Below are 66510 nucleotides of genomic sequence, written 5' to 3'. Positions count from 1 at the left end.
ATCCTACTACTTATCAATGAGTGGGCATTTGTTTTCTATATATATATACATATACGGTTTCTAGAAACGTTTTTATATGCAGAAACGTTTTTATATGGAATTATGCTTTGCTTGCCATGTCGTAAATAAGTTACATTTTAAATCTTGCATTGTTACATTTATGAATTGTATTGTGTGATGTTGAGGAGACTCAGGTAAGCTTCTAGTGAGTATTATGTGATTGAATGGGTTGTATTGCATTGGTATGCATACAATTATTTAGAGCTCACCATGGCTGCACCCCGGTATTAGTGCTCCCGTTTGGGGCCAGGGCCAGCCTTCACGTGATTGTTCACCTCCCGCACCGCACGCCCACCTTGGATCCAAGTCTGGTGCTAGCTTGTCATACATACCACAATAGGTGGTTTTGACTCGTAGATGACCCACAATTTATCGCACAGTCTTCACGTGATCGTAGTACTTGAGTGTACATATTTATACCCAACCTGTCGTACAGGTCACACTAAGTGACTCCGACTCGTGTGCTAGTCTAGATTGATGAGCTATAAATCCAGTCATACAGGTCACGCAAGGTGACTCCGACTGGCATACTATTTTATATTAGTTGCACATTTGGTTTACATCTTTTAGTGTTGAAATATTATGACATGGCATATCTCAGTTTTCGCTGGTCTTGTGCATTGGTTTGCATACCTACGTAGTAGTATTTTCTGGAAACTATACGAGTTTTACGGAGAGGGGTTATTATGTTCATAAAGATAAATACGTTTTCCACGCTTTGTTTTTGCCCACTCACCCTTCTGTTTTGCGCCCCTCCAGGTTCTAGGTAGCTGTTTATCTTTGGTGGTTCACGAGGACTACTCGGCGATTCTGACGTTCCATTAAATATTGTAGGGATCCTCTCTCGGTTTGTATAATTAGTGTTTAGTTAATTCGACTGCACTTTCGTGTTACCTATGCTTTGATATGTGTGTATCATATACTTGATCACTTTCACACACTTATATAATATCTCTAGCAAATAAGTTTAGTTTTAGTTTTTATTTATTCACATTTTCTTATTATTATCACTTTTGTTGCGCACTTGGCTACGTCACTCTTACGTGATAGCCAGCATGCCTCGACTCCGGTCGGGGTGTGTCAGTTAATATAATAAGCCTTTTTTAATTATTTCTCTTTTTCTTCCTAATTTTTAATGTATTAATTTTATTTCATTATAATTTTCATTGTCATTTCATTTATCGTAATATATTTTGTTGTAAACATTTAGATAAATTAATTTTTATTATACAATATATTTCGATGTACTTTGTCTTCTTCATTTAGGTACATTAAATTCATTATAATACATCTTGGTACATACATTTAGGTACACACATTTTCGTACATACATTTGATACAAACATTTAGGTACATTAACTCAATATAATACATTTCGGTACTAACATTTTGGTGCATACATTTCGGTACACACATTTAAGTACATTAATTTAATATAATACATTTCCGTGCATATATTTCGGTACATACATTTTGATACTAACATTTAAATACATTAGTTCAATAAAATACATTTCGGTATTAACATTTAGGTACATTAATTGTTACATCCCACATCGTCCAGAGGTGAGGATCCTATAAGCCTTATATGTATATTCTCATCTCTACCTAGCACGAGGCCTTTTGGGAGCTCACTGGCTTCGGGTTCCATTAGAACTCCGAAGTTAAGCAAGTTCGGGCGAGAGCAATCCCAGGATGGGTGACCCACTGGGAAGTTCTCGTGTGAGTTCCCAAAAACAAAACCGTGAGGGTGTGGTAGGGGCCCAAAGCGGACAATATCGTGCTACAGTGGAGTCGAGCCCAAGATGTGGTGGGGGCTCAGGTCGGGATGTGACATTAATTGAGTCTTTCAAGTTTGAAGAATGTTAAATAAAATTAATTAATTAAAAAACTCTTTTTTGGTCAAAAAATAAATTAAAATTTGTATATTAATACATTTAAATATTTAATGGGAGACATTAAATAAAATGCACACTAATTATTTTGAATTAAGGACACATCAAGGGATTATAATCAATATGTAATCTAACACCAGGTTTATTTTAAATTTTAATCTTCTTAAAGGATTAAAGTTAAAAAAAACCCCTAATTAAAAACTACAGTATCAATTACAACAATTAAGGGACCAAAATTAGTCCTAATTGTTGAAAGTATCAATCTCATATCAAAGAAATGAGGAACATTGCATGTGTTTATAAATAATTGGTGGGCTACTCCCCAACTTTCTTCACTAATGAGTATAATATATCAACGGTACTGCTAAAAAACCATCTATTTAGACCAAATTTCATAAACTACATGACGTGGTTGTGGATGATTGAATTATTATTTACGTGTTAATTAATATGCTTATTTCCTATTAATGGTACATCATATAGTTTACAAATTTGATCTAAAAAAATTAATCTATCTATGGCATTACCCCTCAGCGCCTCATGCAGTAGCATCAATTACCATGCAATCTGTATATTTAAGATTAATGTGTATGAGAGGAGACTGGTTTTGTACGTGGGAGCAGAGCACCAAGGCTGAGCTACCTTTAACTAAAACTCCCTTCATTCTCTTTTTAGGGTTCGATCGGGCCAATCATGCCGGCCACTTCCTCTTCATTCCCTTTTATCGTATTTTAAATCGAATTATTTTTCTAATTCTCATGAGAAACCCCTACTTAATTACCTAGAAGTACAAATTAAGTACCTAGCTAGGAATTGGTCCACCAGGCCTTATCATTCTCATTACACACAAGTTGGCACAAGCAATTAAGATATCTTTAATTAGTCAAACCAAACCCTCCTATCTCTACGAAATGTTCACGCAGAATTTAATATTAATGCGAAAACATTTAAACTACTGGTGCAATTTGGAGCTCAATAACCATTATTAGAAAGGACCCTTAAGCATTAACCCATGTTCTGGGCCTAATCTGGTTCATTAATTAATTTTAGGTCAGTCTATGTCAAAATTCTTTTAAGTTTAAAGCTGATCGAAAGGCTGCAAAAGTAATGTGTAGTTGCATTCGAAGGGGAACAAGGGCAATATTTTGAAAGAAAAAGATCATACTTATAATTAGGAAACACATTATGCGACTTAAAGTTGTGTGTAATGTGTGTATATATTGTAAATGAGTGGTGTAGTCAGGATTTTTAAATTATGAGGTTGTAATATCAAAAAAAAAAAAGAAAAAAGCTTCAATTAATGGACTATTTCGTTGAGCACCTAGTATGCATCTGCCAATTTCTGTCAACATATGCCGAAAGTTTATGGCAACATATGTTTACAACTACTGTTATTTGTAGAGGATTGTTGAGGGTGAATGGAGGATAATGTGAATACTATTAAAGACTACTAACGCTTTTCAACTAAAGTATCTCATTGAGCACATGATGCGCAAAAGAGAGTCACACACAAGAAGTGAGAAAAGGAAAACCAATATGATAGAAGAAAATAAAAAAAATAGGAGAAGGAGGAGGTTGTAATTTAGTTGGTCTTAGCTATTTATAGGGGTCAATACACAAACAAATATACATGCGATTTTTTAAGTTGTGAAGATCAAAAACAACTGATGACCCCATGTTGTTTCCGCCAATAAATAAATATATAAATATATATATATATATATAGTTATCGAGATATATCAGCCATGCGTGTTCGTAATATATTGTTCTTTCTACTGGCGTAGAAGAATTCAGGTAAGAATAAAATTAGATGTGAGCAGTACAGAGTATGAGAAATTTCAGTAGAGTATAATATGTTCCGTGAGCATATTATACGTGCATGCATGGCATGACGATGATATTTGCATGGGAATAATTAAGAATTTAGACCGAGCGAAAATAATTTCAAGAAAAATAATCTTAAATTATATACACATAATCCCAGTTCATGTTTCAAAAAAAAAATAATCCCAGTTCATTCTGCGAGGAGTGAAGAATTACTGTGTCTGATGAAGCCATGTGATGCTATCATACAATAGAATTCAGCGTTTCCCTTTTCATCGGACTCAGAGAGGAAAGCTGAACTGCTCTGATAACTATTAAACATAAATAAATCTAAATTGAGGAATGTTTCCAGCGTATGGGCACTCATAATCTAACACTACGTACTGTCATATTTCAAGAGGGCCCTAGTGACTAGATTATATATATAATACTCCCATAATTTTTAGGGTTTACTTTGTAATATGTATCAACGATTCAAACTGTATATATTTTAATACATTATTTATAGACCATTCTTGCAAAAAATTAGACAAATCCAAAAATATTAAAACATTAATTTATAATGAAGAAAATAAACTAATAAGATCCCAATTTAATCTAAGGGTCATATGATTTTAGATTTGAGTGATTTTTAGTAGACATGATCTTAAGGGAATACCTAAAATATGAACGGTTCGAATCGTTAAAGTACATTACAGAGTAAACCTCACAAAAACGTATGTCAAAATGTAGTTCAAAAACGTGTGTTCCAGATACTTATCATATATATTAACCATATAATTATTATTATTTTTTAAATGGATTTCAATATACCTAGATATAATGATGGTGTCTCCATATTGGAAGAAATGATATGTGTGGTATGAGGCTATGAGGCATCTGGATAAAGGAAACGGAATGTTTTTGCTCATCAGAGAAGGGGCCACTATGTGTGCATTATATTATTTGACATCTCAGAATGGGAGCCAAAGTTCACCTTTTTGACATTTCTCACAGCTGCTGTATTCTTGCATTGACTCTAGAAGAGCTGCATGACATGTCTAAGGTCACTTCAAACTTACCATTTTTTCCCTTTTTTTCTTTTTTCCAATTTAGTGTGTATTTACATTAGTTACAATGTTGGTAATGTGGTATGTTGTTTGTTCAAACTCCCTAAATTAAAATTCATTACCAAAAGAAAAAATGTGGAATGATTTATATATCGTCTAAGTGAATATTGATTAACAGTATTTACTGTACATTTGAAATTTTGTGTTGTATTCTACATTCTTCCAATCTCGTAAGTGTTTAAAAAACAACAAAACTCTGAATAAAAGGGTAATGGAATTGACCAAAGACTCATTGGTCTTCAAATCCATCTAAAATATTTGGAATAAAAAGGGTTAAGAGACACCATGACTACTATGAACAACTTCTTGTTATGGATTAAGAACCCCACAAGAAACCAAAGGTGAGTTTTTTTGTCTCTCGATTCTCTTACAAACCCTTAACAAGTTGAGCGGCTTAGAAATCTGAAAGAGAATTGGGAGTTTCATAGCCACATTTTGCGGGAAGTAGTGGCCCTGCATGGGTGTGATTGTAATCAAACCCTCCCCAAGGAAACATGATGACCTAGCTAGTTGTAATTCCTTGACTTCAGTTTATATGGTCAATCTTCTGAATGGAAGGGGAGGGGGGCTTGAATTCAAAGTCTAAAAGCTCCTTCGATTACCTTTGCACATAATTATCCGATCCCACTTGAAAAAAGCATGTTCATCAAATTGTAGGGTTAGGTGGAATATATATATATAGCTAGACCACCTCAAAGAATAACTTTATGAAATAATGCTTTACTTGTTCATTAAGAATATGTGAAGCATTTTATTATAGTTCCATATCTTTCCAATTTTTGTTTTCCTCCATCTTTCATGGGAACCAACCAATTATGTACGGGCAAGCAGCTATATATATCTTGCATCACAAGAAAAAATTGTTCACTGTATATATTCTCTGATGCTTCAAACCAAACCTTACCACCCAAAATAAAGGATAGAGTCACGAAAAAGAATGGTGGGTAGTTCGTAGAATTAACGATGAAGAATTTAGAACCATCGGGCACCACTTATATCTTTCAAAAGTTTACATACGTACAACATTATTAAAGAAATGAATTGCTCACACTTTTTTTCTTCTTTGATATATTCAATTTAGGATAATGCTAGGAAGACTAAATGTACAAACTAAATTTTGTAAAATACATGATATAAAAGTTGATGATTGAATTATTACGTAAATGTTGATTCATATAATTGGTGACACATCATTTAGTTTGCAAATTTAGTCTACCTAACATTACTCTTCAATTTAAAAATTATAAGAGAAATGCTAAGGGGACTCTCTCAAAGTGGAACTCTCCATAAGCTCTTTGTCACCTCACAGTTTAACATCAATTCCCGTGCCACCATTATAAAATATTGTGCAAAAAACATGAGATATCAGAATGTCCATGAAAAGTCTCACTTTTGAGAGAATGTCCTTAAAAGTGGGACTTTCTATGAATTCTCTGCCATCTCAGGTTTTTGGCAAAATATTTTATATTGTTGGCACAAAAATTGACATTAAACTGTGAAATGACAAAGAGTTCATAAAGAATTTCACTTTGAGAAAATCCCTTTAGTATTGTTGTATATGAGGGTTCAATTCAGCAGAATATACAGTAAAATATTCATGCTCTTGCCTCTGTGGATGTGTATAGTATTTCAATTACAAAAAGGCACTTGAAAGTGGGAAAAAGACGATTTATAAAGCTTGACAAGCGTGGAACAGTTATGCTGAGCAATGATTTTGTCTAACAAGTATGGTCAGCTTTCCAAGATAAATATTGACGGTACAAGTTTAATTAATCCTTAAAATTAAAGCTAATTAGCAAGGGAACATATATAGCCATTGATGGACAAGAATGTTTCTCTACCAACTCCTTTTTTTTGTTGTATGGCACGCTTTGGCCATCATATGACGGGGCCATACATCTCTCTAGTACATCGTGATGATGTGCGTCATCATTGTGTAGCTCGAACAGAGCACATAATCGTAACGCGAGTCTCTTCGGATTGCTTGCTACGAAGAGAACACGACGATTATAAGGCTTGATTCGCCTGCACATGTAGTTTGATCATGATGTAGCTGCAAACATGGTTTCAAGCTATGAACAGAAGCATGTAGTACAGAGGAGCTCAATCCTTTACCCCTTGTCATCACTGTAGCAGTACAAACTCTGAATAATATGGACTTCTGCTTATAAGGTTGGAACTTTGTTAACCTTAGTTATGGGTCAGTGAGCCCAACCCAACTTGAAAAACACTATCCAAGCCCAAGCTAACCCGGCTTGGATCGGGCTTGTTTACTTGTCACTAATGTATATTTTTCATGTTCATATCTCATTCTTTAATTTTTTTTCTTACCTCTCTTCTCGTGTGACGTTACCAATTAGAAAGTTTCCAGGGTTTGCCAAAGATGACCATTTTTCGGAAGAATTTGAAGATCTTGTGAACAGCCTAAATAAGCACTTAAATAGAAAGCCAGCGAATCTGGAAGCTAAGAGTTCTTATGCCATTGCTCAATACAATGCTTCATGTCACCTTCCTGGGCGCTTAAATGAAGTGTGGATTGATCTCTCATGAATCACTGCTGATTGCTGAGAGATCTGCATATTTATTGACAATAATATGGCTAAAATTGTACAAATAGGCCCCGGGATTTACTAAGATTTTCACTTTCTTGTAGTTCTTTTGTCCAATCCGTTAAATTGGGTTCTTCAAAAGAGATGACTGATTGGATTAAAGTGAAAACAAATGAAACTACAAGAACTAAAGTGAAAATCGGAGTAAACTTCAAGGACCTGTAATTTCTCGCAGAAATCAGCAAGGGGTTTCTAATATGTAGAATAAAATGACATTTTTAATGTAAATACAAAATATGCCCCTCTATTTATATATATTGATGGAGTCAATGGAGTATTTTAATGTAAATACTAAATATGCCCCTCTATTTATATATATTGATGGAGTCAATGGAGTATTTTAATGTAAATACAAAATATGCCCCTCTATTTATATATATTGATGGAGTCAATGGAGTATTTTACAAAACTAATGAAAGCATATTGCTTCTTGTAAACAGGCATGCCTCAGAAGATACAAATTTTTCTCATTATTTGTTTCGTTTTTTATTCTCATTCTACAGTAAACAATGTCTATGACACAAATCGTAGAAAGAATACAAAAGATATGAATCACATTTGGGGTCTTGTCTGGACAACATAGAGTTTACCGTCCCTGATTACACCTTCAATGTCTTGTGGAGATCCATACAGTTCCTCGATTGCGCTTCCTGCACGAGCAATGCTAGAGAGGATTGTCTTGCGGAAGTTTCCGTCAACCATCAGCGGGTCAGATGAGTAGTCAACCACGACTTTCTCTTCCTCATCCATAGGCACACTGTCATTAGCATACAGCAAAATAAGATCAATGACAATAAAAATAGATGCATAAAAGATTTGTGTGGTTTTTTAAGTGCATATGTGATCTGTGCAAACATAAAACGCCTGACTACCAATGTGGCTGTAAGTAATGATCGCCTGGGAGAGATGTTAAGGAGTCTACCTGTCGTAAAGACCTGCACCAGCATAACCTTCGAGATCTTCACCATTGGAATCAGATCGAAAGATTATAGACCGTTTTATAAAGAGGCCAATGGGTTTGCTAGGGTATCCTATCACCTGAAAAATATCCACGTACTCATGAGTGAAAACAAGGGAAGGTCCAAAGAAAATATACGTATTCGCTAATTTCATGTTTGTGACAGGACTTTTAGGGTGGAAGCCTATAACCAAGTCGTTATTCTGCAGTATACAAGTTTTTTGACAAATACTACACAAATTACATAATCCATGGAAAATTATCAACAGAAATCATTGTCCTCGATGGACTCTTATGCCACGTTTGTGAGAGATGCACAAAAATGTATTACCTGAGGAGAGTCCAGATCATTCTTTTTGCTAATAAAACTTAGAGCACGTCCAGGATAAGCTCCAACTAGGGTTTCTCCAAGCCCCTTAACAACCTATCACAGAAAAACGAACTAAATCAATGTCTCTGATATTAGTTGAAAATATATCTTTTGTAAACACTACTGAATACCTCAGCATATATCTCTGATGAGTCTCCAGAAGATGGGTTAGTTGTGTGAATAACGAATGCATAGTCAGCGTTTATGATTTCCTGAACAAGGACAGCCATGCAAAGATAGTCGTGATCTAATTTCACTTTTCTCGTGCTGAAGTACGCTCTCTCGTTCCACTTTGAAGCCCAGACCTGGATTATAACAGATGAGAATGCCCCAATTTATCATAACTTAAAACTTAGCTCTGATATCAAGGTAGAAAAGATAACTAGAGAACCGAAGAGAGTCAATTCACAATGGTTGCCGGCCCATATATATTACTACTTATGATTGCCTCAACACTACCATCGGGGCTGGTTAAATTCTTAGCTCTATTGGATTTAAGAACATTGGATTGATTTAATCTATTTTTTTTTTTTTTTTTCTGGGCATATGCAGCAATGCGATTTTACCTTTTTTATAGCCGTCCATGCTTGTTCCCACCGTTGTTCACCTTCATCACCAGGCCAAGGCATCCCTGACCCCTTCATTGTCATCTTCAGCTCTTGCACCTGAAAATAATTCGCCACATAAGCTAGTATCATTCACTTAAACTATATTATTCTGCCTGTAGGCCCCATAGAGTTTTTCCCTCATAGGTAGCATTACTGGTTTTTATGTTATATCAAGAGAAGAAAAGAAGCCAATGACGCAGTAGCAAAAATTTAATCCACACTTGAATCTTAGTTTACGCAAGCGTGAAGGCAAGGTCTACAAAACGTCAGAAATGACATATTAGTGTACTCTTTTAACGGTTTACGTTGGAAAAAGGGTGATGGGATGCCGTAACAGAAAACTTCACAGATTGAAACACACCTAAGGAGTTCGGGTGATTGTAGACTATGAAATGGAAAATGCACTCTTTGAAACCTATTAGCTGTTATAATTTTGAAAATAAAATAAAATGAAACATTTGACGCCTGCTAGTAGAATACTTACCAACTGGGGCGGTGCTGCCAGCTGTAAAACTGTTTCCCGAATCTTCTTGAGCGAATCAAAGTCTCCGTCTTTCAACTTTTTCTTTAGAGTTTCCAACTTTTCAGCCACTGCCTATAAGCAGACAGAAAAGAGACAAAGTTAGTGAACTTGATTGGATAAATTTGACCATAATCAAGAGACAGCAACTGAGCTACTATGAAAGTCCCAACAAAGATAGACCACATTAAGTTAATAAAACTTCAGGTTGTTCTGGTTGAGGGATAGTAGATCATCACAGTGGCATATATCATATATGTGTATGACAAGGTACAGAAGTTTAAGGTGAGGATAACCTTGTTTGAATCTTCTGAAAGAACCTTTTCAAATGATCCAAATGGTAGGGCAACCGATGTAGGAATTCCAACCCAAGACGGAAGTTTTCCTTTTACATAAGCAATATTACGTGATTTAGCTCCAACCTGCAATCCCCACAGAAGCAATATTAAGGAAATGTCTTTTATTAATTTGTGAAAACATTTTGCCCAACCCCGTCAATTGTGAAATAAGAAAAAAAGGAAAAAGAAAGTAACTCCTTAGCTGCTGAAAAACTTTTCAAGCTTACCATATCGCTTGTGAACTCATCAGATGATATGGCATATCTACCAGTAAATTTTTTCTTGACCAATGTCAGAGATGGAGTGTCTTCTTTTGAATTAGTGGAACCTGCATCTAGCTCACCCTCATTGACCTCACTGAAATTATACATGACAAGAATTTAAACATTGTATTTCAGTATATTTTTTGTTCATCCAACTGATTTGAGAGACGAGTCTTTCATTAATGGAAGGCACAAAGCAGCGAAGTTTCTATTGAGTGAACAGAAAACAGTTTGTCAGCACATAACAGGAGATAGCTTATTAACATTTTTCAAGACCAAACTACAAAAGAAAAGGTACCTATAAACTATATCAGCAGGTGTTGGCTTTACACGTAATAACTTCCCTTCACTAGCTCGGAGGTCAGCCAGAATATTGGGGTCAAAGCATGTCGCAAAACAAACCTGCAAATAATAAGTTAGTCATTTCACCAAACATTTCAATCATACAGAAAAGAAAATTATGATTGATAAGCTATTACCTTGCTATTTCTTGCTCGGACAGAGACATGAGATAGGATGTCTGGCATATCTGGTGTCAGAACAGCAACAGTGCCATCTGGAATTTCTTCCTCACCTTTTACACTTTTTGCCACCAAAATTGTGGGCTTGCTGTAAACTTTATTCTGAACAGTGAGCAATTCATCCACATAGACCACATATCCAACAACTTCAACTGGGCTGATAACCTGCCAACTGTCGAGGAAAACCAAAGTATCATCAGAAAATTATCGCAGCATGTAAGTGATGGATGTTGAGAATGTAGACGTTAAACCTTTTTAGTGTATTCCTTTCTAAAAAGTAAAATCATTAAAAAATTTCTAAATATATGCGATTAAACATGATATGACTGACTAAACGATAGCAGCACAATCAACCTGCCCATATTAGCAGTCTTTCGAAGAACCGGATCAAGCCGATTCAGAAGTGAGGATAAAGATGCAGCTGATCCAGCACGGATTATTTCTTCAGTAAATATGTTCACCTGCAAGAAATAATTATGAGCAAAGAAAGGGAAGATATGTGATGCATAATATGTAACAAAGCACTTTGGTTTGAAGATAGATAATACATACAGCCCATTGGTCCACTCCAAGCTGTGCTCCGAGGTATTCTGCTGATGGCTGTAAAATTCTGTGATACGATTCTGCCTTGTTTGCAAGTGCAAGGCGGGTTCTGTCTAGGATTGATTTTGAATATAATGCCCAGTCATTGCTTTTACTTTTTAACATGTTTTGAGCCTGATCCCATCCCTTCATAAAAAAAAGGGAAGAAATAAAATATTAAGCTAGCATCTTGGAAATGTAAACCAAAAGGGACAAGTCCCAATTTTTATCCTATTATTCAAATTGCCTTGAATTCTTATGAAAGAAAATAAGAAGAATATATATATATATATATATATATATATATATATATATCAGATTTACCTTCAAACAGTAAATGAGATCTTCGTTATCGTCTGATGATAGGGCCAAGTTTTCTAGAACTAAAGAGATGAAGTACATAATTTTCTGCATAATGCATAAATCAGTTGATCAAGAAAATAAACTTGAGAGTATAAGATTAAAACCAGTCATATTAGACTCAAAATCATTGCAACATTGGTGAAGAAGAAAACAGAGAAAAGGTAAACTAGATTACTTCTCAGACATGTAGTTAACTGCTTAGAGAGTAAATATACCTCTGGGCCAGCATTATTCAGTTCTTCATATCCCCTCTCAATTGCGGTCCTAACAGTAGAATCAAGGGCAATGTCTAAAAATAAAAGATCCCTCAGACGATCATGAGGCTTAGAGAGCAATGGCCAAAGCGCCTGGCGCGCCTCAAGCAAACCCTGAATTAAAATTAAAAAGAACATTGAAAATTTATCAAGGTGAGAACGCAACAGAAAGCTGGAAAAATAATTGCCAGTGTCAAAGTTCCACAAACCTCAATAAGGACTTCCACATTCTTGTCCTCAACATGTTCTAGTACAAATCGCAGGAGGTCCTGATTCAAATAAATGTCGTTGTGCAACTTCTTATTAGTTATCTTATTTAATTCACCCATCATAAGAATTTGAAATCAAGTTGAGAGCATTACTGGAACTTCAGATGGCAAGCCGGATATAGGATTTATTTGTACTCCAACCATGAATCCTTGACCCTGAAGAGAATTAAAAGGTGTGTCATTGCTAGCAAGTAACGATACATTATGTTGAGATACTCTGACTAGTTATTGATATTACCTCATCTTTGTAGCCCATACAATTTTGAATGGCAGACTCAAGATCTGCACCTGAATGAACAGCCTGCATGTGAATATTTATTGGTCAAAATTGGCAGGCAAGCAAGCTACAACATATTACACGGCAAGCAATAGGAGTCAAATGATGTCCACAGAACCAGAAACTAAAATTTCTCAACATCTCTTCTCATCATCATAGAAGGGCGAAGTATGCATCATGAAATTCCTCCTATGATATGCATCTCTCACAACACAGCAACAGGCTAGAATATCATTAATGTTATAGAATAGTTCACGGACATGGTCACAATCCACCATCCTTTTTCGAGGAAGAAGCAACTGAAAGAATAGGTGTACTACCAGTCTACCATAAAATGTACAAAACGACAAAATCTTCCTGATGGATTCAATAAGCCATGATCAAAATTATGTGATGCAGATGTATAATGTATACTATTAAAACAAATTTGTCAAACATAAAACCTGAAAGGTTTAGGAAATCAAACCTTCAAAGTTCTCATGTAGTGCCCCAGATCACGCAGAAGACCATCTTTTTGATCTCTCCTGAAATTTGGTTCATTACGGATTGCCCGATCGTAGCTCAGGAGACGTTCTTTTGTGATTCCATTCTCATTCAAAGTTTTCCAGTAAACACCAATATCAAAGTCATTTTTTATGTAATCTATTAATGCCTGCAATGACAAGTGACAACTATCAAGATAAATTTTCAAATAAAAAACCACTGAATAGGCCCTAAAAAGCTCTGACATCCATACCTGACAAATAACAACATCATCTGGACTTGTGTTATTATGCAACTTTTGATGCCATTCCTCCATCATTCCACCTTTGCAATTATTTTTTCTCTGACATCATCCAAAAAATTATACAAATTCAAAAACTTGTCCAGAAATGAGGGACGTGAATATTAGACCACATACACAAAAGCAAACATAATATTTTCCACCTGGATAACAAGGATCTCATCTCGAATTCGCTGTCCCACATCCCCTTCTCCTCCACGGCCAACGGTAGACAAGATCATCCGTAGAAGTTCGCGATACTGTGGATAATTTGCATAAACATTCTGGAGCAAGTCCGTGAGCCTGTCCTGTGCTTTACTAATCTCACTGCACCACCAGAAAAATAAGAACACACAGGTTTAGCGTTTTGCGAGGAGTGAGGGGTGCAGAGTAACAGAAATTCTAGAAACTGGACCCGGCCTGTCCCTATAACTATCAATACATAAGAGCCATTTAAGACGATATCCCCACATCTCCATGTCCATGTGGCCCAAAAAATAAAGTATTAAAATCATACAGTAGAGATCAAAAGAATTGTACCGTGGTTTCACATTGTAATTTTTATTCCAAATGAGCTGCCTCGTAGCCATAAACCTCATCCACACCAATATACCTGCAAGACCTAATTCACCAGCATCTTTTGCTTGATTGACCAAGTCTGCTGCAATGTTAAATCTGAGAAAAGGAAAATACGAGGTTTAGTAAAGAAAATCAAATAAAATTCATTTTGAAGATGATTCAAAATATTCTAATTCACAAAATGCGAAGGGCATGACTGAAAAATCTAAAGTTGTAATTAATTATCAAAAAAATATACCGGGACAAATATAGCAGAATGGCATAAGATGGAATAAGAAATGGCCAAGTCAGTGAAACTATAATTTATCGAATTCCCAAGGGAATACTGACCGATGCATAAAGGATTTCTGTGCCTCACTCTCCTGGTCGGCTATTTTATCCAACAAAGCCTTTGCAGTACCTTTGCCATCACCAGTATCCTTGAATGCGAAAAGTTCAGAAACTAAACTTGTAAAGAAAATGGAACCTTGAGGAGAATCAAGAATAGGCAGTCACAGAAAAATAGATTATGACCAAAACAAGGAGCAACCTTCTGAGCTTTCTTGCGTTCGACGCCAAAGTCAACATAGAAATCGGAGCCTTGATTCTTCATCCAGTTCCCAGAAGCATTAAGGACAAACGGCATTCCTTTAAAACTCTCTCCTTCAATTTCTATTTCTATAGTTTGAACCTGTAAAGTTACTGTGAGGACCAAGACAATTGTCTAAAGATCTTGAATATATGAGCTAGTATAAAGTTCCCAGGCACACGGATCAATCCATGTTCTCTTGTGTTATACCTCATAAGCAGAGTCAGTGGAACTTGGTCTAAATTGTGTTTCAACAGCCCCATTTAGAGCAACTGAACCCTGGGGATGTGTATTTGCAGGTGGTTCCTGAAAATGCCAATGTAGCTTACTTTACTATTTCATGCTCTGCGACTAACAAGCAATGCATGGAAATTTGAAAATGTCCGAGAGAGAATTTAAAGAAAGCAAACATATGAATACCATTATTTCAGTTAAAAGAATTCAAAATATTACCGACCACTCTCCAGCCTTGCTTGCAGATAAAGCCCAGTGAAGGGTAAGTGGCTCTTTGAAATCTGTTGCCAGATGAACCTTTGTCTTCCCAGCAGGCTTGGTTACAAGTACCTTATAAATATTTCAGGGTTCTAAAATTAGTTTAGTCCCTAGAAAAGCAGACGAATCAAGAACCAAAGCATATAATTGTCTCACCAGAAGTTCCTTATCATTGATCTTGAAGATGTTTTTCCTCAGAATAGAACCTCCATCCTGTTCTTCCTTTTCCTTGGCGAAAAGCTCAACTGCTGTCAAGGGTTTTGGTTTGGCTGGATGTTCTTCATCTACAAATTTAGCTTCATCAACAGGTTTAGTAGCATGTTTGTTGATAATCCGCATTAAGTCCCTCCTCTTGCGTTGAATTCTCTCGGTTCTAAAAACCTTTTTGCTTTCAGATTTTTTTGCAGCCTTTGTATCAGAACCAGATGGCTCTTCAATCTTACCACCATCATTTTTCTTAGTCAACCTTGCTTGGAGCTCTTGTATGGAAGTACCCCTAGCTACTTCCTCCAATAACTCAGTTCGGGCTGCTTCGTACTCCACCTATAAACACTAAATATTTATTAAAAGCAAACCAAAATAGCATATAAAGTCTTTAAATCAAACCAACAAGTTTGTCTTGTCCAGCGTTCAACAAGAGAGCTTAAATGACTAGTGAAATTTCACTAGCCAGAATTTCTATAGTATCAAATCACAGTTTACATGCTTTCTCTTGGTCTGGTGTTTTTTTCTTCCCGTGGGAGTAAAAAGGACAAAGGAAATAACGAATGTAGTTTGAGATGCTGTAACAATGATAATACAAGATTTATAAAATTATAGAGCAAATTTCACATGCCTTTTCTTGCTCTGGTGTATACATCTGTTTACCCTTTCTTTCCCACCTCAAATATGCTTGAATTTGTACAAGCTCTTCAGGAACTGAAGCATTGGATATCAACTTCTCCTTTGCAGGTAACTTAACATGAAAGTTATCATCATTGTTCTTAAACCTACCAAAGAACATTAAGGAAGAACAAAACTCATCTGGCCTGTTTAGATAGATCTAAGTTACTAGGCCAAGAAAAAAAAACAACCAAAATCTTACCATCTGTTCTGGCTTTCATCAACTAAAAGAAATTCGATTGCTTGTATTGTAGGATCATCAATCTCAATTTGAAGCAAGGAATTGGAGCCGGACTAGAGAAAACAATTGATCAACAAATAAAACTTCATTTAGCACAATATCTTAACCAAATGGGAGATATTTGTTGAGGAATATATGATGTGCTTTAAAAACCTTACATTCACAAAAGGTGTTCTAAGAGCTTTGTTCTTATATACTTTGGTTCCATCTGGGTGACGAGATGGAAGCACCCATTTTCTGTAAACAGCAAATGACAATAAGAAAGAAGACATCTCAGATTTTATTATCTTAGGGTAGAAATCTTGAGCATCAGACTCAACAAAGGAAGCAATTACAGGGAAACTTACTCTTTTCTATCTTTTATCCCACCCCAGTGAAGAGTCAAAGAGTCACCGCTATACGCTACACGGATATCTACTTGAGTGGCAGATCCCGGTGTGGAAGGATTCACATAAACCTGCCCAATTACGTATGGTTTTGTTAGTTTAGTTCCCCATGCATATCTTAGTTGAGCTGAACTGAGCAAAACTTATCCAAATATATAACATTGGTCTAAACACCTAACAGTTACACTACATGTACCTGCATTTCAATATTCCCATCGAGATTGAATTTCCTGGCAAGCTGCTGCTACGAGGAAGAATTTAGTTAACAATAGTCCATGTCCAGGCAAAACACCCAGACAGATTTGAAGCAGTCAATCAATTCTAAACTTAATTCCAAATCTTAGCAAATCTCCATCACAACACCTCCCTCACCCTAGCATTATCAAGCCATTTTCTATTAAGTTTTCCGATAAATTTACTTACATTGGAAGGCGGATCAGTGGTTAATACGCCACGAGGAATAGCTGTAATGGGGCGGCATGACCCCATGGCTAACTTCGGTTTCTGAACGTTCAAAGTGTTCCCACAGAATTTCTTGGATATGGGTGATTTTCGCGCCTGAGCTGTCACTTGGTGGACGCTCTTAGCTTGAAACAATGTTTTGGCAGGAATATCAGAAGAATTTATCTTGCTTTGAAACAAGCTCTGATTGAGCAAGTTATGGCCTACGGAATTGCTCATATTCGTTGACACGCTCCTCAATTCTGAAGAAACCGACGAATCGAAACACAGTAAAAGCATCCATCAAAAGCAGAGATTAAAGTATTTCATACATATATCAACCAAATTAGGCATAATCTTCTTACACACATACAAAAAAGATGTAATTTTTACTAATTCTGTGTTTGCTTGCCGAGAAAGCTGAGGAAGATGAAAGAAAAAGGAAATTACTTTGCTCGCCTCTTGTTGGATTACACCTATCACTCTCATCAAAGCTAATACCTTTTCACTTTCACTGTTTCTCAAAGCAAAAGGATTTCAAAATTTCAAGCGCTGCATATCTTTTCTTCCTCTTACGAAAAATTTCTCGAGAAACAAACAGAAAATCGTAGAAAATTTGAGCTAAAAACAACATCGCCGATTCACTGCAACATTTCCACTCATTCATAGCTCCGAAACATCTAGAATCTAAGAACAGTAAATGCAAGCAAAATCCCACAAATTAATACGATCAAATGGTTTGCAAAAATTGAACTTGAAATTGTTGAACTGTAGAAGCTTACCCCGGGAAATTGATTCCAAGTTCCGAGCCTGTACAGAGAAAGAGAGAATGAATATACGATCAGATTCTAGAGAGAGACGGGGGGGAGAGTGAAGTACGAGGAGAGAGAAAGTGAAAGGTGGGGGAGGGCTCCAAGACGAAGGCTTTGGTTTAAAGCCAGTCCGCGAGATCCTGCGATTGGTGGGAGGGAGTGATTTCTGATTTGTAAGCAGTTTGTGTGGAATCGGAGAGCGAGTCTACGTAAGTGACATGGCGCTCTATCTCCGGCCGTGGACACGTGGCCACAGTTTCGAAAAAGCTCGGAGGAGATTGGGGAGATTGTCACGTGCGACTTCTTCTCCTTCCTGTCCTTGTTGAGTTGAATCGGAGAGGTGACCGCTCGATCATTTTGCCATTGATTTTACTTGGATTTTCAGTTTTAACTTCTTTCGCCTTTTGATTCTCGTATGGACGGAACAATGAATCCAAGATTTTTCTCGCCTGTCTAATTTGACCGTTAGATTTGATCTAACCGTTTAAGTTGAATAACTGGGGATCGCAATGATCAAAATGTGGTCGACACTGAATTTGCAAATCAATGAGGTAAGCGATAAAAACATTTGGGGTTTCATATCTCAAGAGACGGCAAACATGTAATGTGGTCATTGTTCAAGCTCTCCTAATCAAATTTCACTCCTTGCGCGTAAGAAATAGAAACTAAAAACCCGTTCGGAATTGTTGTCGTTGGAAGCGCTTCTACTAAAAATGTTTTTGTTGAAAATATATTGACATTTTTAATATAAAAAAAGTTAAGTATTCTTGAAAAAGTACTTGGAAGTCTTGAAGAACATGTAACTAGCCCTAAATTATTTTTAACTTTTTATGTCAATATGATCAATAACGCTTTTGGTAATCAAAATACTTTTTAGACTATATATAACGAACGTTTTTGGTAATCAAAATACTTTTTAGACTATATATAATGAGTGTATTCATTCATTTCTAATTACATCAAAGTCTTTTGTAATGGCATTCACATGACAAAGACTTGTAAGGCACATATTCACCGTCATAGTGGCATTTGATACCAATAAATCAAAGACATGTAAACAAAAACTAGCACATACTCTTATATTATTAAAACAAATCATCATAATAAATTCATTTCATGTAAGTATTTCTCATCCGCCACACCTGTCACGCATTATAATACCTCCTCGCATTGTCAATGTTGATTTGGTGCGACCCCACATTGTCAAGTTGCAAGTGTCCCGTTTCTGTTCAATCGAGCAAATTCTAGATGCAGTCCAGACGCCACACACACTACTCTCTGCACTTGTTGATAGATCCAAAGCACTTGGATTATAATACAGGGAAGGCAAGATTTTTTAATACAAAGAGGTCGGTCTTCTCAAACAAAAAAAATAAAAAGGTCGCTCTTAAATATCTGCCATTCCTTTTTCTTTTCTTTTTTTCTTTTTGTTTTTATTAGTGTGGAATTTAAAATATTCACATCCAGAAAAATATAAGGCGACAAAATAAATTATCATTTTTCAGTACGATAATATAACGAAAAATGAAGAATAGTGTAAAGATAACGCAAGGAACCGATGAAATTAAGCAAGCTTTAACATCTCGACTAAAACAATGTAAAGTTGGCAAGCACACATGGAAAAACGGGTGCTTTTGGACTTTGGAGACATGTGATAATTCGCTGAAATTGAGATCGACGTCACTTTTGCCTAACCACACAAGCAAGCAAATCACTTTTGGCCATAAGCTCCTTAGCTGAAGCTTGTGGTGTGCATTCAGATCTACAGGAGTTAGAAGATGTCATGAAAAGCATGCATGAATTAGGTTAGTTGGTTGGAGTAATGCATTTGCCTTTCGACGAAAGATGATCTACATATGTTTTCACTTTGTCAAAGGTGATGCCACATGTTCATTTGCAAAATAGAAATGACTTCACACGCCTCTTTTTTCTTTATACACACTCTGATTTATTTATGTTTGATTCATTTATGTATGTTGATTTTCTTTTGGTTCGTTCAAACGAATTATAAAAAAAAATAATTTAACAGTGTGTAATGAAGAAAAAAATGTATGAAAATTGCTTGCTCTTGCAAAACATCAATCGATAATCTTGCTTTTGTTGAAGAATGTAAAATCTTGCATTAGAGAATAAAATAAACTTCAATATACGAGTCATGTTTCTACTACTAGTAAGACTGGAAGTTGCGATAAAACCTCAAACCTACTACTTTTAGCACATAGTTAATTGCAAGTTTGAAATAATATCAATGTTCATAAGAATAGGTTGAGAGTCACTAATAAATCTCTAAATTTTGACAAATTTCACTCCCAAATTCAAAACTCCATGTTTGGCTTGGTCCAACCATATATGGTTAAGTTCTCCCACATGCAGGCTAATCCATCCCACATGGTAATAATTACTTGCAATGTTCCATGTTATATGTGTTTCCATATTTGCTAAGAACATGGGGACTAGAAAGTTGTGATTTGATCTGAAACTTTCCCGTTCTTGGCTACAAGTCGAGAATTTTACAATTTGGTGAGTGCCCATTTGGCAAAGAATTTGATATTTCTGAGTTGCTCAGTAGTACACTGTACACTGGTCTGATCTTTGACGCAGCTGGAAGCCTGGAATTATCATGCAATGTGGGCTTCTGTTGGGCATGTGAACCTTCTGGCATGCAATATAGGCCTAGGGTGTGCCCATTACTAAACTGGGGTTCATGTGTATGGCGTTTGGGTTGAGAGAGATTTGAGCCTTCCCTTTACTACTTCAGCCTAAGCCCAAGTTTCGTGAAAGATCTTCTAGATTCCCAACACTTTGGAGCACTTTGTTGCTTAACGTGTAGTTCTCGACTTTAATTTGCTATTTATTTATTTGATGATGGTATATGATAAAAGTGAGTTCAAATATTGTACATCATCGACGCATTACGTTGGAAATTTTTTTGCTCATGATCTGGGGTGTTACGTTGGACGATGATATGAAAACTAATTTTGTTTTTATGATAACGCGCACCTAACGCCAACAAAACATTAATCCTTGATTGTTTGGAATGAAGAATATCGGGTAAATCCCACTGCCCGACAAAGAAAGGAAACACAAATAGTTTTCAAGGTTTCTTTGAAAATTGGAGGGTCCTCGGGGGGAAGCCTAGTAGCAGAAGTTTTTGCTTGCTTTGCCTCACAAATCAGTCGGTTAACGATTGTTTCCATGACGGCACATGGGGCTTTCGCTGTTCCCACAACCGAGCGGCAGCGGGCTGCGTGGTCAGCTCCGGCGCATAGGTTGCCCCCAGCTCCTTGAGCTTGCCTTGAGTGGAAGCTGGCCGATGCAAGAAAGACCAGTGACAAAGAGGTGAACTTCTTGAAGCCCATGCCTGCCTGACCGTTATAACAGGTGATATGCTGATATAATATCAATTTATTAATTTCACCCATATTTATAGGACATACAACCCTAAACCTAAGACGCATTTTAGTAATCAATTTGTAACATCACATCTGACAGGGCACATAATCATGCTGGTTAACATACAATATTTTTTCAAGAATTAATTGAAGGGCCAATTTGTACGCATGATCTGCTTGGTTATTTTTGCATTAGTTCAACCACACACACACACACACACACACACACACACATATATATATATATATATATAATTTGACAAAATAAAAACAACAAAAACCCACGTAAATTATATATAGCTAGAGCATGCAACATGGTAATCAACCCCATTTTGATTTTGTTTTCCCATCCATTTGCAACCGATCACCATCTTACATGTTTTCCCGTAATTACCAAAAAACACTGTATTTTCATTTTCTTGGCGATATGGAAAAACATGTACTATGGTGAGAACATGTAAGTGATTTTTTTTTAATTATCAAATTGTCGCGTAATTCATATTACTAATTTACATGATATTTAAGTGAGGGAAGCGTTCTTTTAAGTTACTGGATCAATAAATGAACGTTGATGAATTGATAAATGAGTAATGTTAGATAAACTAATTTTTTAGATCAAATTTATAAACTGCTCCGACATCCAAATTTAGGAGTTTGGTTTTCTTGTTGATAGGTGGGAGTGGGTTTAGGGGTTTCTTAAATCTGGATTTGGTGAGGGAGAAAGAGAAAAAGAGGTTGATGATCGGGTGATTTTTAGGCGGGGCGAGTAAGGGTTGCTGCTTGAGATTGGGGCGGTTGACGGGTTTTGGGATGAGGAGTTTTGGTGGCTGTTTAATTTTTGCTATATCTCGTTAAGTTTATTTATTTTGGGAAAATTAGAATGTCGTACATCTTTTCTATAGTTGTTAGATTAAACATTCATTCCTTTTAAAGATTTGATTAAGATGCTTTGATCAATTGTCACCTCAATAATTTTCTATTTATTTATTTTCATGTCATTAATTTAAATGCATTTATATAGAGGCATAAGGTAACTTAGCAACTAATTGCCTATAATATAGGAATTTAATTTCATCAATTCCCTTCTACGCATTAAATGATATTTTTTTAATAAAATAAAATAAAAAATTAATTAACTAATTCCTCATTTCCTTATTATCAGTATTTAAAAAAAAAATCTCCTTCTATTAAAAATGTCTCAATAAAAAGTCTTCAATACATCTTTTTTTCACGTATAGATATATAAAAAATATACTTAAAACTTATGGTACATTTGAGAACAAAAGTATCGACTTTTGGTACGTTTAGATTTCAAATGTACCATAAAATCAAATGTGCCCATTGGCAGACAACCCTTTTGGTACGTTTAGATTCTAAATGTACCAAAAGACCAAATGAACAAAAAATCTCAAATGTACCGCAAAACCAAATGTCTCTATCAGATAACCATTTTTGGTACATTTACATTCCAAATGTACCGAGAAATACAAAAAATCAAATCCACTATAAAACTAAATGTGTTCATATTATAGGTAACTAGACGTAGCTATATAATCAAACAAATCTTTATTATGTGTTGGGTCTTCTAAATAATAAAATCTAACAATTTTTTTTATAAATATTCTACTATATTCACAAAAAAAAAAAAGTAAAAATTATAACAAACAACAAAAAAATGCATAGAGATGGATAATAAATGCACAAATATAGGGATAATAGGAAAAGAAAAAAAAAGAAAACGAAATGTGCAGGAGAAGTCGTGAAAAACTAAAATTATAAACAAAATTGAACTTATGTGAAAAGCAGAAATTAATAACCAAAATTTTAGGAAAATGTTAGATCAAATTTTCAAAATGAGTGTATGTTTAATCTAAAAAATTAAAAAACGAGGCGCCTATATCAAAACGCCCCATTTATTTTTAAAGAAAATTTGTAGAAAGTTAACAATGTTATGTGTGGCGTTGAGCGTGTGAAAAGATGTTAAAAGAACGACGTTGTCACAGGCTGGGCTCTGCAGATTTGGAATGAGTTAACCAATACTAATAAGGAATGATCAAATATTCAAAGACTTAAAAAAAGGAGTAGACAGACAGTACGTGCATGATTATTTACCCTAAAGAAACAGGCACCACATCATCTTTATTTGTTTATGTAAAATTTCTTAGGCCATGCGCGTGCGTTGAGCCCCCCCTAAAGCCTGCGTTGGACGGTATGATCACCCACCTTCTCTTCCACTACCTCCACCAAAACTCCCTCACAAACACCTTAAAGTTTAAACATTACAATCCATCCAACTCAAAAGCTAAGTCAGACCCACTCAAACGGGTCGGGGTTTTAAAATATGGACACTTTTGTTAGTAAAATAACGAGTGATCAGAATAGATGATTTAAAGTGAGCACAAATTTAAATAATTGAGACAACATCAGGTTATATTTACTATACCGAAAGAGAATCAACCCAGGGTATTTCATACAAAACCTTTGAGTCTTTGAGTCTTTTAAGGTCTCGATTTTCTTGTTTTTGTGGGTTAAACTTGTTTTGATTTATTTCTTAGTACTGATCTTACTTGTATTCTAGGTTATTGTTTAGATTTGTTTTCTAATTATATTTATTGTACTTTGGTTCTCCTATAAATTCCGCCAATGTGGAGAAAATAAAGTACTACAAGTTCACCATCACAAACCTTTGTTGTAATTTTGTGAGATTAAGAGAAAATTCATAAGGATAATGCTTGTGTTCCCCGTGGTGAGACTTACTTGTCCCCCACTTACAATTAACAAACGTTTACCATCAAAACATCATATTCGGAACCGTTTATACTCTTTATCATCATCTAAATATCATATATGCAAAAAATCCTTCAATTTGTAGATCGTTTAGTCATTCATACATGTTAAACCAATTAACGATTTTGATAACAAGTGACATTCTCATGATGAACCGCCCATTTGTTTTATGCTTAATTAAGATCTCCAAATTGAATAATTTTTTGCTTATAAAGAGAATGAACAATTCTGATTATGATATTCGGATGGTAAATGTTCGTTAATCACGGGAGGGACACAAGCATTATCCAATTCATAAATTTAATCTTAAAACCTGTATTTTTAGCAGATGAATGAAAGACCATGCTAATACGTATCACATTATTTGCTTTTATTCGTAATACAAAGTTTACAAACTGAATTATTACATTACAAAGACCACATAAGCTAACACCATCACATTCAATCACTAAATATATTTTTGTAGAATGGAAGCTATCAAGGAAGCCATGCACTAAAATATTCAATAAATTTTTCTAACACATAATATTCTTCTCGTGTGACTTTGCTATATTCTTGAGTAGTGGATTCCCATCTCTTCCCAAGCAGTAGTCTATGCTTGAAGGAACCAATGGAGCTTTTGTCTTCCCGTAAGAGTTTTGACACCAATCACGTCCAGGTGATGACCTCAGCTTCTCAGATATTGGCTTGAGCTGAATATCAATAAGGTCCACATCTGTGCATGGAGTGTCACTGCTACAATTTAGAAGAATAGGCTGCTGTGTATAATTCCCGGTAATCCGTTCGTATTTAACACCTGAGATTGCTACAGCTCCTCTATGGTTTTTCTTGCACATAATTTTTTTTAATTTTTTGTCACAATAGTTCTGGTCTATCACGATAGGTTTGCCCACATTGGAAACCTCGATATTCGAAAATGATACATTCTTCACAGATCCCCGTCCGCCCTGTAAAAATCAAGGATTTAATTAGCTGAATCGAATTCATCTGCGTAACATAGAAAATACATGGTTTAATTGAAACTATTCTAGTAAGATCATATAATTAGGTTTAATATATATATATATATATATATATATATATATTATGTATTTATATACCGGCCAAGTCTTGATCCTAACTCCTAATTGAGTGTTGTTGAATGAAATGTCGTTCACAATAATGTTTGAGACACATGCTGTACTTTGGTTTCCTCCAAGTCCTCCTAGACTGTAAGAACAAAAAGAAATAATAAATTGATGCATCACCAAGATAATAATAATTCCAAAAAAACTCAGACGTACTACAAAAATTAAAAATAATTAAAATTGAAAAGGGATCATAATTAATTTTTAAATTTGATATTAAATAATAAAATTGGTGATCGACAATGCGATACGACATACCTTATGCCATGGCCAGGGCCACATTTAATATGATGAACATGAACATTATCGCAGCCTGTTTGTATGGACACACAGTCATCTCCTGTTAAAATTAAAAGTAGAAATCAAACACACGAATTTAAAAGTATATAATATTATAAAGTGGAGTTCGATCAGTCCCGCAGAGTAGCCAGAGATTTTAAAAAGTCCAGTCGGCAAGTTGCGCTATTTTTTTTCCTAATTCTGCATTCCCTCCTGGCTTCAGTGGCAGTTTACCGTTTAAAATACTTTTTTTAGCCACCATGAAAATTTTTCAAATTTTTCTTCCTCGTACCACCTAACTATACTTTCAAGTGTGCACTGCACGATCTAGGCACTAGGAACTGACTGGTTTTAAGGGAAAAAAAAATTGTGTTGCTACTGACCTTTCAAAAATATGAATGCACTCTTTTATATATATGTACAAATTTTCCTCTTGTGTTTCATAAATTTGAAATGCTCATAGATTTTTTGGAGTGTCAGTAATAACTCTCATGTAAACGACAAAAAGAAAGGAGGGAGTAATTTATGATCACGTATATATTATGGCCTGATTGTTAATTCTTACCACAGCCAATAGTAGAATGCTGAATTTCCACATTTTTGGTGTTTTGCAAGTGAATGCCGTCAGTGTTTGGGCTATTCTCTGGTGAAGTTATGGTAATGTTGTCAACTTTGATCGACGCAGAGTTGTCAAATTTTAGATGGCACTGAGGACTGTTTAAGATTTTGATATCGCGAACTGTGACGTCAAAGCCTGAATAAAATCTTAAAGCCTGCATGCAATGAAGAAATATTATGGAAAGCGCTTGCAGGGAATTATAATGCATGCATGTCATCAAGTTAATTAAATCATGATTAAGAAAATAATTAGACAACAAGAGAAAAAATAATTACAGTGGGTTTCGATTTCGGGATGTGGTTGGACTTGCTCCACCAGTCAAAGCCCTGGCCATCAACACTACCAGTGCCCTGGATGGTGAAGTTATGGACGTATTTTAAGTTTATCCATTGTAACAAACCGGAATCTGGCCAGGAACCTGCTTTTGATGGAGCCAAGAGAGTTCCATCTATCTGTTGGAATTCCAAATTAACAAATTAATTATGTTTGCATATTTAACATTTTTAACTTGGAGAAAATCAAAAAAGCATGTCCTTTTTACATTTTTCCATTTATTTAATTATTTCGTAATATAGAAGAATATGGTGATAAAGTGATAAAAGAAGAGAGAAAATTAATAAACCTGAAGAACAAGGTCAGGCATACACGCGCCTTCAAGTGTTACGGGGTGGACGAGGAACTTGAATCCTGATGGGATTTCGACAGTTGCCCCTTTAACCCTGCAGGCAGCTTTCCATGCTGCTAAGAGTGCCTGCATATTAGGTGGCATTAGCTCAAGATAATAAGAAAATATGTTATTCTCTCTGACTCTTCAAAACAAACACACACAATGCAGTTATGCAAACACGTGTACACTTTCCATTATTGTTTTACCTTTGAATCATCGGAGACTCCATCACCCTTGGCTCCGAATGACAGGACGGGGAAAGTTGTTCGAGAACCAGAGGAAGGAAGAGGGGCTGGAGCAGGGCCAGGCAAATGTGATTTATGACTGCCACCCTTCCCTTTATGATGTTCATTATGTGGTTTGCTCTTCTTGTTGTGATGAGTTCTTGCATCAATTGAAACTATAGAAAATGTGACATAGACAATTAAAAATAAAAAAAGGAGAGTAGATGAATTTCTACTTCTCTTCATCTTTATTTTACGCTTTATGTCTTCTTAGATCAAAGAGAGGTATTGTTATTTCTGAGTTTCCTTGAATCATGAGTATTTATAGACAGTTTGTATAGGGCTCTTTTACGAAAATAGCCTTACTTGGATTCTTTTCCTACCCTTTATCTCTCTAGCGGGCTTTTAATTATACTATGCATCTATATGCATTAGGGTTTAGGGCTAAATTATCAATCTTCCAGGTAATTACTTAAGTTGTAGTCTAAAATTTCATTTCATGCAGTTGTCCTCAAGATGGCTACATACGCGAAAAAACAAGGAACAAACAGATTACAAATTCAGAGTATTATTTCATTCAAAGGAATAAAAGATGTTACATATTTGCCAAGACAGCTACATAACGTAAAAATTTACATTTAACCAAACTCCTTTCCCACCAACTAAATTGCAAAGTGTATTTATAAAAACCATATTTTTATCAAACAAAGAGTAAATAATAGAAAAGTCATTATCAGAAATTACCATTTGCTTGACGAAAGTTTGCCCGACAAATCAATTTTCATTGGGTCAAGATACTTTTTCCGACAAAAAAAAAACTTTAGTCGACCGAACATGGTCAACGTTTAGGTTTTTGTCAAAGACTTTGCGCGATGAAAAAAAATCGCAATGTAAAGTAAATTTCTTTGGGCAATATTTTGGCGGCAAAGGGGAAAAATTGGTGTGTATTGTGTCACCATTTGCTCGACGAATTTTCACTTCATCGGCTTATAGTTCGTCGGGCAAAGTATACTAAGCCGTTGGGCAAAGGTCCACGATACCTGACAAAAAACTCACTGACACTTTTTTTGCTCAACGGTGTTATTAGACTTCGTGCCTTCTCTTTGTCCTGCTCCTTTCTTTTCTTCTTCCTTCCCCGCGCTGCTCTCTGTTCTTCCCAATTCATTAAAAGACTATGTGCCTTCTCTTTCTCCTTCTCGTTTCTTTTCTTCTTCCTCCCCACGCTGTTCTTTGCTCCTTTCAAAATTCTGTCTCTCTCTCACTCACACTCATCGTCCATCACCCAATAAAGAGAGGAAACACAAATAGTTTTTAAGGTTTCTACGTGAACACATGTCTAACGCCAACAAAACATTAATCTTTGATTGATTGAGCTGTCATTAGTCGATACTGTATTCTATATTTTTACCCTAATCTGAGTTATACTTTATTTTTATTTTGTGAGAATTTGGATACTTTGCTTTATATTTTGATTAAAACAGAACATGTAAGTCTACTTTGTGCAAAAAGTGATTAAACAAAGGATTTTTGGAGTAATTCCATTTGGAATAGATTCGCAAGTCAATGACGATGATTGTGTCAAAATCTCAGCCCAAAATTCTAATTCGTTTTATCGTAGCAATTAAATGAAGGAAGATGAGCAATGCTGCCAGATTCACGTTTTTGGCGTTGTGGCCCATAATTAAAGATGACGGTTTTTTTAAGGAAACTTCCCTTTGCAAAATTGTAGGAGACGTTTTTATCTTTTCAACGCCACCTCGTATGCCTGATTTGGTGCTGATTTGGTCATAAAACGTGTGGATTCTTTGGCTGACCAAATTACCCAAGTTAAGATAAGAATGTGTTTTCTAGTTATATGAATTTATTTGGGAAACCTATTTTAGATAGGATTCGGATTTCTAAGTCTATTTCTATGTTGAGTTTGGAGCCCAAAGGGATAGAGCGTTTTCGCTAGGACAATTCAGTTTAGGAGCTTTGTCAATTTACAACTTTATTCTACAAGGGTGTTTTCTATCTTTTCTTCTTAATAATATTTTTTTTTTCAAAACAAGTAATCGGATGCAGTTTATGTTGGAATGCTACCCTAAAATTGATGAATCATTCTTGTGATTGATAATTATAAGTTCACTTAAGGTGAATGTCACGCTCTTAAGGGTTCATGGGTTTTCGAAAGGTTTTCACAAAACTTTATGAGTCTTGCATGTTTAAATTTGATCAGAATATCACAGACAGATTGCATGTTGGATATACACTTTAGCTTGATGCCACAAGTAGAATATGCATTAGGAAAATCTAACCTTCAAAGTTTGTCTATGTTAGCTCAAATGTAATTGATAGAACTACATAGAATTGTTAATGGTGACGGCTAAATTCTAGTGCCTTTTACTCTTGAATTCCTAAACGGTGTGTTTTGTGTACTTTCTTTGATTCAATTTCTTGCTGACTTAATTAATTTATTTACTTTCTTGAAATCTTTATTTTATTTCACAATTTCAATCTTTTCTGAATTTTGTATCGATCATACTTAATTATAAATTGATTTTAAACATAATTGTACGTTTATATATCAATTCATGTGGAAAACAACTTTGTTCTCTTGAAAGTATTTTTTTTTTTTTTGGTATTTTTAACTCTATTTTGGCAGGCAGTAAAAATCATATCATACTGCATAGTCAGCTCTTGCATTTTCTTTCATTTTTTTTTCTATTTTTATTTATTTATAATATTATTTAAAGATATATTAGAGTTATTTAAAAAAATATATTATGGTTATTTTGGGAATAATGATGGGTGGGGAAATAACATTTTACTTTTTTTAATTTGCTATGATGGGTGGGATTATCATGTGGGTGGAAAAATAAGACATTGAGGTGGGTCTAGTAGCACTCCAAATTTATTACCTAAACTAACATCACAAACTCAATTCAATATATAAATTTATTTTTACACCCATGCTATTAACTTATTGAATTTGGCTTTTTTTCAAGTTTCCAGGCTGCGGTGACAGGGAAGTCTAGCATTGTGCAAGAGCTTAAGGAAGCACCTTCAGTTCCTATAATCCAGGAACAGAAATCAGCTGATAAGAAGAATTCACCTCCTCGTCAATTAGGTATGGTTATTAAAGTGTAGCCACAAGCAAAGAAAGCTAAAACCGATCGGCCAGGGAGGTAGTGAAGAACCTACAAACACAAAAAAAAACCCCAAATGTAGATATAGAAAAACTTTAAAGGTAAGGAAGACGGTTAATGTAGGTGATCGAAATTGCTCAGGTCAGTGAGGACTCACTCACTCACCCGTGGTATTGATAAGTCCATTGTTGTTGCCCAGACATGTCTTGTTTCCTAGCTGTCGTGATGACAGTGAAGATGACTAGTAGTTCTGTTCAATGTCTTTACGGAGAAGTTAAAGTTGATTAACTTATAATTAAAAAAAAAAGTTGCATAAATCGATACATATCTTAGTTAGAGAATTCAAAACTTCAAAATCACTATCTATCCATAAAAAATAGCTCATTTTCTCTATGAGAGCGTCTTAAGAGTTTGATAAATGGGTTTTGGGTTTTGTCGATACAATTTTGTTTTATTGTTAAGTTCATCTTGTACTTTATGGTAATAATGCAATATGGTAAAAAGACATTTTCTATTTAAAATTTAAACTGATTGTAGAAAAATGTTGTATAAGTTCAAATAAAATTTCTCTTTATAGAATTTGAAAAATCAATTTGTAAGATTGACCGTTATAACAAGTGACATGATGATATATTATCAATTTAATAATTTCATTCATATTTATAAGACAAATAAATTTTCAAATCTTAAATGATAAACCCTAAACCTAAAACGCATTTTAGTAATACACATTTGTAACATCACATCTGACAGGCACATAATCTTGCTGGTTAACATACAATATTTTTTCAAGAATTAATTGCCGGGCCAAATTGTATGCAAGATCTGCTTGGTTTAGTCAAACCTTATTTTTTGCATTGGTTCAACCACATATATATAGCGAGAGCATGCAGTCCACATGGTAATAAATCGTCCCCCATTTCGATTTTGTTTTCCTTTCCATTTGCAATCGATCACCATCTTACATGTTTTCCGGTAATTACCAAAAAAAATTGAACAGAAAGTTTCCGATCAAATCATGACTTTCTATTTCCATTTTCTTGGTGCTATGGAAAAATATGTATCATGGTGAAAACATATAAGCCATTTTTTTAGAGTAAACTATCGATCTCACTCCTAAACTTTCACTTAACTTTCGATGTACCCCCAAAATTTTAAATTAAAAAATTAAGGATTTAAACTAATTTTTTTGGCCAATTTCCCCCTGTTGTTAGCTTTTCATTCATTTCATCCAAATTCCTGTTAAATGAAAAACATGTGCACAACAGTTGAGGATAGTTTGGTCACTTCGTTCTTTAAAATAATTGAAAACCCTAGCTTTCTAAAATGTTGACTTGTGCGAATCTGTGTGATTCTATAGGTTTTGTGTCTGAAGGTCTACCGAAGTGACTTTTTTGTTCTCAAAGGAGAGTCACGTGGTGTGCACGTTATAAGAGTTAACGTTAATTTGGATGGAATCTATGGAAAACTAGTCGTAGGGGGAAATCGGCCAAAAAAATCAGTTTAAGTCCTTGATTTTCCAATTTAAAAATTTAGGGGATCAATCGAAAATTAGGTGAAAATTCAAGGAGGAAATCGGTAGTTTACTCTTTATTATGTAATTGTCGCGTAATTAATATTAATAATTACATATATTTTAAGTGAATGGGCGTGGAGGAGGGCGGAGGGTGTCGGTGTGGACACAACGATTCAGAGGGTGGATGCACATGGTGCGCAAGCACTATATGACTTATGAAGCTCATGAAGATGTTTTGATCCATCCCCCACCCCTCTCCCGGATTTTGTGGATAAGATGGACGAGTGACATTGACTAGATCTGCGATTATTTTCAGAACTTATAATTCTATACAGATGGACGTCTTCAAATCGAAGCAGTTAGACATTTACTTAGAGACATTACGCCACCAAGAATAAATTTGTCTTTCAGTTTTAATATAATTGTACGAACATTTCAATTTTAATATAATTAAATATTTTTTATATATTATAATATCTTTTGAGATTAATATAATAAAAATTAAATATTATCTATATTATTTGAAAATAAAATTTAAACAGTTTGGCCGACGAATTAAGTCGTCAAGCATGTGTTTTAATTAAAAAAAATAAAAAAAATTCTCTATATTGCTTGCCCGATAAATATATGTTTCATTTTTTTCCGTAAAATACAATTTTGCCCTGTGAAATTATTTGGTTGAACAAGTTTGGCTCGTCGAGCAAAGTTGGTTAACACACTTTGCTCAACAAAAATCTCTTCGGTATTTCATCCGACAAACTACGTTTGTGCGACAGTTTTTTATTTTAGTCGAGCAAAACCTTATGCAACGAATTTTGCCCAACAAAGTTCTGTCATACATAACTTTGGGCAACGAAACCTTATTTGCCAGACCAAATTATTTCGTCTGGAAAAGATTTTTTTTAATTTTTTTTTTTATTGAGTAATCATAATTCTTGTTTTACCAAAAAAATCCTAACATAAAGTACCGAAATTACCCTAAACACAAGATGCACCAAATTGCTAACTTTCCATTATAAATAAGCTGGATGAGGAAAAGTAATGTATTTTGTTAGGAATATGGATAACATTCTTAATCCTTAACCTTGTATTTTAATTTAGTTCATGATTGGAAGGTGATGGAATCTAAAGCCCAAAGTTAATGAATGATCGATCTGGATAATGGGGTTGTCTTCCATGTAAAAAGACAATAAGCTAGTAGTAGTAACACCAAAGTTTCAGATTATATTATACCAAGGGCGGCCAAAGTCTCCACCTTTCAAAAATGTATATATATACTTCTCTAGTAGAACAGAACCGGAATTAATTAGTAGATTAAAGAAAGAAAAATATGTCTTCACCTGACAAACTAAGATTTGTTTTATAATAATAGACACTTTAATTTCATAGAAAGTGCAAAATAGAGGACAAAGTAGGAGAGGTAGATGGTCCTACGTTTTTAGTTCAAGCAAAGAGAATGTTCACCAACCAGAACCAGCAGAAGGGGATGGCAAAAGGTCCTATGTTTTTAGTTCAAGCAAAGAGAATGTTCACCGACCAAAACCAGCAGAAGGGGATGGCAAAAGGAGAATATTTGTGATTGAGAAAGTGGAGAGAGTCTCACTTTCCTTTCGTTTTGGCATGCATGATAGAACAAATATAAAAGGAGTGGCAGGTTTTAAAGTTAAAAGTTGGAAACCCCATTGGTCATGTACAATACTTTTAAGGGGTGATATCTACACATCTTTGTTTACTTTCTCACACACCTTTTTAAATTTTCGGCCGTTGGATCGAATGAATTGAAAAAAATCAACGGCGAGAAGTTAACAAAAGATGTGTGAGAAGTAAAAATAGATGTGTGGATAACACACCCTTACTTTAATTGAAGTTTCTAGGGTTCGTAGCTTTTTTTGGGTGAAAAGAGAAGAGGAGGAGAAGGTGGTTCACACGTTGATGAAAAGGCTGTGTCGTGCGAATCAGGAAATGCTATACTGCTAGGGTTTAAGCTCTCTGTATTCCTCTCGCACGCCGTGGGCCACAGGTGGAACCGGTCGGTGCCATTGTGCAGCTGCTTTATATATCGTTATTGCCGCCCAGTTCTCTCATTTGTAACTCATTACAAGTGATATTCTACACAAATCAATTTATACTGATGGAGAAAATGAGGGTTTAAAGTCATGACAGATGGTTGAAAAAAAAAACCTGACCACCAACATGCAATTCATCAGTTACAAGTCGTAAGTCATCATTGTGATAAATATAATGTTAATCAACTTTAAATCAAAGAACACACTGCCACCTCATGTGGTAGGACTTATACCCAAAAAAAAATTAGTATGCAAATGCCTTGAAATTGATAATTTACATTTATTATTGGTTGGAAAAGTTTTCAAACAAATAAGTTTTGAAAGGATGTAAAATGCTCATGACAAGAAAATGTAAATAAAAATGTAAATTTTAAGGCTTACTTTGCTTATTAAAAAGAATAAATAAATGAGATCTCAAATCTACATCTCTAAATTGAATTAGAACGATTCACATTTATATCTGTCAAAAACAGAAAAAAAACATACATGTGATCTTAAATTTTCAAACTTGCAACTTTTCATTAAAAATGTTCTAACTAGGATTAAACATTCATATTTGTCTAGTTTCAGTTTTTTTATGCGAGATTATTAGGTTTGCTTTCTATTGGCTTATTTATTTGGGTTTGGGATGCGAGAGTACTGATGTATATATTCTTTCCATCAAAAAGTTAAATGATTGTGGTTCGATTGTGTTACTTGCAGTTTTCTTCGCTTGCACGGTTATGAAGTTTGAAGCTGAAAATATTATGAATTAGATATTGAACCAGTGTATCGACACGTTCCAACTTGGCTCTTTTTCTTTATGGGATCCATTTACTTTGTGTTGGTTTTTCTACGAAGAAATGCGATAATATCCTCCTGATAAAATTGGTTCTTCATAAATTGCAACTGCAAGTCAATAAATTTAAAAAACAACAACAATAACAACAATGTTTTACATCATTGGTTCGTGAAGAAGAGAAAACCAATACAAGTAAGTTGCACTGAAGATGCAAAATCATGAGTCCACTTGAAAGTAAGTTCAAATTTATGTATTACTTCAATGTATTCCTAGGGAAAGAGTGAATCTCATATTTCATTATTTCCTTTTGAGTATAAATTTATTTTTGTAGAGTGTTTAATGACTAAAGTTGTTCGTTATATCTTGAATTTATTACAATAAAAATCATGTTCATTGTTTTACTAAAAACAAAAAACACAATCATTTACAAATTAATGTATCAACTAACAAAACATATTTTTAGAGGCCCTCTGCGTTCATGATTGAAAAAAAAAAGAAACTCTCGCATACGCGTGAGCGCATGCGGATAGACTAATATAATATTAAATCATACATTTTAACACTAAAAGACTAAAAATCATGTTAAATAAGTATAATACAATGCCAAAAACATTTTGAAGTTTGTATCGAAACTTCAAAAATTTCATGCATTCATGCGTCTTTTCATGCATGCCAAAAGACCACCGATTGGAACAAAAAGAAACACAACATTTTTGTTGTGGGCTTGAGAACCCAAAAACAAGCTTCACCATTATGGCTCTGGAAACAGGCTTCTTCATATTGGGCCTCCTACGTTGTAAAAAATTGATTGGGCCCCGGATTCGATATGTCCTTTTCACAGCTTCGAGAAGCCGCATCTCCATCCACATGGCCCCACCCAATTGGTTTCCGAAATTATCAACGCTGAAAGCTCTTTTGGCCTCATCCAAAAGCCAGAAAATGGAGGAACCGAAAGCTCCTCGGCATTTCGTAATAAATGGCCTAACGGCACCAACTCCGCTAGCAGACTTTGACAGTTGAGTTTGACTTTTTACACAACTTGTAGCAGATACCTTACTGTCATTACTCATTAGCGCTTAATTTTGAATAATATTTTTTAATTTGCTCTATAATATTTTAACATATATTTTATTATTTTGAAAAGTAACGGAAATGTTATTTAATTTTTCTTAAGAAGTTTAGAGCATCTTCAAAAAAAATTGTCAAAAACTTCACGTTAGTAATAGTTGCAAAAGAAAATCAGCATTAGTATTTTCTATCTGAATGTCAATTCCAATGTGGCATAACATGAAATGATAATAAAGGAAGTTGTTATCCAGTTTAATTGCAGCTTCAAATCTATTCTTTAGTGATTTTTTTTTCATCATTTAACTATTATTATTTTGTTTTTAAAATATTTATTACAATTATGAAAAGTAAATAATGAAATAAATAATAGTTTAAATTTGACAAATTGATTGGAGAAAAATATTTGAAAAATGTTCAAATTACCACATAAGCTTTCAAATTTAAAATTTAACATCTCCTTTAGAGGTGGTTTTAAAGAACAAAAAACGTGTGACATTTTCTAATTGTATCTCTCACTTATATTTTCTTTTATCACATAGTAAATAAACATATGAGTAACCTGTAAATGAAACTTAATTCTTAATTTTTAATTCGATTATGGACCAGTCCCACATCGGAAAAAAGAAAAACTTTGTATGAACTTAAGTAAATTGGCATACTTCCCATATTGCTAATTGATTTTAAAGAACCTCAACTTTCTTCAATATCATTTCAATTACCGACAAACAAGCATGAAGAGTTTTTGAACTTAAAACACATTGAGTTGAGTTCAAAGAGAAAGTATCATCTCAATTCTTAATTTTTTGAATTTCAACTAGTATAACGGTCTAATAATATTAGGCTTTTTAACCAAAATGATCCCTGAAATTTGTCTAATTCCTCTCTTTGGTCATTGAGATTTGAAATCAATAGAAATGGTCCCTGAAATTGTCCACCATCAATCATTTTGGTCTCTTAGTGAAAAATTAAGTTAAATAAGGATCAAAATGACAAAATTACCCTCAATATAATAAACAATAAAATAAAATGATTTGACAACAAATGAGGGTATTTTTGTCACTTTATTCTTATTTTATGGATGTAACATTACATTTCGCCCAGGGGAGTGGATCTTGAAAGCCTTATATGTATATTCTTATCTCTACCTAGCACGAGACCTTTTGGAAGCTCACTGGCTTCGGGTTCCATAGGAACTTCGAAGTTAAGAGAGTTGGGGGTGAGAGCATTCCCAGGATGGGTGACTTACTGGGAAGTTCTCGTATGAGTTCCCAGAAACAAAACCGTGAAGGTGTGGTCAGGGCCCAAAACAGACAATATCGTGCTACAGTGAAGTTGAGCCCGATATGTGGTGAGGGCCGGGGCGAGTAAGGGTTGCTGCTTGAGATTGGGGCGGTTGACGGGTTTTGGGATGAGGAGTTTTGGTGGCTGTTTAATTTTTGCTATATCTCGTTAAGTTTATTTATTTTGGGAAAATTAGAATGTCGTACATCTTTTCTATAGTTGTTAGATTAAACATTCATTCCTTTTAAAGATTTGATTAAGATGCTTTGATCAATTGTCACCTCAATAATTTTCTATTTATTTATTTTCATGTCATTAATTTAAATGCATTTATATAGAGGCATAAGGTAACTTAGCAACTAATTGCCTATAATATAGGAATTTAATTTCATCAATTCCCTTCTACGCATTAAATGATATTTTTTTAATAAAATAAAATAAAAAATTAATTAACTAATTCCTCATTTCCTTATTATCAGTATTTAAAAAAAAAATCTCCTTCTATTAAAAATGTCTCAATAAAAAGTCTTCAATACATCTTTTTTTCACGTATAGATATATAAAAAATATACTTAAAACTTATGGTACATTTGAGAACAAAAGTATCGACTTTTGGTACGTTTAGATTTCAAATGTACCATAAAATCAAATGTGCCCATTGGCAGACAACCCTTTTGGTACGTTTAGATTCTAAATGTACCAAAAGACCAAATGAACAAAAAATCTCAAATGTACCGCAAAACCAAATGTCTCTATCAGATAACCATTTTTGGTACATTTACATTCCAAATGTACCGAGAAATACAAAAAATCAAATCCACTATAAAACTAAATGTGTTCATATTATAGGTAACTAGACGTAGCTATATAATCAAACAAATCTTTATTATGTGTTGGGTCTTCTAAATAATAAAATCTAACAATTTTTTTTATAAATATTCTACTATATTCACAAAAAAAAAAAAGTAAAAATTATAACAAACAACAAAAAAATGCATAGAGATGGATAATAAATGCACAAATATAGGGATAATAGGAAAAGAAAAAAAAAGAAAACGAAATGTGCAGGAGAAGTCGTGAAAAACTAAAATTATAAACAAAATTGAACTTATGTGAAAAGCAGAAATTAATAACCAAAATTTTAGGAAAATGTTAGATCAAATTTTCAAAATGAGTGTATGTTTAATCTAAAAAATTAAAAAACGAGGCGCCTATATCAAAACGCCCCATTTATTTTTAAAGAAAATTTGTAGAAAGTTAACAATGTTATGTGTGGCGTTGAGCGTGTGAAAAGATGTTAAAAGAACGACGTTGTCACAGGCTGGGCTCTGCAGATTTGGAATGAGTTAACCAATACTAATAAGGAATGATCAAATATTCAAAGACTTAAAAAAAGGAGTAGACAGACAGTACGTGCATGATTATTTACCCTAAAGAAACAGGCACCACATCATCTTTATTTGTTTATGTAAAATTTCTTAGGCCATGCGCGTGCGTTGAGCGCCCCCTAAAGCCTGCGTTGGACGGTATGATCACCCACCTTCTCTTCCACTACCTCCACCAAAACTCCCTCACAAACACCTTAAAGTTTAAACATTACAATCCATCCAACTCAAAAGCTAAGTCAGACCCACTCAAACGGGTCGGGGTTTTAAAATATGGACACTTTTGTTAGTAAAATAACGAGTGATCAGAATAGATGATTTAAAGTGAGCACAAATTTAAATAATTGAGACAACATCAGGTTATATTTACTATACCGAAAGAGAATCAACCCAGGGTATTTCATACAAAACCTTTGAGTCTTTGAGTCTTTTAAGGTCTCGATTTTCTTGTTTTTGTGGGTTAAACTTGTTTTGATTTATTTCTTAGTACTGATCTTACTTGTATTCTAGGTTATTGTTTAGATTTGTTTTCTAATTATATTTATTGTACTTTGGTTCTCCTATAAATTCCGCCAATGTGGAGAAAATAAAGTACTACAAGTTCACCATCACAAACCTTTGTTGTAATTTTGTGAGATTAAGAGAAAATTCATAAGGATAATGCTTGTGTTCCCCGTGGTGAGACTTACTTGTCCCCCACTTACAATTAACAAACGTTTACCATCAAAACATCATATTCGGAACCGTTTATACTCTTTATCATCATCTAAATATCATATATGCAAAAAATCCTTCAATTTGTAGATCGTTTAGTCATTCATACATGTTAAACCAATTAACGATTTTGATAACAAGTGACATTCTCATGATGAACCGCCCATTTGTTTTATGCTTAATTAAGATCTCCAAATTGAATAATTTTTTGCTTATAAAGAGAATGAACAATTCTGATTATGATATTCGGATGGTAAATGTTCGTTAATCACGGGAGGGACACAAGCATTATCCAATTCATAAATTTAATCTTAAAACCTGTATTTTTAGCAGATGAATGAAAGACCATGCTAATACGTATCACATTATTTGCTTTTATTCGTAATACAAAGTTTACAAACTGAATTATTACATTACAAAGACCACATAAGCTAACACCATCACATTCAATCACTAAATATATTTTTGTAGAATGGAAGCTATCAAGGAAGCCATGCACTAAAATATTCAATAAATTTTTCTAACACATAATATTCTTCTCGTGTGACTTTGCTATATTCTTGAGTAGTGGATTCCCATCTCTTCCCAAGCAGTAGTCTATGCTTGAAGGAACCAATGGAGCTTTTGTCTTCCCGTAAGAGTTTTGACACCAATCACGTCCAGGTGATGACCTCAGCTTCTCAGATATTGGCTTGAGCTGAATATCAATAAGGTCCACATCTGTGCATGGAGTGTCACTGCTACAATTTAGAAGAATAGGCTGCTGTGTATAATTCCCGGTAATCCGTTCGTATTTAACACCTGAGATTGCTACAGCTCCTCTATGGTTTTTCTTGCACATAATTTTTTTTAATTTTTTGTCACAATAGTTCTGGTCTATCACGATAGGTTTGCCCACATTGGAAACCTCGATATTCGAAAATGATACATTCTTCACAGATCCCCGTCCGCCCTGTAAAAATCAAGGATTTAATTAGCTGAATCGAATTCATCTGCGTAACATAGAAAATACATGGTTTAATTGAAACTATTCTAGTAAGATCATATAATTAGGTTTAATATATATATATATATATATATATATATATATATATTATGTATTTATATACCGGCCAAGTCTTGATCCTAACTCCTAATTGAGTGTTGTTGAATGAAATGTCGTTCACAATAATGTTTGAGACACATGCTGTACTTTGGTTTCCTCCAAGTCCTCCTAGACTGTAAGAACAAAAAGAAATAATAAATTGATGCATCACCAAGATAATAATAATTCCAAAAAAACTCAGACGTACTACAAAAATTAAAAATAATTAAAATTGAAAAGGGATCATAATTAATTTTTAAATTTGAAATTAAATAATAAAATTGGTGATCGACAATGCAATACGACATACCTTATGCCATGGCCAGGGCCACATTTAATATGATGAACATGAACATTATCGCAGCCTGTTTGTATGGACACACAGTCATCTCCTGTTAAAATTAAAAGTAGAAATCAAACACACGAATTTAAAAGTATATAATATTATAAAGTGGAGTTCGATCAGTCCCGCAGAGTAGCCAGAGATTTTAAAAAGTCCAGTCGGCAAGTTGCGCTATTTTTTTTCCTAATTCTGCATTCCCTCCTGGCTTCAGTGGCAGTTTACCGTTTAAAATACTTTTTTTAGCCACCATGAAAATTTTTCAAATTTTTCTTCCTCGTACCACCTAACTATACTTTCAAGTGTGCACTGCATTCCCTCAATATAATAAACAATAGGATAAAATGATTTGACAACAAATGAGGGTATTTTTGTCACTTTATTCTTATTTTATGGATGTAACATTACATTTCGCCCAGGGGAGTGGATCTTGAAAGCCTTATATGTATATTCTTATCTCTACCTAGCACGAGACCTTTTGGAAGCTCACTGGCTTCGGGTTCCATAGGAACTTCGAAGTTAAGAGAGTTGGGGGTGAGAGCATTCCCAGGATGGGTGACTTACTGGGAAGTTCTCGTATGAGTTCCCAGAAACAAAACCGTGAAGGTGTGGTCAGGGCCCAAAACAGACAATATCGTGCTACAGTGAAGTTGAGCCCGATATGTGGTGAGGGCCGGGGCGGGGATGTGACAATGGAAATTTTTCATGGAATGACCAAAATGATTGATTGTGGATAAACTCAATGACCAATTCTATCAATTTCAAATCCTAGGGACCAAAGTGAAGAGTTATCCAAATCTCAAGGATCATTTTGACTAAAAAACCATAATATTATTCTTTACTTAAAAAATGAGAGGCTAATTTATCCATGTATCCCATTGTCATTTTCACCCAACAAAGCGCCTATAACCAGTCTACCCATACCCTGGGTCACCACTTGGTCACTCTATCACCGTCATATCTACTGTACTGTCACAATTGGTTAATGAGAAATTTTATTTGGACCCATATAACCTATTTTTACATCCAACTTATTTTCTACACCCATATTACTTTTAACAAATCTATCAATATCTCTTTAAACCCAAATTTGCGACATAAACTACCCTCACGAACCTAATTTAATATGTAAATTTATCTTTACACCCATTTAGAAAATATAAATCCAAAATCAAGAAATGTATAATACTTGAAATGAAGCATTAAGAACTGTACCAAAGCATGTTGCAAAGAAGGTCGATACCAATGCAGCAAGGTACATCAAAGAGGTGAACAACTGCAGGCCTTGATTGTTCTATGATGCAAAGGAAATTAAAATAATCTCCATCTCCATGTTCTTTATTTCTTTTTATGTAGTATTGGTTGTCATGATCACATTCTGATGAGACAACTGAAGTTTTGACTTAAGAATTTAATTCAGTTGGAGTTTTGGTTTTTAATTTAAAAATTGGTGAGTAATTGGTGAGTCATGGTTACGAACTTGTAATAGTGTAGATCAATGATATTTTTGGATAACTCAGTTAAAATTTTTGTCTCTTATTTTTTCTCTTGTAACTTTTTATTTTAACCAGAATGAACATAAAATAAAGATTGCATGATGATAGAGTTTGATTATTAGATGTGGATTTATTGATATCTTCTAGTTTCATTGTTAATTTCATCTTGTATTTTATGGTAATTATAAAATACGATAAAAATAACTACTCACATTTAAAATTCAAATTACGTGTATAATATAGTTATATGAGTTCAAATAAAAAATTTCTTCATTAATCGTTTCAAACTTTTCCATTTCCCAAATTTAGAAAAAGACCGCATTACCACAACATTTTCTTGAATCCCAAGTACCCTATAAACACAGATTACTGAATCCAACCATTTTCTCACAACTTTGTACCAAATCAAACTCTAACATGTCCAAATTTATCTTACTTTGGTTCTTTCCTCTGTTTTTGTTTCTAAAGAGTGCTCGTTCTGATCCGAGGGCCACTCAGGCAGCGATGATATGCACAAACGACACAGCTCCGACCCCAGAACGTCAAACCTTCATCGCCAACTTCTTAGCAGCCATGGACGCCGTCACCCCACAGATTGCCACCCGAAGATACGCCACCGCCGTCACCGGAACTGGAAACGCCACCGTTTTCGCTTTTGGCGAGTGCATGAGAGACCTATCCAAGCAAGACTGCGACCTCTGCTTCGCCCAGTGCAAGACCAAACTTTTAGGGTGCCTCCCGTTTCAGAAAGCAACTCTCGGCGGCCGCCTTTTTTACGACGGTTGCTATCTCCGGTACGATGATTTCGATTTCTTCAACCAGAGCTTGAGTCCCCAGGACAGGACCATTTGTGGGGACAGAGATTTTGGTCGGAATCGGACAGTTTTTAAGGATAATGCTCTGAGGTTGGTGAGGAATTTGAGCTCGACGTCGCCTAAGAATGATGGGTTTTCTGCTGGGTTTGCGGTGGGTGAAGGGAACGTTTCGGTTTACGGGTTGGCGCAGTGTTGGGAGTTTGTGAAGGGGCCTGGTTGCGAGGAGTGTTTGGCTGACGCCGTTAGGAGAATCGGGTCTTGCCCTCCGAAAGAAGAAGGGAGGGTTTTGAATGCTGGTTGTTACTTGAGGTATTCGGCTCAGAAGTTCTATGATAACAATACAGTCACCGATGATGTAGGCCGAAATGGAGGTTAGTTGTTTTTTTCTTGTTCAAGCGATATTCTAATCTAATCTAAACTTCGATTATGCAGAGTGGACTGCTCTAGTATGATTAACTTGAACTTTTTACATTTTCTCGTTTACCGTCTAAGAAAAGTTCAATTTTTTGGTAGTTTGGATTCAAATTTCGGACCACCTGATTTGATTCCAGAGTTCGATGTGATGAATGGTGATGATTTGTTTCTTAGAGTAGAAAACTTGACATTGTGTGGACTTGTAAATTTTGGTTTTGTGTTGTTAATGCTGGAATATTCCTGAATGACAATTTTCATATGCAAATTGTTTGACAGGACGCCGCGGCTTGGCGATAACTTTGGCTGTAACATCTGCTGCATTTGCTGTTGTGCTGACTATTTCTGCACTTGCTTTCTGTGCAAGGAAGAAAATACTGACGAGAAGGAAAGGTACCACGGTTTTGATTTGATATTCTGTTTAGATGCTTCTTTCTTTAAGCTTTGGATTAATTTTTTTTTTCTTCTTTTAATTTCACAGCTGCTTCAGAGAAAAAGCAATTCGGAGCTCTGTTGGCCAATGTGAATAAGTCCCAACTCAATTTTTCATACGAAGTTCTCGAAAAGGCCACCAATTACTTTCATGATTCCAACAAGCTTGGACAAGGAGGATCTGGCTCAGTGTATAAGGTAATTTCTCCTTTCGTTCTGCGTAGGTATCAGATTTCGGTAAATGGAATTGACTGGGGAGTTTTTCCTTTATGTCAACACAGGGAGTTTTGCCGGATGGCAAGGTTGTTGCCATAAAGAGGCTGTTCTTCAACACAAGGCAATGGGTGGATCATTTCTTCAATGAAGTCAATTTGATCAGCGGAATCCATCATAAAAATCTTGTAAAGCTGTTGGGATGCAGCATTACAGGCCCCGAAAGCCTTCTTGTTTATGAGTATGTCCCAAATCAAAGCCTTCATGATTATTTTAATGGTAATTTTCTCTACTCCTTGGGTTTTCGCATCATCAGTCCATTTACATATTCTTACAGTTCATCCCTCTATCAATTTTCAGTGAAAAATAATGTGGAGCCACTGAGGTGGGATTTGAGGTATAAAATCATACTGGGAACAGCTGAGGGCTTGGCCTATCTTCATGAAGAATCGAAATTGAGGATCATTCATAGGGATATAAAACTGAGTAACATTCTGCTCGACGAGGAATTCATGGCGAAGATTGCTGATTTCGGACTTGCTAGAATGTTCCCTGAAGATAAAACCCACATAAGCACTGCCATTGCTGGCACACTGTAAGCTGCACTCCGCCTGTTTTTGTTTTTATTTTTTGCTTCAAAGACTTCTTTATCTTTTCTAACATAGAAGAATACTAAATTTTCTTGCTTAGAGGTTATATGGCTCCAGAGTATATCATTCGTGGCAAGTTGACTGAGAAGGCGGATGTTTACAGTTTTGGAGTTCTTGTCATCGAAGTCATATGTGGAAAGAGGAACATCTCCATCCTTTCAAGTTCGATTTCTATCCTACAGATGGTAAACAAAATTGTTTCTCTTGCATATCCGCTAAATCTTTAATTCGTGAACAAATTTTCACATTCACTTTTCAGTAATCATAATTTAACCTATCTTATTTCATAAAGACCTGGGATCTTTATGGAACGTGTAGGTTATGTGATGCTGTCGATCCACTACTAGAAGGTAAGTTTGAAAATGAAGAAGCATCTCGATTACTTCAAATCGGGTTACTTTGTGTGCAAGCTTCAGCAGAGCTGCGGCCAGCAATGTCATTAGTCGTGAAAATGCTTACCGAAAATCTTGAGATTCCTCAGCCAACACAGCCACCATTTCTCAATTCTGGTAGCGCGGAATTCAACAGGAATATTCCGTCGCGTAATTTCAATTCTCTGCCTGCGGAGTCTAACACGCAATCTTCGAAGAATAGCATGACTCAGAGCTGGATTGAGCCTAGATGAACATTTTGTATTTCAGCATCCACAATGTCAATTTTGCAAGTTCAGATGATCTATGAGCTAAAGCAATCCCCATAGACCCTTTTGGATATCAGTGATCCAGCTCTGCAGCTCCCACGGTCTAATTACAGTCAAATTTTGTGTAACTTCTGTATGTTTTTACAACATGGGTAACTACAGCTGAATGCCCTTTGTAAAATATATGTAGAGAAATATTTGAGAATAGTTTTGAACTTCTGATATATGTAATACGGGGGTGGATCGATGGGAGCACCTTTTTTTACATGATATTTTTAAACGCGTTTTTGTAAGGTCTATTCCGTGTGAAAAAAGATAAATGTTCGGATCGTTAAACTACTTTGCACGGTGATCAACGTCCTGTCACGTAATGATATGTCTCTCGTGTTATATCACGTTTATTTATTTAAGCAACCCTATTATCCATTGATCCCTTTTTGAATAACAACAAAATCAAAGTTACGAAAGTGGTGCTCTATTTCTTTCTTTGAATAATCAATTAAATCAGCATTTTCAAATGGCGGTGAGAATTATACTTAAACAAACAACCATTCTAAAGTCAAAGTTAAAACAAAAAATAATCCAAGATTAACAGTTAATCAAGGAAGGATATTGCTAATACCAGCAAAGTTAAATAAAAAAAATAATCCAAGAGTAACAGTTAATCAAGGAAGGATATTGCTAATGCCAGCTCTTATAGTTCACACAGGGTGCACATGCAGATCAAACAGCTCCCAACAATTTAAAAGCACCTCGTTGAATCCATTGAATTTTATGGAAATATCATATATCTGGAAGGCTCAAAAACTAAATATAATTAGTGTGGCAATTTTCTCTGCAAAGTTAATTAAATATGTTTTCTGGGTTGATTTGGTACACTGTACATATATAAATACAATGAGTGACTATGCTGATTAAAGATAAACATTCAAAATAACAAATGGTGGGTTTGAAACACCAAGTTGATGTAATATTTTTTAAATTTAATAACAGCAACAGTATTAAAAATAGAAACAAATATATATTATTAACAACATTCTTCCCCACTTGATTTTTTATTTTCATTAATTTCTGGGAATATAATTTGTGTGCATATGTCAATTAGTTGGCGTAATGATTAAGACTAAACGTTATTGGCTTATTGTAGTTGGTGACTTGTTTTCATGCTGACTATGTCGGTGCCAAAGAGCTATTTATGAGTAGACAACAAGGGATCGAGATGCACAATTATCTTCCCAGCGGAACTTGTTGAGCTAACAACCCTTGTTGAATATTGTTCACCCTTGTTGAATATTGTTGTGAACTTGTGACGAAAAGAAGAAAATTGTTATTAGTACACTGTGTTAAATTTGTCATAAATATCCGCCAGTCAAACTTAATATCTTGTCCAACATAGTAAAAATATATCATTAAACAAAAAACTAGTCTATAGCGTGCGCAGTTAAATCTAAGAGATAATGTGAAAACCTAGATGCTATTTGTTGAAAAAAGTTTCAATTGTCAACTCACTTTAACCATGAAGTCTAAATCTAAGATATTTGATTATTATTATTAGGTAAAACTAGAAAGGTGGTGATCCACACACTTACTTTTACCTTTTATACACCATCCTTAATTCTCTTAATTCTCAATTATCAGATCGAATGAATTAAAGAAGATCAATAGACAAAAATTAACATGAGTGTGTAAGATATAAAATAACTGAAAAATGGAGGTATTCGTTTCTCACATCAGTCAAATGCACCAACTACTACCAAACATAGCTACGCCTCCTCCTACGCTACATATATGATATAAAACTAAATCTATATATTAGCACTCTAAAAATCTCATTATACATTCCAAACTTTCTATATTTGGAAAGAAAAATACACTTGTAAGGAATGTAGAATGAGATTTTTGGAGTGCCAATAACACTTTCCTGTATAATAGTTGTTTGTATAATATATATATAGAGATATACGGATCAGGATCCTCTCCTAATCTAAGGATCATGATTCTCATGACTAAGAGATGTGGGCCGTTGGATGAAAATCTAACGGTTATAATTATTATAACTTTAAAGGGACCCCCTATTTGTAACCGTTGGATTTTCATCTAACGGCCCACATCCCTTAGTCATGAGGATCTTCATCCTTAGATTAGGAGAGGATCCTGGTCCGAGATATACATATATATATATATATATATATATATAGAGAGAGAGAGAGAGAGAGAGAGAGAGAGAGAGAGAGAGAGAGAGAGAGAGAGAGAGAGAGCTGTTGGATTTTTGGGCCAACACCGCGTGGTTTCCACTGCTCCTCCCTCATTCTTTCGATTTATAGTTTGAAGTTGAAGCAAAGAGAAAACTTTTCCAGTACAGCCCTAGCTCACTTTGACTTCTCAACGTATTCGAATTGGCTTCTCTCTCTTTATCTAGCTTCATTTCACAACAGCAGAAGCCAAAAGCCAGAAGGCCTCGATTAAGCTTCTCATCTCACCTGCAGGAACTCATAGTTTCAGTCATCTAATGCAAAAACAAAAGGTACGCGTACATATATATTTATAGGTCTCATGTTTTACGAAAAAAAACCAATTTCCACGCACTCAAAACTTCGTCTACAACTTCTGTAGTTCATTTTTTGTCTACGAATTCTTTGGCAGTTTAGTGTGTCTATATATATATATATATATATATCCTGCGAGTAATCATATCTTTATTTAGGGTAAGGATATAGCTCCTAAACATTCTGCCATGATTCTGTGTATTCCTGCAGCTAATATGGACTTGGCGAGAAGTCCTTTTAGTTTTGGATTTACCAGCGTGCCTGTATTGGTGACTTGCTCTGCTGAGTCTGCTCTCACTTTCTCAAGCAAGTTGATCTGAATGGATCAACGATATGTCATTGGTAATATGTTAATACCATTGCCACTGAATAAAAAACGGATCTAGTATATAATAATATAACGTCAGCAGTTTAGACTTTTAATAAGTTAACATCTTGATACCATTGTCACAGTATTGATATTAAGCTAATGTTAAGCTAGCTGCTTAACAAGTTAACATCTTGATTTGAGTCATCACCGGGGACCAGTATACAATAATATAACGTCAGCAGTTTAGACGTTTAACGTGAGCTGCTGGTGGCAAGTGGCAAATGGCCATGGCGGGCTGGCTGGAGGTCATGGGACCATGGTGGGGATTGGGTGGGATCTTATATGGTTGGATATTTATGTGGTTTAGTTCAGGGAATCACTCCTCCTTCCTCCCTCCCTCCCTCTATAATTCAATGCCGACCTTTTACTATCACATTCAATCCGAACTGTGGGGTCCAAACTGGGGAGAGATTATTCAGTATGGTTGGAGTACAAGATTGATTGGAAACTTGAAGAAAAAAAATTCAATTAATTGTATTATGACATTTGGTATACCACTCCGTGTTCTCATGTCATTGAAAACTTTCTCCAAACTGGGAATGCTTGTGGAGCCCTTGTGGGACCCTTCTCATTATTCTGTTCCGAGCTGTCCTAGCCTCATGTCCCAGTTTGTTGTGTAGATTTCATGCAAAAGCCATGTGTATCGTCTCGACATGACATTGTATCAACGGTAGTGATATTTTTATCATGTCAAGAGAAATTTACAATATATTTTATTATTGACATAAAATATTATCATAGCGTTAATATTTATGCCATAAAAGTCGTCCAATTTCCACCTATAAACTCGCCTACACTTTAGGATTCCATTTGAATCAATGATTTAATGCAATGTGTGTTGTTTCATATAAATATTATAATGCCATGTGCATCGTCTCGACGTGACACTGTATCTATGACATCACAATAGTGTAGGGAAGTCTCTCTCCGGTTTCAGAAGGCTGATCAAAGAAACGTTTCTTGTTTAAGTTGACTGTGAAAGTGTGAACCCAAAGAAAACTCGGGGCTGCAATCCCTGCAACAGATAAGAACCCAAAATCCAAGACCTGCCCTTTTGACTTTGAGATGTAAACCCAGCAATATAAACCAACCACCTCCTCAAAGCCTCCAACTTTAAGGGACGGTGTCTAATTCTGCATTGCTACTTTTATGCCGTCTGTTCTTCTGTAATAGCTACACTCCTAATTCCCATTTGCCCAATTGCCAGCAATCCTTAAATCTTCCACAACATTCCTTCATATAAATTTGGATGGAGGCAGCTGCAAATTAAACCAAAGTTCCAATTCATCCCAAAAAAAATGAAGAAATGCAATCTTTCAGCTCTTTCCCAAAACTTACTTCTCCTGAAGATCCTGCTGTTACTAGGAATGGCTGCCGGAGATCCAAGAACGAAGACGGTCGAAATAATGTGCGGCAACCAACCTGAGCACAACACAACCGTTTTTGTTCCGAATTTTGTCAGCACGATGGAAAACATCAGCGAACAAATGCGAACTTCTGGCTTTGGCGTGGCAGTAACCGGTTCGGGCCCTGATACAAACTATGGCCTAGCTCAATGCTACGGAGATCTTTCTCTTCTAGACTGTGTGTTATGCTATGCTGAGGCGCGTACAGTGCTTCCCCAATGTTTTCCTTACAATGGGGGTCGGATTTACCTCGACGGTTGCTTCATGAGGTCCGAAAACTACAGCTTTTACGAGGAGTTTAGAGGATCGGAGGACAGGGTTGTGTGTGGGAACACGACAAGGAAGAGTTCAGCGTTCGGAGAATCAGCAAGGGAGGTTGTGAGGCGTGCGGTTGAGTCTGCACCAAGTAAACGAGGCTATGCAAGGGGTGAGGTGAGTGTCAGTGGAACAGCGAACCAATCGGCTTACGTGTTGGCGGATTGCTGGAGAACTTTGGATGAGAGCTCTTGCAGACGGTGTTTAGAGAATGCATCTGCGTCAATGTTGGGATGCTTGCCTTGGTCCGAGGGGCGTGCATTGTACACCGGGTGCTTCATGAGGTATTCGGACACAGATTTTCTCAACAAGGAAATGGGAAATGGGAGTTCCAGAGGTAAATGAAACTCCACCCCTTTTCTTTAACATAGGTTTCCTCTTATCGGTTTGAGCGGGTGGAGGGTAGGCTGCTTTGGTAGCTCGAGATTGAGCCCGGTGTGTAGTTTCGCTCACCTAATCTTCTAAACTTTGTTGCAGGTACCGTAATTGTCATCGTAGTTTCAGTTATCAGCTCCTTGGTGGTTTTAGTAGTTGGAGCAGCCATTGGATTTTATATCTGGAAAAACAGATATATACAAAAGAAAAGAAGAGGTAAAAAGCTTGTAGAAACTCTGCAATGCAACCAGATTGTACTTAGTTATTGCATTGCTTCATCAATGGTGCAAATTTAATAACGTCTACAATGGACGAAATAGAATTTCACTCGTAAAAGATTACCGACCACCAAAAGCTTTTCGGAGTTTTGCAGGAACAAATGATGCAGAAAAGTGGGCGAAAACCCTAAACGACAGGAGCTTAAACTTCAAGTACTCAACAATTGAAAAGGCCACAGGGTCTTTTGACATTGTCAACAAGCTTGGGCAAGGAGGTTTCGGAACTGTTTACAAAGTAGTTTATCTCCTCGTCTTTTGTTTGTCTTGTACGTCCGATGCCTCTCTATCTCAGAAACTAACAGGTTTTATCCTAGCAGGGAGTTCTGGCTGATGGGAGAGAGATTGCAGTGAAGAGGCTTTTCTTCAACAACAGGCACAGAGCAGCAGATTTCTATAACGAAATCAACATTATAAGCAGCGTCGAACACAAAAACTTGGTCAGGTTGTTGGGTTGCAGTTGCGCAGGACCTGAAAGCCTTCTCGTCTATGAATACCTACCAAACAGAAGTCTAGACCGCTTCATCTTCGGTAATTTCATAGATTTACGTTGATTTATACAAATCCTAACTGGTGATATGCCATGCATGCTTCTGAACTTCTCTCAATGTTTTCGACAAATTTCAACAGATCAAGAAAGGGCTAAAACACTTAACTGGGAGAGGAGATATGAGATCATTGTTGGGACAGCAGAAGGTTTAGTCTACCTTCATGACAACTCGACAACAAGGATTATTCACAGAGACATAAAGGCCAGCAACATCCTTTTGGATTCAAGGCTTCGTGCTAAAATTGCAGATTTTGGGTTGGCCAGGTCTTTCGAGGAAGATAAGAGTCACATCAGCACAGCCATTGCAGGAACATTGTAAGCTTATTTATAGTAAAATTTCAGGTTGTTTTAGTGAAGATAAACGAAGTACACTCCAAAAATGTAAGCTTACCGGTATTTGTAATTAACCTCAGGGGATATATGGCTCCTGAATACCTAGCTCATGGCCAGTTGACAGAAAAGGCAGATGTCTACAGCTTCGGAGTGCTTATATTGGAAATCATCACTGGAAGACAGAACAACAGGAGCACATCTGCAGAGTACTCAGACGGCATTGTTATAATTGTAAATTTCCCAATAAATTCTTCCTTTTTTCCATTCACAAAACAATTTGAACTTCGAATTTGCAGTATAAAGTAGATCCTCATCCTTAGTTCTTGTTCCTGTGCTTTTTGTCCGAACAGACCTGGAAGTACTTTCAAGCAGGGACTGTAGAGGAACTATACGACCCAAACTTAATGTTGCAAAATTTCCATGACAACTTTAAGGATGAGATATTCAGAGTGGTCCAGATAGGACTTCTATGCACCCAAGAGAGTCCCTCTTTACGACCAACAATGTCCAAGGCGCTGCAGATGCTAACAAAGAAGGAGCTGGACCTTCCTCCACCTGCCAATCCACCTTTTATAGATGAAAAGACCATGGAACTCAATGACAAAGGTGACGACCAATGTTACCCTCTAAATGCAGACGGTGCTTCTTCAGTTGCGAGTGTTTCACATAGTTCTTTCTATCCTAGGTAATCACAACACAATGAAAACGAAAGGTTTCACATATTTCCAAGGATTGCAAGCACTTAGTTTTCCTCTGAAGGAGCCGAGGAATCTCAGGCTGCACCTCAGCCCTGCTCAGCTCAGTCAGAGGGCACATCTAATGACAAGGCCAATTTTGACTAATTGAGAGAAAGTACAAAATGGCATTCGAGGATTTGTAGAAATTGTGAGAATGGTTGAGTGAGACTTCAAGAGAAAGCAATATTTTTTTTTCTCAGTTTTCAGAGCCAGACAGTATGAGCAATATTTTCGTTGTCATTTGTAGAAGTAAAATTGATCTTGAGACATGCTCTTAAAGACTGATATTCAGAACTGTGAGAGAACAAATGAAAAGAAATGTTTGAGCCACAACATCTTTCTTATTTCCCGAAGGCACATATTTTGTGTTCAACAAGACACAATTTGAAAATAGCATACATGAACCAACCTATCGGGTGGCTACTAAGTTCCCCATGAGGCTTCCACCAATCTCATAATATTTGGCATTGGAAAAACCTACATCTAAAGCCAGCTTCTCCAACTCGTCCCCTGTGTTCACAGAAATATTTTAATCAACAAACTAGTACCCTGTTATCCGTTTAACCACTCCACTTGATCACTTATTAAGCCTATGCCTAAAGGCCTCCAAACAGAACAATTCCCAGGAGCTCACAAAATTTGAAGATACTCTGTTTATACTGTGTATAAACACAGCAGTACAAAGATAGCTTAAACAGATTAAAACATCATGAGGTGCAGATGCCATAAAAATAAAGAGCAAGGAAAATGCACCTGTCAGGAATTCCCTGATTGAACTTTTTAAGTACTTGTAATCCTCCTCAAGTCCAAAACCAGATGCCACGGGGACAACAACATTGTCAATCATCAAGTCCTAGCAAAAGTTGAATCATGAAGCATTCAGCACTTGATTGCCAAAATAAACATAGAATGGTCAAATTGGTCCATGCGTTAGAAGACAAAAACTTATTGTATCTGGTTATGAGTACCTGAATTGATGAAACAACTGGATTGGTGCTTTTGTTGAAGTCAAGGATCGATACCCTTGAGCCTGTGATGCCAAGCAAAAATGAGAAAAACTGACCTACATAGAACTACAACGTCATCAAGCGAAAAAGAGAGAGAGGGAATGGAACCTGCTTTCAAAACTCTAAAAATTTCCACCATGGCCTTGTGTTTGTCTACTACATTTCTTAGCCCATAACCCATAGTGATGGCATCAAAGTGACCGTCAGAAAACGGCAATTCAGTTGCATCACCTTCAACCCACCTAACAAGATGCAACGCATAACATGATCGATTATTCACATTAATGTAATGCTGATTAGTAATTCAGTATCTACTCAAAGTGCTTGGCCTAAAACAAACGAGGTGAAAAGGATAAAACATTTTCAAAACCCCGGGTTAAATTTCAAACATTTTTAGTTGATCGACCACTAGATTTACCAGTGCTCACTCAATGTTCAAGTAGCAGGCCTTCGACTTCAACTTTTGCCGCGACGAAGCAACTGACAACTGCTCCTTCGAGAAATCAAGACCAATCACCTGCCAATGTAGCCAGATTTTACAATCCCAATCACAAACATCAGCTCATATTCAAATTAAATTACCAATCTTTAAGCAAATTACATCAAAGACCGAACCTTGCCATTGGACCCAACTTTCTCGGACAAGAGAAACGCTAAATCCCCACTTCCACAGCACAAATCCAACACACTCTCCCCCATTTTTGCTCTGCAACCCAACATTCAAAAACTTGAAATTCAGAGACCCAAATATGTTCCACCAAAAATAAAGCAAAAAAATAGTCAGTTAATTTTTACCCGCTCCACGAAACTGCCATTCTTTTCCATATTCGATGTTGACCCAAGCTCAACAAATCATTTAACTAAGAATTATTCCAAAAATAAAAACGGAAGATAAATATTTAGACAGATTCATTATTAACAATCAAAGAAAAAGTGACACTGCAACTGAAGAAAAAAAAAATCGAACGTTATCGTAGACAGGGGCAATGCGGTTGAAGAGCGCCTGGCGTTCGGTGGAGGACCGGACCCGACTGCGTCTGAACCGGGAATTGGGTAGGCATGGACCGGCAGAGAATGGAAGTTGAAGCCGAAGCGAAGCCATGTCAGTTACTGAAACACAGATACACCCGTTTTTCTGAGATCAGTGATCGGATAAGGGGGCCCGATTCCGGTGAATTACGGGTCGTCGGTTCTAAAGTAAGCCCAATGTAGGTAAGCCATCTCAGTCTAGCCCAATAGTGATGCATGGCCTCAGATTTTAAGCATAATCGATTATATAATTCAGTTTGGGTCTGGTTTTACATGGTGAGAAATTACTTCGATCTTCAAATTTTTATAGCGTGCCTACTTATTTGAATGGGGAAGTCATGAATCAGATAATTGACAAAAAAAAAAAAAAAAAAAAAGAGGGAAAGGAAAGGAGATATGACCAATCAGACTTTCTAATTGATTTGATTCTTGATTCTTGAACTATTACGTGTAAAATTATCAGAGAAATGGGTCAAATGTCCACTTCCAACAACATCGATATTGTCCCCAACTTGGTAATTACCACCTGCACAATCCATTAGATGTGGGGTTTTATCACAAAATGTCTCGGTATTAGTTGGAATAAGATTAGGATATTTAAACTCTTCTTTTCTTATTGATACGATCGATGTAGAACATTTCAACATTATGTTACATTACAGATTTCACAATATGTTTACTTAATGTTTGGAAGGATGTGAATTGTTATGCGAAACCTACAATTTTTTAATTTCATGAGTTCGTAAACACTTAGAAATTCAACAATCAAAATCACTTCAATACTCATTTTATATAAGCAAACATGTTTCACGTGTTTTTTTTTTAAATCAAAAATGAATATTCGATCTCATTACCTCTACCAATATTTGGAAGAGAAATGAATCTAACCAAAATGTAAATGGTTTTAATCACTTTTCTTAGTTGATTATAGCACTCATATTTTGGGGCATACTGATTATGTTTTTTCCTTTAATACAAGTAATATACTACATTAAATTTATCTAAATTACAAGTACAAAAATTCATACTCAAGTGCAGAAGAATGAGTACACTATTCCAGTGAACTTGATTTGGCAAAAATTTGCTTTTATTAGGGGAAAACTCATTAGGAAAAGGAAGAAATCATATGTTGTCAAACTAGTTAGGGTAAAAGTCGGTGCGAGGCTGGATCATTTGCAAGTGATAGCAAGGGCATGTAAGCACTTCATTCGTTATCAACCGTGGTCAAATTCCATAGAGTATAACATTAAAGCAAATTACAATCACATTCCCCCTAATCATCTTAGAGATGGGGTAAATTGATTGACGAATGTCAGTAACGTTTGCGTTTTCCAGATCATGCACATATAAATTACCAGGACAGAAGTTTTATTAAGCATTTGAGAGAATGTACATGCATGCACCTCATTCATCTGTAAAGAATGGTCCAGTAAGATCATCCATCACCGCCAACTGCATGTTCTCCGATGGTCTCCAATGACGCTTACGCTGATTTATAAACCAGTTGTTAATTTGCCTCTGATCCAGCCCCGTAGATTCCGCTAGCGCAATCTTATCAGCCTCCTGAATGAAATTAGAGCAAAGGAAGAAAAGGAAACCACTGTGATTATCAAACAATGTCATTAGGCGAATATATGAAAAATATTGAGGTGTGACAGTATCGTTATGTGGAGTTATTAAACTACGTGTTATAACGCGAGAAGAAAGGTTTAAGTACCGTTGGATATGGCCATTTATAATGAACACTCCACCAATCAAGTAACGTTTGCCTTGCTTCTTTCGGCAGCTTTCCTATCTTCTTCTTCTTGGAGAATTCGAGCTTCAAGGTTCCGAGATGACTGCCAAACCTACGCATAAGCCGATCCTTGAGATCTCGATCTTCACCTCTTTGTTGAGCTTCCTGCACATCTATTTCGCCTCCGCTGAAATCCTCATCCGATGACATACCACCACCTTCATCTAATCACCAACATTGTCCATCAGCTTATACAATTAAACCTTTAAATCCATTTCAATACCAATAGGGTGCAATATAATACAGCTACCCTAGTCAATACTATTTTCTTCTCGGAGAGTTGTACTAAACTCACATCTTGGGGAAAGATAAAAACACAGTAGTAGACTTTTACGCCTGGACAATTTCAATGCATAATAACTATGTGCTAATTAAGCATTCATGATTTCTGTGTTCTCATGTCAAAATTCCTGTCTGTATGATTGGCAATTTTCCCGAATGGGATAAAGTTTTCAAGTTTACACTGAAGCACACGCCCTACAGTTATGAAATCTCAAGCTAACTATCTAAAGGTGATTGTCGGACTTGCATTTGGTGACTAAAGATTGAGAGCAACTTATACATAGCACATGTATTTTATCACCGTGAAAACTAATGTCTATTGTATGCAACTGTATGTGAAGAAAACTTACACGTAGTATAGTCCACTTGCAGTGTACCATGACACTGACGTGTTTCTCCTTCATATTTCCGATAAAATTAAAAGTAAAAAGCGACCGGAAGAGCAAGGGTCCCACACCATGAACTAGTTTTCAAGGGCATTATAGGGTGCCATTCTTTCTATCCCAGAGCCTGTGGGTTGCATTGTTAGCCGGTACACCGAAATACCGAAAACAGTCTCTTTTGTCAGCTCGACTAAGACTTCGAGGAAAGGAGAGACAACAACGTCAGAGACTCAGAATGGACAAGACTGACGGGTCCTTCAATCAAATCGGAACTGACACACATACGACACAGCACATCAGCACCGTGCACGTCTTAGTAAGTGGGCAGGTCGGTGACAATGGCGAACTTTCACCAGAGGCAAACCCTAAAAGGTTTTCTTAAAAACAAAAAAAAAAAAAAACCCTAAAAGATGCCCAGGTATTACATTATTAGGTTTCCTATTTCTACTGGTACTTTGTATGTAAATTACATCTTCTTGGACGTCCACACTTCTTAATTTTTAGATTTTTTTTTATTATTTTTGTTAATAAGAAATAAGAGTGTAAAACTATTACAATAATTAAAAATAAAAAAATTCAAACCCAAGACATATAAACAGAAAATCAAAATCATATATACTGATATTAGATCACATGAAATCTTAATTTTTAGCCATCCAGCAAGCCCTCTGCTCTTGGGGCAAGATGTTTATGAAACGGGTGCACAATCTTCATGGCATTCTTGGCAATTTGCACAAGCCAATTATAAAACTCTGCGTGATAGTAGTATTTTAAGACGCCAAGGCCACCGTATTTCGACGAATACATCCCTCCTAAAACGTTACTGCCCCTGGGAAGTTAAAAAAAAAGTTTGAAGGTGATAGGGTTTGATGAAGCGGAGAGAACAGGACTCCATTTAGGGGACCCCGCTGCAACGCAGAAGTACGTGTAGTGAGCAGACACGTATGAAGCAATAATGACACTACAGAAGAGGATGTCCAACGAAATGACAAGCATTTAAGCACAGGTAGCAGTACTGGCCGGAAACCCGAGAGGGAGAGAGAGAGAGAGAGAGAGAGAGAGAGAGAGAGAGAGACATAAAAGCTCCTCTCAGCGTAGAGTGCGGGAGTACATGGGAATATGTGTGGAGTAAACTTCGAACACCCGCTAGACCCGGGGTTTAGCATAAAGTTATCTTCCTTCTTCCATATGCAGTTGTAGCAGTAGCAGTAATATTTATTATCCAGTTCCTCGTCATTTTACCAGATAAACAAACAAAATATTAGAAATTAAACGTGTTCTGTTAGGTTTGGATAGACTAACCTATCATCCAAGTTACATTCAATTTTCCACCGGGTAAGACCTTGTACTCTCGACCATCTAGTATTTCACTCTTGCATTATCGAGTAAAATTTGGCAGCATACAACAACAAAAACGAAGACATGCATATAAAAAAGAAAAGGCATAGCAAATAAAACTCTAGATTGTGTCACTCTCGTTTCATGCTATGTTTGAGGAGACGGTGACACAATGAGAACATGCAATTGGAAGTTTGGAACACCATAGTTTGATTGTGTCATTCTCTCTTACATTAATGTGTGAAAAGAGTCGTTGGCATAACGAGAACATGCAACTCAGATATCGAAATTATGCTCTGTATCATATATATAGCAACAATGTCACATGTTACCGGCATATAGCTACCTCAGGAAATGTGCTATGAATGAACATAGCACGATGACAAGCCTTGCTTTAATGCCACAAGCACCAAACAAATAAATAAAGATTCGTATCATAGGCCTATTCCATAGTACAACAAATCAGCAATATTCTATGGCTACTAGACGTTATATGCAAAGATCTATATATTTTACTTGGCAAATGAGCTAAACACTTCAAATCAATAAAAAGTTGAAAACAGCACAAGTACTTGGAACATGATTTATCATACAAAGTTCCACAGGATCGAACACTTCTTTAAGTGGAGCAATGCAGCTCTAAAGAACTTTCAACTGAATAAATGAATCATTGATCGATTGATCCTCATAGCATATATTTGAAAATTTCAAAGTATATGGTATTTTGTTAAAAGATGTTCAAAGAGCACGGAAAAACTTTAAGATAACATTTAAAAAGAACTAATTAATCATATAATCTTGAAAAAGAACTAAACAAGACTTTTACAAATGCACGAGCCAACAAGATAAGCCATGAAAGCACGTGAATATATGCCAATATTATGTTTTTGTCCAACTGGACTTCTGCCATGGTCGCATGCTGAAAAATGTTCTCCTCTACCTTTTCTTTCGGATAATTAGTTAAAGAATCTACCGATGCACTAGTGAGAGCAGGAGACCAATTAGATATGAAACCACATCGCTGAAAAAGGTATTATGTACTTCCATAAAAATAAAAAATAAAATAGTCGCCAACCATAACCTACAAGATTACGATGACACTTCACCACAGATACAGATTAATCTAATAATCCACCACCCTTTTTAAATGTCTAAGGCCTACTACTCACATTCCGGGGGCACAAGCTCCAGGCTCGTGCAAAAGTAAGTAACGACGACTTTACTCTGATTGAGATGCTTAAATGCACAAATCTTTGCTCAAATAAGTAACGGAGTAACAAAAGGAATTCTTCGTTATTATCAACAAGATGAGCGATTTATGTACTCTTTTATACATTTTGCTCACTTCAATAACTTAACAAGAGAAAGAGTGAGCAAGAGGTTAAAAAAGATGCGAATAAATCATTTCTTTAGACAAATGTAATTCAGACGACAGTGTATGATATGCACTCACGTGATTAGTAAAATTCCTAGATAAGCTAGCTAGTTAATTCACTTTTCTTTCTAATGATCATGGCCTAGGGAAGTACAGATAGATTTGATTCTAATATTAAAAAAAAAAATGTTATCGGCACTTAAAAAATCTCATTCTAGAGATCCCGTAATCGTGCCCCTTTATAGTACATCGTGTGATTAAAAATTATTTTAAATTTAAAATTTAAAATTAAATATATATAATTCTTAACGAATACTGATCACACGATGTACGATAAATGAACACGATTACAAGATCCCTAGGATCCCGTAATAATCCTTTTCCAAGTTTCGCTGCATACAATACAAGCCAATTACTATTCATGCAGTATTGGAACTTGAGAATCAATAAAGGAACCTGACTACACATCATTATTTGACATGCCTGCATATCCACTCCAAAATAAAGGAAACTGACTGATTAAGATATCAGTTGTGTGGTCTTACACTAAATCTGGTTCCGCAACATGCTTGCTCAACAATGACAACAAAAACGTGAGAGATGATATTCACGTATCTATTTTTACCATTTTTAATTTTTCTTAATTTTTGAATTATCGGTTCGAATGAATGGAAGAAAATCAATAAATACACACTATTAACAAGGGTGTGTGAGCCCCCAAAACAAAAACTGCGAGGACTCTTCTTCTGTTTTTTAAAATAAACTGAGCTATTCGGTGCACATTTGCCACCAAATTTGTTTGATCACTTTAATTATATTCAGAAAATGAAACACCCATAAATAGATAAATATATACAAATTTATGTATTGATTGTAATATGGATGATCTTAACAAGATCATCCAACTTAACATTAACATGCATGCACTAGACCAAGTAAATATCAATCAAGATCTCTAATTTCTAGCTTATGCTATGAAGTTGACAGTCCAGAATACATGAGTTTCAATTTGAAAAACTTAACATGTCACAGAATGAAAAGTAAAAATAAGAAACATGGTTAGGGATTGATATAGATTATGAGCAAGTGAAAAAGGACTAAGTTAAGAAGGACGATATCTTACAAAACAGAAACATTTGAATGGACAATGAACGACACAATCAAACAACTATTGGAGTCTCATGAGACTACAAATCTCTGAAACGTCAAAGTCAGAATCTTTGAAACAAAAAAGAATAGATTTAGCTGGTTTATATGGCGTCTTTGGGTGGAAAACTAACACAACAAGCAACAAACAACCAGGGTGGATTTAGAAACATATACAGGCACAAAATGTGTGGAGAGAGAGAGAGAGGGGGGGGGGGAAGACAGGCGATGATAAGATATAACAATGAACCGTTTCCAGATTAGAATTCCGAAGAACAGCTAGCAAGCCTAGGATTGAAAATATATGTATAAGACGAAAGGGTCTCTTTCCCTTGTAGAGGTACTAGGGTTTTTGTGGCTAGCTAGGTGTTTGTTTGTATGATTACTGCCACACAAACACGCACATATATCTGATAAAAAACGTCCGTAATTCTGCGAGCATCTATATGTTTTCATAGTTCTCAGTAAGTGGGCCGCTCGCATAATCATCATAAGAGAGAGCGAGATAGATAGACCATGATACCAGAGGGCTCGACTAGGAAACCAATGGCTGTTATACTTCGTGTACTAGTACTGGAAATAAGATTATGCTAACATAAGCCAAATCTAACGCTATCGTGCACCATTAGAGAGAGAGAGAGAGAGAGAGAGTGAGAGACTGACCGGAGAGGATTCTAACGGAGGAAGAGACACGAGCAGATGATGAAGAAGTGCAGAGATTGGTGAGTTGCGTTTCGATCTTGCTTAAAAAAGTGGTGGCTTCATCAAAAGGCCTGGATAGATCTGATTTGTACTTCACCAACATGTCGCAGTAGGTTTCCTATATAAAACGGAGAGAGACAGGAAAGAACAAACAAAAAATTCAAATTAAAAGACAATAAAATCTAGTAAAAAGAAAAAAGAGAAACAAAGAGAGGGGGGGGACCATGAACTCGTCGAGCTCGGGATCAGCTCCCAAACACGTGGAGGAAAACATCGAACTAGAATTACAAGAGTAGTCTCCCTGCTTCTTGTACAAGTCGTTTTTTCGTCGGATTTCGTCCAAGAAACCCGCGATTTCCGGCGGCGCCCCAACCTACAAATAAGATAAAAACATTCACAAGTCTTCTTATTAACAAAATTTCATACTAATTGAATAATAATTAATTAGGTATTTGTTCACCTTCTGGCACTCGATGTATGCGTGAATGAGCCTAGGGTACGTCGGATGCGACGCGATTCTGGCTTTGATGGCGCCGAGCACGTCCTCCTCGCGTTGCACGATTGTTGTCGAAGCGGCTTCTGACGCTGCCGAGTACAAGACGGAGTCGTTTGATCCGAACATCGCCTCCCGTTGATGATGGTGATGATTGTGCTCCCGAAAGGCTCCGGAAGAGACCAGCAGGCTGCGGTAATCCAGCGGAAGGATCAGATTCTCCGGCGTCATCAACGGCGCCCTGTCTTCGTACTCCGCCGCCGATTGAAACCCTGTGTCCCCGTAGTCGACCATTGATTGCAATCTGTATATTTCCTCCATCAACGTATTACAACCCCACAAGCTTATCTTCTTCTTCTGCTGCTGCTATATTATTATGTCCTCTTCTAGTTCTAGATAGACAGTGATAGATAAAAGAAAACAGAAAGAAAAGAAAGAGTAATGATAGATAGAATAACTTGTTAGATTATAATTACAAATTGTATAATATATTATTAATAAAAAATAAACATATTAATTTATTATTAATAAAAAAAATCATGTCATATAATTTATAAAAATTTTGTATATATAGATTTCCTTAACATTTAAGAGATGCCACTGCTGCCTGATGATGATTCAATTATGACTTAACGATAATCTTCACTTGTATTAATTTTAATATAATGTTAACTCCAATTTTTTAACCGAGACGGAAATTGCTGGAAGTGGAGTAACAGAGGGTACCTGCAAGTGTTCTTGGTGAGTGTGCTTGTTGCCCGACCAAATCGATGAGACGAGATATACGATTTAAACTAACGTGAAATCCCAACAAAAAAACAACAACGTGAAGGAGAACAAAGTTTTATAATATTAGAAAGATATGTTGCTCGAAAAACATTACGGATAGTAAAAATAAATAAAAAGCGAGCCTCAGTAAATTGTTTTCTTTTTTCAGAAATTTTCTTTTAGCAGAATAAGTATGATAAATAATGCATTCAACAGAAAAACTATCTTCACAAAGAAAAAAAAAAAATTATCACATAAAAGTCTGCTTTATTAGTCAAGACGAATTCTAGTGGTGGGTCGTGAGATATAGGTGGCATTACATGTGGGACACACAAGAGCTTCTTAACGAACAATATATGAAGATCTTATGGATGAATTTGAACTTGGCATCTACATTTCATAAGCATATATTGTGCATATGTGTAGTTGACATTTGTGAACACATACGTTGCTTTTACTTATGAATTTATGATCGATGGTGTTAACTAAAAAAAATAAAACTTGAAAATGAAAATAAGATATGAAAATAATTATTATAATATTCTTAACTTTTAAATTTTAATTAAGGATAGACTATGTCTGAAATGAATTAAAATCGATATAAAGCTAGCAAATTTAGTTTGATGATATTTGACACAAAGAAGAATATGAGACTTCCACGTAAGACTAGTGTCAAGCTAATTATGATCGATGTGTAGACAATGCATTTAGTATTCTATAGATTTAAAATAAAACGCTTATTGTTACGTTGTACTTATATGGATCAAGTCAAACAAAACCATTTTTGTCAATAAATTGAGTTAGGGTTTCGTTATTCTTACTACCACTTCAAGTACATTAACTCACAAAAGCGAAGAAGATAAATGTGGCATCACGACTGGCTTCATTTAAGAGATTTTTCAATGTGAACAAAATACGAAGCAGAACATCACATGTCATTACACAATTAAAATGACACTTGCAAAAAAAAAAAAAAAAAAAAAAAAACACTTCTCCAATTATACAAGAACGTATGGCGTTTTGTTCCGGGCTCCAAGTTGATTGAAAACTCTCGCCCCATTTGACACATTGTTATGTGCTGGTAAGAGAGGGTATGGGACTTTTAGTGGCACAAAACAGGTCACTACATCCATGGCTTCTAAACTGGTGTGGGACATAGCCAGGGTTGAAATATGCATGGAAACAACCTAGCTAATAAACCAGTGTATTGATCACTGATTCACAGTATAAAAGCTTTGACTAGCCAACAACCAGAGGATTAATGACGCGGTGGAGACGCAGCTGCACTTTTTCGGGGTAGATGCGTGCGTATATAAGAGCAAGTTCATTCTTAAAAAATGAGATGATTAATGTTCATTTAATCCACTTAAATAAATAGTTATTTACTTGATTGAACAGTAATTAATCAAGTGCATCTCCAGTATAATTAATTATTATTAAAATATTATTAAATTTTTTTATAAAATAATAAAAAATAAAATTCATTTTTAATTTCGAATAGAATTTTTATTTCAAAAATGTTGAAATCCAACTGCCCAAAAAGTGGACACGTGGCCCACGGTGAGATTCTGACTTTTTTTTTTTTTTTAAGTCTGGAACGCGCGCCCACACGCCAGCCGCACAAAAAAGAATCAGACGTGGCTAACGTCAAATAGACCAGTTCCGCATTCAGCCCATTCTGGGCCAACCTAGATACTGGGGTGGACTTTGGGCCGGTCTATTTTGTGGGGTGGAGTGAGTTTTTGGGGCGCCAACCTATTTTTTTAGACGTAACAAACTATATTTTTCAACCGACCAAAAAAAAATTGTATTTTTCTGCCGTTCTACATTGTTAACCTAATTGGGGGAAGATTTTTCAATTTACTAGGAACACAGCTCGTTATCAAGTAGTAGTTGAAAAAAAAAATTCTCACATTTTGTATAAGGACACTTGGCGTACTAGGCTTTGTTCTAAGTATACTGAAAAATCCCTACGTAATAACCAGTAAGTAAGGAAGCAAGCAAGTATGGGTGTGTGTGTGTATGTATGTATATTATTTTATTTTCTGGTTATAGATTATTGTCGGATATTAGATTTTTTTTTTATGGGAATTTTAACGAAAAATTATATTTTTACACTAAAAAGTCAATCTTGGTACTATTCATTTTACCCTTTATTTTGTCGTTATTGTTAAAACTCAAAATTTTCAAGCCCTTTTTGATAAAATATGAACCTGCTAGGGTTTCATGTGTTCTAGGGTTTAAGCCATGAGAGAGAAGTGTTGAAGATGGTTTTGTATATTTGCTTTATGAAACAATTACAAGATGAAACATATATATAGGGAAGAAAAAGAACATAAGCCTAATTTTGCCTAACTTACCTAACTTGCTTGACTAACCTAACTTGCCTAACTTTGAACAAGAAAATTGACTAGCCTACCATTATTCCAACATGTTTATTTCAAGCATTTTAACACTCCCCCTCAAGTTGGAGTGTGAATGTCGATGACACCCAACTTGCTAATTAAGATCTCAAATTGTGCCGAGCTTAGTGGTTTGGCGAACAAGTCTGCAGGTTGATTCGAGGTCCGTATGTAAGCTATTTGCACCGCTTCAAGGTGTGGTTGTCGTGGCTTGTCCATGAATTAACCACATAAGTCAGGTCAGGTCGCGTGATGGTTAAGTAAATCAGCCTCCCTACGAGTACCCTGTATGAAGAAGGATCATGTAGGAGCGTCCCATCAGTTTGTGTAAGGGACAGGTTTGGTTCCATTGGTAATCGTGAGGGCTTCGCACCAAGGATCCCAGCATCTTCTAGTATTTCCAACGCATATTTGCGTTGGCACAAGGCAATCCCTTGTTTAGATCTTGCAACTTCTATCCCCGAAAAGTATTTGAGTTTTCCCAAATCCTTTAGTTTAAAATGTTGGGAAAGGAAGAGTTTAGTCTCTTCAATTTCTCTCAAATTGTTACCTGTAAGTATCACGTCATCACATAAACTTTTAAGTTTAGTGAAGTAAGAACTTACACTCATATTGTTTTGGACGCAATCATGAATCTCGTTCTCAACATGGAACAGCTGAACTATATTCACATGTGAGAACCTCTCCTACATATCGGTCCACATTTGTCTAGCATCCTTGTAGTTGATGACACTCCCTGAAATCTCCTTTGACATAGAGCCTAGTAGCCATGTCTTGACCAAGTTGTTGCAGCGATTCCATTGCTGCAGCTCCTCAAAATTATCCTCACTTGGTTTGTTGATCGTCCCATCAACAAAACCAAGTTTGTTCTTGACCGTTAAGGTCATACTCATGTATTAAACCCATGTGTTGTAGTTGTCTTCCACCAATGGTTGTGGTACGAGGATTGCACCAGGTTGATCCGAGTGGTGGAGATAGAGCGGGTGGTTGGGACTTTCCCATTTTGAATGAGAGGCCATGCCTAGAATGGTTGACCTCATGGAAGATTGCACCAGCAATAATCTCAAGAAATCTTTTCTGATGTGGAAGATCAGTCAAAACTGCAACCACAGAGCATACTCGAAATTTCAAGAGACTTTACAACCAATGCTCTACCAAGATGTTCCCAGGTTTATCAGAGGGGTGTAATAAAAACGGGTTCGAGAGATCAGTAGCCATCTCTAATGGTTTTGTGTTGGTTCCTGAATCACTCATGATGACGATGTTGTTGGTTGTGGTGCGGAAGCGTTGAAGATAGGTGGGGTATTCAGAGTCACCAGAAATGGTGCTCTGATACCATGATAAAATATGAACCTGCTAGGGTTTCATGTGTTCTAGGGTTTAAGCCATGAGAGAGAAGTGTTGAAGATGGTTTTGTATATTTGCTTTATGTAAACAATTACAAGATGAAACATATATATAGGGAAGAAAAAGAACATAAGCCTAATTTTGCCTAACTTACCTAACTTGCTTGACTAACCTAACTTGCCTAACTTTGAACAAGAAAATTGACTAGCCTACCATTATTCCAACATGTTTATTTCAAGCATTTTAACATTTTTCATTAGTTTTTTTTTTTTTTTAGAGGATGATGTATAAAAGCTTAGTATAGTATTTTTGTATAAGTTCCCTTGTTGGCAGGCGAGGGTTGGCAATTTTAGCGTCAAGAAGGAAATTAGGAAGGAGAAATTTGAGAAAGTGAATTTGTCTTAAATGGGTTTTGAGATCTAGGAGAAAAACAAAGA

At 35.7% G+C, this 66510-nt stretch overlaps 7 protein-coding genes across 9 annotated transcripts; 2 read left to right on the top strand and 5 right to left on the bottom strand.

The window, feature by feature from the left end:
* Nucleotides 1-7835: 7835 nt before the first annotated feature.
* On the bottom strand, nt 7836-18334 carry LOC137730854 (alpha-glucan water dikinase, chloroplastic-like). 3 transcript variants are annotated; one of them, XM_068469845.1, is made up of 34 exons: nt 17955-18334; nt 17623-17859; nt 17155-17435; nt 16928-16972; nt 16693-16802; nt 16504-16582; nt 16307-16398; nt 16058-16211; nt 15379-15765; nt 15184-15294; nt 14941-15036; nt 14692-14832; nt 14493-14581; nt 14124-14258; nt 13748-13910; nt 13557-13646; nt 13287-13472; nt 12782-12844; nt 12637-12699; nt 12484-12543; nt 12236-12388; nt 11982-12065; nt 11628-11804; nt 11430-11536; nt 11034-11247; nt 10853-10956; nt 10519-10648; nt 10250-10375; nt 9918-10028; nt 9392-9490; nt 8957-9130; nt 8787-8879; nt 8420-8535; nt 7836-8254 (listed from the first exon to the last, which is right to left on the bottom strand). In XM_068469845.1, exons 3-34 carry the CDS (start codon nt 17410-17412, stop codon nt 8050-8052), a joined length of 4215 nt encoding a protein of 1404 aa, XP_068325946.1. In that variant the 5' UTR covers nt 17413-17435; nt 17623-17859; nt 17955-18334; the 3' UTR covers nt 7836-8049. The 3 variants fall into 3 exon arrangements, with proteins under 3 accessions (XP_068325946.1, XP_068325947.1, XP_068325945.1); XM_068469846.1 differs by having other exon boundaries at nt 17674-17859; XM_068469844.1 differs by lacking the exon at nt 17623-17859.
* A 6120-nt stretch (nt 18335-24454) lies between these two features.
* On the bottom strand, nt 24455-27344 carry LOC137733036 (polygalacturonase At1g48100-like). The gene is made up of 7 exons (XM_068472262.1): nt 27062-27344; nt 26811-26939; nt 26464-26640; nt 26135-26342; nt 25549-25630; nt 25264-25372; nt 24455-25110 (listed from the first exon to the last, which is right to left on the bottom strand). The coding sequence occupies exons 1-7, from the start codon at nt 27323-27325 to the stop codon at nt 24679-24681; spliced, it is 1401 nt and encodes a 466-aa protein (XP_068328363.1). The 5' UTR covers nt 27326-27344; the 3' UTR covers nt 24455-24678.
* Nucleotides 27345-39314: 11970 nt separating this feature from the next.
* Nucleotides 39315-40948, bottom strand: LOC137731410 (polygalacturonase At1g48100-like). The gene is made up of 4 exons (XM_068470518.1): nt 40918-40948; nt 40413-40494; nt 40128-40236; nt 39315-39970 (listed from the first exon to the last, which is right to left on the bottom strand). The coding sequence occupies exons 1-4, from the start codon at nt 40946-40948 to the stop codon at nt 39539-39541; spliced, it is 654 nt and encodes a 217-aa protein (XP_068326619.1). The 3' UTR covers nt 39315-39538.
* Nucleotides 40949-42245: 1297 nt separating this feature from the next.
* Nucleotides 42246-45330, top strand: LOC137733002 (cysteine-rich receptor-like protein kinase 3). The gene is made up of 7 exons (XM_068472229.1): nt 42246-43124; nt 43444-43557; nt 43646-43794; nt 43878-44088; nt 44170-44404; nt 44500-44644; nt 44752-45330. The coding sequence occupies exons 1-7, from the start codon at nt 42356-42358 to the stop codon at nt 45082-45084; spliced, it is 1956 nt and encodes a 651-aa protein (XP_068328330.1). The 5' UTR covers nt 42246-42355; the 3' UTR covers nt 45085-45330.
* Nucleotides 45331-49155: 3825 nt separating this feature from the next.
* Nucleotides 49156-52187, top strand: LOC137731598 (cysteine-rich receptor-like protein kinase 2). Its single transcript, XM_068470754.1, has 7 exons — nt 49156-50073; nt 50214-50327; nt 50485-50624; nt 50707-50917; nt 51017-51251; nt 51350-51500; nt 51620-52187. The coding sequence occupies exons 1-7, from the start codon at nt 49314-49316 to the stop codon at nt 51956-51958; spliced, it is 1950 nt and encodes a 649-aa protein (XP_068326855.1). The 5' UTR covers nt 49156-49313; the 3' UTR covers nt 51959-52187.
* Nucleotides 52188-52325: 138 nt separating this feature from the next.
* On the bottom strand, nt 52326-54144 carry LOC137731599 (2-phytyl-1,4-beta-naphthoquinone methyltransferase, chloroplastic-like). Its single transcript, XM_068470755.1, has 8 exons — nt 53981-54144; nt 53809-53873; nt 53629-53719; nt 53442-53530; nt 53122-53255; nt 52975-53036; nt 52760-52859; nt 52326-52516 (listed from the first exon to the last, which is right to left on the bottom strand). The coding sequence occupies exons 1-8, from the start codon at nt 54113-54115 to the stop codon at nt 52416-52418; spliced, it is 777 nt and encodes a 258-aa protein (XP_068326856.1). The 5' UTR covers nt 54116-54144; the 3' UTR covers nt 52326-52415.
* Nucleotides 54145-55222: 1078 nt separating this feature from the next.
* Nucleotides 55223-61988, bottom strand: LOC137732368 (homeobox protein knotted-1-like 6). Its single transcript, XM_068471679.1, has 5 exons — nt 61524-61988; nt 61287-61436; nt 61025-61181; nt 55760-56001; nt 55223-55605 (listed from the first exon to the last, which is right to left on the bottom strand). The coding sequence occupies exons 1-5, from the start codon at nt 61875-61877 to the stop codon at nt 55447-55449; spliced, it is 1062 nt and encodes a 353-aa protein (XP_068327780.1). The 5' UTR covers nt 61878-61988; the 3' UTR covers nt 55223-55446.
* Nucleotides 61989-66510: the final 4522 nt, after the last annotated feature.

Source organism: Pyrus communis, chromosome 4, assembly GCF_963583255.1.
Source record: "Pyrus communis chromosome 4, drPyrComm1.1, whole genome shotgun sequence".
NCBI classification, from domain to species: domain Eukaryota; kingdom Viridiplantae; phylum Streptophyta; class Magnoliopsida; order Rosales; family Rosaceae; genus Pyrus; species Pyrus communis.
This window is presented reverse-complemented; position numbering and strand designations above follow the sequence as displayed.

Excerpts from the sequence above, each read along its gene's own strand:
- LOC137730854 (XM_068469845.1), bottom strand. The coding sequence starts at position 17,412 with ATGAGCAATTCCGTAGGCCATAACTTGCTCAATCAGAGCTTGTTTCAA. Across the intron at positions 16,399-16,503 it reads TTAGAACACCTTTTGTGAAT|TCCGGCTCCAATTCCTTGCT; the intron begins GTAAGGTTTTTA and ends TGTTTTCTCTAG. Across the intron at positions 11,805-11,981 it reads ATCTCATTTACTGTTTGAAG|GGATGGGATCAGGCTCAAAA; the intron begins GTAAATCTGATA and ends TTTTTTATGAAG.
- LOC137733036 (XM_068472262.1), bottom strand. The coding sequence starts at position 27,325 with ATGAAGAGAAGTAGAAATTCATCTACTCTCCTTTTTTTATTTTTAATT. Across the intron at positions 26,641-26,810 it reads TGCCTGACCTTGTTCTTCAG|ATAGATGGAACTCTCTTGGC; the intron begins GTTTATTAATTT and ends GAATTCCAACAG. Across the intron at positions 25,111-25,263 it reads TTAGGATCAAGACTTGGCCG|GGCGGACGGGGATCTGTGAA; the intron begins GTATATAAATAC and ends TGATTTTTACAG.
- LOC137731410 (XM_068470518.1), bottom strand. The coding sequence starts at position 40,948 with ATGGAACCCGAAGCCAGTGAGCTTCCAAAAG. Across the intron at positions 40,237-40,412 it reads GGCCCTGGCCATGGCATAAG|TCTAGGAGGACTTGGAGGAA; the intron begins GTATGTCGTATT and ends TTGTTCTTACAG. Across the intron at positions 39,971-40,127 it reads TTAGGATCAAGACTTGGCCG|GGCGGACGGGGATCTGTGAA; the intron begins GTATATAAATAC and ends TGATTTTTACAG.
- LOC137733002 (XM_068472229.1), top strand. The coding sequence starts at position 42,356 with ATGTCCAAATTTATCTTACTTTGGTTCTTTCCTCTGTTTTTGTTTCTA. Across the intron at positions 43,558-43,645 it reads AATACTGACGAGAAGGAAAG|CTGCTTCAGAGAAAAAGCAA; the intron begins GTACCACGGTTT and ends TTAATTTCACAG. Across the intron at positions 44,645-44,751 it reads CGATTTCTATCCTACAGATG|ACCTGGGATCTTTATGGAAC; the intron begins GTAAACAAAATT and ends TATTTCATAAAG.
- LOC137731598 (XM_068470754.1), top strand. The coding sequence starts at position 49,314 with ATGAAGAAATGCAATCTTTCAGCTCTTTCCCAAAACTTACTTCTCCTG. Across the intron at positions 50,074-50,213 it reads GGGAAATGGGAGTTCCAGAG|GTACCGTAATTGTCATCGTA; the intron begins GTAAATGAAACT and ends ACTTTGTTGCAG. Across the intron at positions 50,918-51,016 it reads TCTAGACCGCTTCATCTTCG|ATCAAGAAAGGGCTAAAACA; the intron begins GTAATTTCATAG and ends AAATTTCAACAG.
- LOC137731599 (XM_068470755.1), bottom strand. The coding sequence starts at position 54,115 with ATGGCTTCGCTTCGGCTTCAACTTCCATTCTCTGCCGGTCCATGCCTA. Across the intron at positions 52,860-52,974 it reads CAGTTGTTTCATCAATTCAG|GACTTGATGATTGACAATGT; the intron begins GTACTCATAACC and ends AACTTTTGCTAG. Across the intron at positions 52,517-52,759 it reads AATCAGGGAATTCCTGACAG|GGGACGAGTTGGAGAAGCTG; the intron begins GTGCATTTTCCT and ends CTGTGAACACAG.
- LOC137732368 (XM_068471679.1), bottom strand. The coding sequence starts at position 61,877 with ATGGAGGAAATATACAGATTGCAATCAATGGTCGACTACGGGGACACA. Across the intron at positions 61,437-61,523 it reads CATACATCGAGTGCCAGAAG|GTTGGGGCGCCGCCGGAAAT; the intron begins GTGAACAAATAC and ends TCTTATTTGTAG. Across the intron at positions 56,002-61,024 it reads CTCCGTTAGAATCCTCTCCG|ATGAAGGTGGTGGTATGTCA; the intron begins GTCAGTCTCTCA and ends GTTGGTGATTAG.